This window comes from Gossypium hirsutum, chromosome D02 (assembly GCF_007990345.1).
Source record: "Gossypium hirsutum isolate 1008001.06 chromosome D02, Gossypium_hirsutum_v2.1, whole genome shotgun sequence".
Classification (NCBI taxonomy): Eukaryota; Viridiplantae; Streptophyta; class Magnoliopsida; order Malvales; family Malvaceae; genus Gossypium; species Gossypium hirsutum.
Window position 1 is genome coordinate 59,711,429 of NC_053438.1, and position 72,089 is coordinate 59,783,517.

Below are 72,089 nucleotides of genomic sequence, written 5' to 3' on the forward strand. Positions count from 1 at the left end.
AATCATCGTTCCGGAGTTATCGTGCGTTCCAGAATACATGCCATGGTTTAGGATCCATGGCAAGCCATATTTACTGACGCCAGAAGAGAGGCAACGGCAAATACGTGTCGAAAGGGTAAGGCGCGGGCCTCTAAATCCAAGACGAAAAGACGAAGGCAGCCCCTCAATGAGGCCCAGACATTCACCCGACTCATCATCAGCGGCCATGCAATCACTAGGCCCAACGAGAGACCGACGCAGTCACCTGACGCAGCAGTTCAACCGATGATACCCACGCAACCGCCTTTTCAGATGATGCCAGGTGCGTTTTCTAGCCCTTATATGTACCCTAACCCTTATATGTATCCTTTTCCGAGTCCTATGGTAGGTTGGAGCCAAATGTCCGGTTCAGCTCCATTTCCTGTTATGCCGATCGGACCGCTGATGTATAGGCCAGCGGCGTAGGAGGGATTGCAAGGAGGGCCGTCGGTGAGCTCTCCTTTTTACCAATCCCCACCAACGTATGGGTTTCAAACACCATCGCTGTTCCTGATGCAAACACCTCCACATACACTATTCTTTGAAGGTGGATCATCGTCCCAAGTCTGACAACCAGATACCGAACCGAAAGAACCAAAATCCCCACCGAAGGAACAACAACTGCCGCCGGAAGCTAAAGAAAGGGGGAATCTAGCGCGTAACCGTCGACGGCCGCCATGTGGCACTGAATCCCCCGGGCATAGACATTGATTGCCGCATTTAAATTTATTTGTACAAATATTTTGAATATTTTGATATTATTTTATGTAAAAGAATAGAAATTTTTTGAGTTATTTTGATATTATTTGATGTAATAAAATAGAAGTTTATTTGATGTAATAAAAACCCTAACCTAATTTAACCCTAAACTCTAACCTAAATTAATTAAAAACCCAAAACTCTTAATTTAATTTAATTAAAAACCATAGCCTAATTTAATTAAAAACCCTAACCTAATTTAATTAAAAACCCTAAACCCTTAATTTAAAACCCTAACCCTAACCTAATTTAATTAAAAACCCTAACCTAATTTAATTAAAAACCCTAGCCTAATTTAATTAAAAACCCTAACCCTAACCTAATTTAATTAAAAACCCTAAACCCTTATTTAAAAACCCTAACCCTAACCTAATTTAATTAAAAACCCTAAACCCTTAACTTAAAAACCCTAGCCTAATTTAATTAAAAACCTTAAACCCTTAATTAAAAAACCTTAACCTAATTTAATTAAAAACCCTAGCCTAATTTAATTAAAAACCTTAAACCCTTAATTAAAAACCCTAACCCTAACCTAATTTAATTAAAAACCCTAAACCCTTAACTTAAAAATCCTAACCTAATTTAATTAAAAACCCTAGCCTAATTTAATTAAAAACCCTAAACCCTTAATTAAAAAACACTAACCCTAACCCTAACCTAATTTAATTAAAAACCCTAAACCCTTAACTTAAAAACCCTAACCTAATTTAATTAAAAACCCTAGCCTAATTTAAATAAAAACCCTAAACCCTTAGTTAAAAACCCTAACCCTAATCTAATTTAATTAAAAACCCTAAACCTAATTTAATTAAAAACCCTAACCTAATTTAATTAAAAACCCTAGCCTAATTTAATTAAAAACCCTAAACCCTTAACTTAAAAACCCTAACCTAATTTAATTAAAAACCCTAGCCTAATTTAATTAGAAACCCTAAACCATTAATTAAAAATCCTAACCCTAACCTAATTTAATTAAAAACCTTAGCCTAATTTAATTATAAACCCTAAACCCTTAACTTAAAAACCTTAACCTAATTTAATTAAAAATTCTAGCCTAATTTAATTAAAAACCCTAAACCCTTAATTAAAAACCCTAACCCTAACCTAATTTAACTTAAAAACCCTAAACCCTTAACTTTAAAAACTCTAACCTTAACGTAATGTTAGATTTGGAAAAATGTTTTGACTGGTACTAACAAATAATAATTTTACATAATTTCATAATTTTACTAACCATTAATACAAATTTTTGACTTAATAATTTTACATTCACATAATGTTAGATTTGGAAAAATGTTTTGACTAGTACTAACAATTAATAATTGTATATAATTTGATAATTTTACTAACCATTAATACAATTTTTTGACTTAATACAATTTATCAATTAATAATTTCACAAACTTAATTTTTTTACAATTACATTCAACTATTGCGATTAAGGCATGATCGACTTGTATGGCCTGGATTCCTACACCATCTGCACAACTTCGTTTGACTGGCTGTTTCTCGGATATCCATATTGTTACGTATTCTAGTCGAGCAAGGTCGACCCTTTGCTTTGCGACGTAATTCTCTATCCGGTAACAACTTAAAAGGAGCAAGAGATACGGGCGGCCACTTACGTTCATCTAGGACCGGTGGGAAAACTTGTCTCCATACGTTGTACATGTTTTCTAATTTGTACACTTTGTCCACATAACTCATCGGATCCAGATAGAGTTTCTGACAAGCTGCAATAACATGAGCTCATGGATACCGAATTGCATCAAACATCCAACAGTCACAAGTCTTATTTCGCAAGTGTACACGATATTGCCTACCAACAACACCTTGGTGCGGTCTGTCAAAATCTGTCACGCGAAACCATAGATTGTCTCGATCGTGACACACTGTGTGCATGGTGTTTGCCCTCGCCTTGGCCTTGTTAATTTCGTGAATTACCTTACTACGCCATACATGGCCTCCCTGCATCTGGCCTGCATAACTTGCTGCTTACTTTGGAAATAACGCCGCCAAACGAAAATATGTCTCTCGCACAACCGATGTTATCTGTAGATGACGCGTTCCTTTAAAAATAGAATTTATGCATTCTGCCAGGTTCGACGTCATATGACCATATCGTAGGCCGCCGTCGTATGCTTGTGCCCACTGTTTGAAACGTATGTTACAAAGGTAGCCCGCCCCTTCGCCGTTTTGGGATCGTAAAATTACCAACATCTCATGAAAACGATCTTTATTTATTTCATACCCTGCCAATATAATATAATAGCGAATAATTTATACCACTTCTACCAATAAAACTAATTCAAATTGACAAATGAAATAACATAGATATAGACTAAATACCCATGTTGGTCACTTGTCGTCGTTCGCTCTTAGATGGATATTGCTTGTAGTATTTCGAAGCAACGTGTCTTAGGCAATATCTATGGTGTGTGCGCTGCCATAAGCTTCCCTCTCGATCAAATGTAGCTAGTATACCGGCGCCCCGATCTGAAATAACACAGATATCAAGTTGGAGGCACACATGCCACCTTAACCTAGAGAGAAAGAAATCTCAGTCATCAGACGACTCTCCTGGTGTTATTGCAAATGCAATTGGAAGAATTCTCCCACCGCCATCATGTGTCACTGCAAGCAATAGCCGATGAGTATACCTACCGAACATGAAGGTACCGTCAATTTGTACCAACGACTTGCAGTATGAAAATGCATCTCGGCATTACTTAAAGGTCCAAAATAGGCGTTTGACTACTTGGCATCCACGTAGCAATCGGCCGTTGTAGTATGTATGTTCCGTTTTAAGGTCTGTGATGGAACCGAGGACGTATCTCTCCAGCACCTGACACCACTGCCATATTTCATTATATGAGGCGTCCCACCCACAATGCATCTTCTCCAACGCCTTTTTCTTAGCTATCCAAGCCTTGCGGTAAGAGGGCGTGTACCCCATTTGGCTACGGATATTGGCAATTAACACCGGCACTGAAGTCCTAGGATCTGCTTTTATCGTGGGTAGTATCAAGCTAGCTAACATAGCTGAATCCATTTTGGGATGATCTTGTGAAACATCTACAAAGGGAGTACATTAAATAATGCAACATTGCATAATAAAAGTATTATTCAGATACAGTCAATACTGTACCTGCAGCACATGTATGTGGACCTTTGTACTTTTTTATCTCCCACAACCCTGTCTTTTTCCTTAACGACGCGTAGATTTTCCATCACATGTGCCGTCTTGCACCGCACACTTCGCCTCAAACTTATCAGATTTTGATTTAACGACGTGGTAGTTAACGCCGTTTTTGATGCTATATTGTTTCAAAGCACCAATAAAACTATCCTTGTTGGTAAACTGATTACCAACTTCAAGTTCACAGAAATCTACCCCCGAACTTGTACGATCACGCAATCAGTGTGGTAGATCTGGAAACTCTAACGCATCATCTGCAGACAGATCGACATTATGCATGTGGGCTGGAGGTGAGTATGCTCTGAATCGTAGATTTTCTTCCTCATCTGAACTCTTGTCAGCATCTTCAGCTTCTGTTGAAATAGGCTCCGGTTCAGAAAATAAGCCAACTTCTGCAACATCCGGCCCGGGCTCTCGAGGTGGATCCACATCCGAGTCATCTTCTAACCCACAATCATCTGCAGTGTACGAGGTCCCCTCACTGGTTGATGTCGTAGGAAGCACATCATCCCTTCTTCTGAGCATTTGATAACGTCCCCAATTAGATGTAGATTGCCACCCGCTAGAACTTGATGCCGCTCCCCAGTACGTATTTCCAGCATCAAACATCGAGCCACCGACGTACATGTCCCATCTACCGATAGAGTGTCTTACAGGGGATGTGCAATCGACACCGCTATCGAACATGGGCTGTTCCGTATTTTGTAACCCACTGACCGAGTGTCGGCCAGGGGTGGTGTATACATCTCGAACACCGGTCGCTGGTACATCAGTTGGTGATGTAAATTGTACATATAACTTAATATAAGGTGCTTCACTAGCAAGAGGTCTGCACCATTGCCTCCAAGCTACGAGCACATTTTATGTCGAACGAGTCATATGTCACCGGATCAACAGAAGAACAAAATCGATACGTGATAGATAAAACTTTCATTGGCGTCATTCCAAAAATTTTGCGCCTAATCCTTTTACGAAGTTCTGTCAAATCTATGTTCTGGTTAAAAACCAGTCGCACCGTATTCTCCGACAAAAAATAACACCATTCTCGATGTGGCAAACCTCACCATTGTAGTAAATAACAGCACTAATACGTTCACTCATATTTGAAACTCAAACCTTCTTAGCCTCTCTAAATTGTTTCTGCTGTGACTTATGCATTCTGAGAACATTTTTTGCCTAATTTATAGCCTCAGCCCAAACATGCTACTGTAATAAAAACGCGTCCATGAGGGCGCGATTTCACAAATTCTTCTCAAATAGCATCCTACTAGAAGCGATTTTATATTATTTGCTCAGAAACGTCAAAAAAATTATTTCTTACATGACCTACTGTAGCAAAAGCGCGCTGACGAGGCCGCGATTTCACAAATTCTTCTCAAATAGCATCATGCTAGAAACGATTTTATACTATTTACTCAGAAACGTCAAAAAAATAATTATTTCTTCCGTGACCTACTATAGCAAAAGCGCATCCAGGAGGGCGCGATTTCACAAATTCTTCTCAAATACCATCCTGCTAGAAGCGATTTTATATTATTTTATCAGAAACGTCAATTCGAAATTATTTCTTCCAGGACCTAAAAACCCTTAAAAGCCTGAACCCTAAACCCTAAAAGCCAAAAAAACCTAACGTGGGAAAAACTGCGAAATCGCGTCCACGTCAGCGCAATGTCAGTGTACGCGTCAGGACATAGCGTCCACGTCGCGTTGACGTGGACACGATTTCCCGAAAAAGGACCATTCCGGTAAATAATAAAATAATGGGCCCATTTCGGTAATTTTTTGAAAAAAAGGGCTTTTATTGGTAAATTGCCCTTTAATTAAATCTAATATCCTATAAGTTTGAATACTCTATTTTCAAAGCTTACTCACCTGCACCTAGTGGAAAGAGAAGAAAGAAAGAAGAAATTAACAAACTCAGTTGATTTTATTTAAAACAAAAGAAGTTAAATGGTTCTGGGGAACTGATACAACAACCATCAAAAGGAGAATGAGGAAGGAAATAGCAAAGACAAGGGAAGGGAGATAGGAAAGAGTGAAGGGTGGTGACGTTACTACCGGCAGAGAGGTGGTGTCAACAGACACACCTATAGAGTATAGACATGTTGACGGCAGTGAAAGGAAAACCAAAAGGAAGACAAAATGGGGAAAAAGGGGAAAGAAGGAAGGGAGAGGAAAGAGAGAAGATGGGGAGATGCCGAAGGTCAGCCCTAAGGTCTCCGCATGGCTGGTCGAAGAAGGTTGCCAGAAAGGAAACCAAAAATTGCAAAAGAAAAAAAAAGGCGCTTTACCAAATAGAGATTTTTTCTGTTTCAGATTTAAGGTTAAATTTACACTATTTTTAAAAATAAAAATTTGTTAATGTTGATTAAATTTATTAAATGTGAACTAAAATGAATATAGAGGTTTAAATTTGTTAAATTTTTTTTATATTTAGGATCAAATGGATAGAATATGTAAATATTATATGACTAAATTTATTAGTAGATCAATAAAATAAAAGTCTGTTTAACATCAATTAATGGGAGAGTGACTAAAATATTTAATTTCAAAAAATTTAGTGATTAAATAAAAATAAAATAATTAAATGACCAAAATAGAATGAAATAAATAGCTTAGTGACCACTTTGATACTTTACCTTATAAAATATGATATTTGAGTTTTAAGAAAAATGATTGTATGAAATAGTGATGTCACGTTATTTATATTTTTTTCTAATAGTTTAATGTTATATCAACATTTCCATCCTAAAAAAATCAAATCCAAATAAAACTCCTGAAATTTAGAATGAAATCACTTATATAATATTAAACTATTAAAAAGAGATAATATCTATATTTCATTCAATATTTTCTCTTTTAAGTTTTATGTACAAGCCATAAACTACTACTAAGAAGCACAAATACAATGGTTTCCTCCTTATGTCGGTGTTGGACACATGTTAAAAGATAAAATAAAAATATCGGATACGGCCCTAACACGATCAAGACACGTGTGCTTAGAAATGGATACTGACGGTGTCTGGAGACAACTAAAGAATAGGCAAAAGAAAAAAAAGAAAAAGAAAAAAGGTAAAAGAGTTCTGGAAGAGCGGGAGACGAGAAAAGAAGATAAACAAATGGAAGTAAAAAGAAAAAAGTAATATTTTTCCGCAACTAGTCACGTGACAAGCATGCTCTTGTCTCATTGCATGGAAAAATAAATATACCAACTCAATTCCAATTTCTAAATCGATGCCGTTAATGAAGTGAGATTTAGCTCAATTAAATGTAAATTTTAGTTAAAGTTAAAAGGAAAATATAACTCTAAACATTACAATTAAATCGACTTTGGTATTTCTATTTTTTTTACTTTAGTACGTGAATTTGATAAATAAGTCCATTTTAATCCCTAAATTTAGATTTTGTCAAGATATGATTTTATCAATATTTTTGAAACATGATTAGATTGGCTGGTCTAATTGAATTGGTCGATAACTAGTTGATATATTGCTCCAAAAAAGGGATTAAATTGAAAGCTTTTTAAAATCGATAAAATAAAAAAAGTGGGATAAAAACCAATAGTTGAACATGTTTAATAATTTTTTTTTATGAATTTTCAATTAATTATTTAATTATTGTTGGTCTAATAGTTGAACTGATCAAATCAATCAAATCGAGAACCAGTGGTCTGAACGATTTAACCATTGATTCGGTTATGAAAATATTGATGGGACACTCTAAGATTGTATCGCTAATCGAAAAAAAATATAAAATTTTAATTTTCAAGTGATGATATGACACAATCTCAAAATATCACGTCATTATATTTTTATATTTTTTAAGTTCGGGGAACAAAATAAATTTAGTTGTCAAGTTTAAGTATCAAATTAAATCGGAAAAAAAAGGTCCTAAATAGATCTAATTGCCAAGTTTAAAGACCAAAAATTCTATTATCCCAAATTAAAATCATAAGTATCAATAATTTAATATATTTTAGGAATCTTAATATAAAAATATATTTTTTTACGGTTGTCTTGTCGTATTCATCTTCTTTTTTTTTTTAAATTATCATGTGGTATTTGTACTATGTCATACTTAGATTTAATCATAGGTCGGTCCACCCGTCCAGGCTCGAAGGCCTGCCTGAAAAGTAGGAGGGTTTGGGCAAAAATATAGGCTCGAAAAATGTGTTTTTTTTAAAAAAATAAGGTCTGTTTTCTGAAAGACTAAGCCTCGAGTAACAATTTTTTGGCCTAGGCCAGACTCAAACTGCTTATATTTTTTTTCCTGCTACCATTTTGTTGTTGTTTTGCTACCATTTTGCTATTATATTTTTACTATTTTGTTGTTATTATTTGGATATTACATAATTTTATTATTATTATTAATTTTGTTACTATTTTAGAAATATTTGCTTACTCAGTTGCAACTATATTAGTATATTTAAGTATATAAATTTTTTTAATATATTTTTAATTTGCTGAGAAACATTTATTTTAATACTTTTAGTATATTTAATGTATTATATTTTTTAAAATTATTTTTATATAAAAATAATAATATGTAATTTTTTAATACAGACTGATCGAACTCGAGTTTAACATTTTTTTATCTAGATTGAACTTAGATAAAATTTAGACTCATTTTTTAAATCAAACCAAAGATTAAAAATTAGATGTAAAATTTAACATCCGCCCGACTCAAACTTGACCCGCCTCAACCAAAGATGAGATTTAGTACTCGTATTACATGTATGTGTCGTGGTAAAAAAGAAAAACTACTACCAAACTTTTATAAAATAACGAAAGACCAATGGCTATATTAAGAAGGACAAAAAAAAAAAAAAAGGACGATGGCTTTTCTTTACAGGATCCGGTTATCATTGCTAAATATAGGGATAGACGGATTTAAATAAGTGTAAAGCTCAGTAATTTTATAATTTCTTAAATTTCGAGCGCGCGCTCTCTCTCTCTCACAGTCATGGAACCTCACAGTTTCAAAAAAGTTGTCATTGGCCTTATATTTTCAATGACATTGCTGCCAAGTTCCAGCAGTTCTTCAGCGCCTTGCAACCTTCCGGCCATCTTCAACTTCGGTGACTCAAATTCCGACACCGGCGGTCTATCAGCTGCATTTGGACAAACCCCTGCCCCTAACGGAGAGACCTATTTCCATGCGCCGGCAGGTCGGTATTGCGATGGCCGACTCTTAATCGATTTCATAGGTATTTATTTATTTATTTATATCTTACTCTGAGTTTCCCTTCTGTTCATCATCCATCTTACTTGACATGATTTTGCTTGCTTCCAATAAGTACCATCTGCTTCGTACTAATGATTCCCAAATCATACGATTCGCTTCCTCCTTTCAGAAATCAGGATTAATAGCATGAAATCCCTTACCTGATGATTCAACGGAACACCATAAATATTTGAATTTTTAACTTTTGATAAATTTCTTTTGCGGTGAATTTAATTTTTTTAAGAAGAATTTTAGTTAATTAGTCTTTATAGATATGGCGAAGTAAAAAAAAAAGTCTTTTTTTTTGAATTTAAGGTATTGTTTTTATTAAATTCAAGAAATTTTTATTAATCGTTTTTTTTCTTGCTTAAACATTATTTTAAAATCCATTAACAATTTTCTTTAGCAACTTGAATTTGAAATTTTAAAATTTATCGGATAATTTAGTTTTTTTTCCATTGAGAGAATATTCATATAAGTCTTACTGTTTGTCGCTTTACGTTTTAAAATTTGAAAGTTTATTGATGACACTGATTTGGAGTTATAAAGACCAAAATGAGTGATGATTCAGTTACAGAGTCAAATTTGAACATAAAAGGACACAGTGGGTGAAACATGTGATTCTTTAAAGGTCAAATTTTACTAGTACTCTCTGACTCTGCATAAATTGTCGATTTAGTTTTTTTTTTTTTTTACTTTGATCAATTTTAGTTTTTATACTTTTTAGAATTTTGAAATTTTAATTCTGATTACACAATCGTAGTTAAATTCATTTGGTTAAATTTTGATATTAGTCACATCTATGTAAAATTATAGATTTAGCCAATGTTTTCTAATAGGATCATTCTTAGTTTCTATTTTTTTTAAATTTTAGTAATCATTAAATCTATTAAATGATTTTTTGTGAAAAATCTGAAAAATAACAAACTAACATGCTATTACACATATAATAATATATTTGTTGTAGAACTTAATGAATTTAATAGTTATTACTATTTCGATTGAAATTTTAAAATTCGAAAAGTGTAAAAACTAAAAATTATTAAATTAAAATACAAAAATTAAATGCACAACTCACATATAATACAATGACTAATGACAGAATTTAACATTCTTTAAAATATTTAAAAATTTTAATTCCGTTTTCCTTTGCCAATAAATTAATTTGTGGAAAAGCTTGAATTCGTGCTATAATTAAAAGATAAAAATATATTTTTTAAAAAGAACCAATCAAATATATATCTATAAAATATCTTATAAAAAAATTTATTCATTTTTAGAGACAAAATTTCGTCTTAAAAAGTTTACTATTTTTTTTCTAAAATAATCAGCTTTACAATAAAAATGCTTCCACTCAAATAAATAAATAAATAAAACAACAAAAAATATAATTTTTTAATTATCCAATAATTTATTTTTTTTCAAATAAGGGAATTAATTATCATTAAACCAAAATTAAGAAATTGTTCGATACAAGAAACTACCTTGTATATCACTAGCTAATAAAGAAATTAAATAATTAGGAGTCGTCCTCCATAACCAAAATAAATTTTGAATTGCAATGTCTTCAACTATAGATTAATTAGGTTGGAAATTGCTTCCAAGTCGAGTTAAGGCATTGACATGCTTAAGTAACCTAATGCAATACTGCGGAGTAACATCTTGCACTAATTAATTAAAGAGGGTAAATAAATATTAAAGACTTTATTAGTAAACATAAAATGTATAATGGTTGTAGCATCCATTTTTATTTCTAGATTTGTAATGTTAGGATACCTAGTCAAAGATAAATCCTCTCTCAAGGCCCATAGTTTTGCCTTAACAATGGTGGCTCTTAGGACATGTTGATGTAACATCCCACACTCGACCTAGTACAATGTCTTTCATGTCTAGAGACTAGGTCTTTAGATCAACCTCCCTTATTTTTCTATTTTTGCTTCGATGTTTGAATGTACTGAGACAATGGGTTCCTATCTCGAGACCTGGTGCAGGGCAAAATCTATTTAGTTTCGATGTTCTTTTGTCTTGAGATAATCTCAAGACTATACAAGTATGTCTTGAGACCTTAAGCTAACATGTCTTGAGACTCAATGACCAAATGGTCAAAATCCTGCACTTTAAACATACCTAAAATGTACCACAGGTCATATTTATCTTTTTGACTTATTTATACACATTCAAATAATTCTAAATTTTAACATTCAATATATCATTATCAAACAAACCAATTTGCACATTCAATCTCACATAATCAAACATAATTAACTAGTAATTAAAAGATGAAATTCAACCAAAATAACATTACAGGTCACTTACTAAAAGTGCCAAGACTAATTTAAATTATTAACCAACCAACCTAGGTTAATGCCATATAACTTCAAAACATATAAATACGTACAAAATAGGGTCACAATGGCTTTTAGGTTGAGCTTAAGGACTGGATGCTTGATTGCGAGGTCACTTAAGCTACAAACAAATCTGTACACTGAGTAAATTATCTTCAGTAGTGCTAGAAACTTGAATTCAATTAAAAACATAACCAAATTTAAATAACATAAATAATCATAATAATTCAAGTTAACCAATTAACCATTTTATGTTAAAATCAAAGATACACATCTACGGATAGTTTATATATCATTCTATCTTATTCTCAATGATGCTTTACTCACGTTTTCGATATAAATCCCGATACACCCTCAAGGTATTTGCAATTAACTTAGCATATTTAAATCATGTCTCATATTAACATCAAGGTCCCGTTTCAATACAATACATGTTCAAAATATCATTTTTATATTATAATCCCTATTAACCAAATCAAATATAATAACGAATACTTGAATCAATCCACCATTACATATGCACCAAAGTGCTAATCAGATATAAATGCACCGATCCCACGAACTACACCTGAGTACGCTTGTACCCCTAGGATATTTGAGCTAGTGATATATTTTCGACCCCATGGTATTAAAGAACTATAACAATATGTATGCATATAGTGCTGAATCTCCCACCAACCAATATGGACTTTATGACATGCCAACTATACTTGTGACTCTATATTGAGCAACGGTAATAGGAAAAATATCGTCATTATTAATCATATCATATCGTCAAGTATATATGTACCTGTCGAACACATTCGTATTAATAGTTAACCGTTCCTGAACATATATCGGATCAAACATATATATATTTAATTATTTAATAAGCTCGAGTTATGAAAGCACATATCAAAATATCTATTTGTCGACAGCTCTGAAGTTCCCTTTATCTCGGGATGGTCTTACATCTTCTTTAGCTACGAAATTAAATTTGACTACGAAAAATTCATTAATCACACAACACAAATACAATTCAATACATTATACACATGAATGCATTTTATTCGATTTAGTCTTTACACTATTAATACCCAAAACACTCATTTTCCACAACTTACCCAATTGAATTTAAATTTGACTTAATAAATATAGTATAAGGACTTCACACAACCATTATTTATTATCAAACTTCAAGTTTTTATTTCTTACAATTAGGTCCTTAATTACACACAATTTAATTATATAATCTTTACTTAGTTCTAACCTAATTCAATACTTTTCACCAAAATTTCAACAGAAATAACTATGATCTTGACTACTACTAACATCCATGGATTTAAACTATTAACATCAAAAGCTTTTAAAATTTTCCAACAATGAAACTAAACCAAAACTTAATAATTCTAAATTTTATCATTTGGGCTTACATTATCTAGTATCAATCATTAATAATTCAATTAAAAATAAAGTTAAAAATTACCTATTTTCCCAATTGAAGCCACAACAATGAAAGAATGGAGGAAAAATTTTGTTGTTCTTTCTTTGTCAATGGATGGTGGTGAAGTAAGGAGAAAGATGATGTTTTGTTTTCATTTCCTCTCTCCCACTATACAGATATACTAACAATTAGCATAACAATTACCTTAATTAATCACTTAATCTAATACTTTATTAAGTTATAATATTAATTAATAAAAGGTGATGAAAACACCATTAACTAAGCATTACCACAACTGTAACACCCTATACTTGGCCTGGACACCGAGCTCGAATATTAGGATGTCACACCACCGTTTCATCAACAATCATAGCTAAACATCTCATCGAACATGCGACTAATGCCACATTGTTAATTTTAAACATATATAGAGTTCCTAAGCCACGAATACTCAAAACAGCGTTAAATTAAGCCATACAAACATTAATCGAGCTTATTACGCAATTACCACATGCAAATGAATTATTCAACAAAATTTCAATACAATTCACGTAGGTATCGATACTGAAACTGGGGTATCGGTAATTTTCTTATATGGTATCGATATCGCTTGGAAAATCGATACTAAAACAACATTTTGTTTCTCGCTTAAAACCAAAACACAAGAAAATATTGATACCTTTCAAAAAGTATCGATTATTCTATCTCAAGTATCGATACTTATGATATGGTATCGAGACCAAATTACGTTACTGACTTCCTGCACTTTCAAAAATCATAGAGGTATCAATTTAAAACACAAATATCGATACCTTTGCTCCAGACCACAAAAATTCAACAGCTTAAGGCATATAATCCATTAAAAATAATAACTACTCAACATGCAACTTTTACCTTATCAAGTAATCACCAAAACAACCACAATAACGATTCAATCATTGAAAACATGTCCAAGTAATCAAACGATATAACAAGAACAATATCCATAAATACTAAGAACAAATAAGCTATGAAAGTAATCAAAACATTATGGCAAAGTTCATGCAACAATTCTACCACATTATTCAACGTCTATTGACCATACATACAATTCATGGCACTTCAACATAGCAAATATTCAAACCAAAACAATACCAATGAAATAATTATAACATCCATCAAAAGTGCTAGAAAACTAAACCCATAAAATATCATGAGGACCATAATAATAATCGATCAAAGTCTAACCATATTGCCTTATCCCCACAGTTTAAAGAATAATATTAATACCACATATGTAAATACTAAAGCCTAACTTGGATCACTTCCTTGGTATCCGTACACCGCTCACACCGTAAACGCTAAATATCTACAATGGTTTGAGAGAGTGGGTGAGTTTAAACAAGCTTAGTGAATGTCAGAGTAACCACAATGTATACACAACATCAAAGGTTAGACAAAAGCATGCTATTAACACATTGACAATCATATTCTAACCATGCCACAATAACATATTCACACTTCATTAAACCATAAAACTAGCATATACTCTTACGTACAGCTACACTAAACTAATATTCAAATAACTCATTTTACAATAATTCATCAAGATTAAACAATGTACACATGCTTTAATAACTCACAAGTCTAGCTTATATATTCACATGCATTCACAAGTTAAATGATAATGATCCAAACTACAATTACATACACAATTTACCATAAGAACATACTAACATTTTCATGAAACTAACATTTTCATGAAACTTAAATCAACTCATTTAACATATTATTCACATGTTTATGCATCCATCTCACATCGTATTATCACAATATATAAGATCACATTTAAACGATAATTTGTCACTTGAGGTTATGAAACATAAAAGTGGGTTCTATCACCACACATTGGATACACGGATCTCCAACAGACCAAATGACTTATATGACATACCAACTATATCCAACAGTTTCAAGAGATCATAAGGCTAAAATATCCACAAATTTTAATTACTAATTTAATGCACATCATCTCTTTTCATATTCATCAATTTATATCACAGTCTCTTACACAATGCACTTTAATTGCCACAATAATGCTCATTGAGCCATCACATATCCAACCGCATATGTGTGCATTAAAATCAATACATCATATATCACATACAAGTATTCTCGTATATTACCTATCATAATAATATCACATTTCATAATTCAACACATATGTACTTACCGAAATTCCACTCACTCCCGCTGCATATTTACATTATTAACATATCATTATCACTGTCATTTGGCATATACATCATGCCCACAACACAACACATTTCCCAATTGTAACACCCTAAACCTGGTCTAAACGTTATGGCCAAATTAAATATCTAAAAACCGTTCATTTTCTAAAAACGATGCTTGTTCATATTTAGTAAAATTCAAGTTTGGTTGGGAAATTTATCTTTCTTAGCTATTTCGATAAGTTTGTCGGTTATTTACTCATAACACACTTATGATTACAACGAAAAAACTTAGTCGAGTTTAGTTTTGAAAACACGATTTTTCATTGTAAAATCTATCGTTTAGCAAATCAATTTCAACCACCAAAATCATTTAAACAATTAAAATAAAAAAAACAAATAAAATCCAAATGTTAAAACAGTTTCAAAAATGTCCGAACAATCCATAAAAACCAAAACAATAAGATAATGAAAAATAGCGTAATTAACAAAAATGTTCAATCTAGCTCGTATTGCATTGGCCCATCCTAAGTCTGAAGGTTACTTGAAAATAAACAGACAAACCGAGAGTGAGCTTACAAGTTCAGTGTGCAACATAATAGAATATCAACATATATTAATCAGACATATATATCATAGACAGAATTCATATCAAATTATAACAAATGCAAAATTTACGATCCTGCCTCCATATGCTACACATCATCTTCGACCATCCCAACACGCCATATATGGTATTTAAATACCTATCCAGTCCTACACATTGCTTAGTGTTGGTATGGCAATTTTCAGAATATTCGCAACTTAGTTGCCTGATCATTAGGCGATTTATCGCCATTTACAGAAATATGTGTGGTTGTACCTTCATATATGGCAAAGTTATATCTACCCACACTTCCTCCATATACACAAATCCCACTACAATGCACATACAGAAATTAACAGATTACAAAATATACATGTCATACATGCTCTCATAACAGATATGAATCAGATTTACCATAAATACAATTCATGCTGTGCATACATCATATTTATCTTACAACACATATCAATATTTTTATGCTAACAGACCATCAGAAATCATATTTTTAAGCTTAATTAATGCCATATGGACCTTATGGAAGGCCTACATATGACTCAAACGATGTTCACGACTCTAGGGTAAAATTTAGAATTTTGGGCCTACACGATCGTGTAGTCCACATAGCCTACTTGGCCAGCTCGTGTAGCCCATACGGTTTCACACATGCTTGTGTGGCCCAGACGACCCAATTGGTCTAGACCATGTGTCTCACACGGTCCAACATACGGCCAGTCTCACGGTTGTGTGTCACACACGGCCTGGCACATGGTCATGTGGCGTCGACAGTTTAAATTTTTTGGCTTTCGCCGTTCGTTGTTCTCTCAGGTTTTCATTACACACCTGAGTATTTTCTGATACGAATTCAACCAAGATATTCCCAGAACCTAAAATAACCATTTATATGATTAATTTTTGAAACAATTTACTAATTCCAAAGTAATACACTCGGTAACAACGATAACAAACATGTTAATAAACCGAAAATTAAATCTTCGAGCATTCAAAAACTCACCCAAAAATCCGCAACAGTTTCCTAACACAACTAATTCACTGGAGGGAAATCCTGAGTTTCTTAATTATCACCTAACCATAAAGATCTCACAAGATTAAGCCTCGTTTTAAGAAGATAAAATTATAACATTCATAAACTTAACAAAAATCAACAAAACCACTTACTCTCTAATATCCAAAACCTAAATTTGCAAGAGAACAGAAATTGAAGCACCACCACTGCAAGAAAATAATAGAATTAAAGGAAAAAAAACCCCAAAGGCCGAGTAAGTCATAGAAAAAGTTCAAAGAAGGGAAGAAAAGAAAAACAAATCTTGAAATTCTTTATACTGGAAGAACATAAAACAATGAATGGAAAAAAATGGGAAATGTGGGAATGAGGAATTTGAGAAAAGAGAAGAAAAGAAAAGAAAAGAAATTTAAAATAAAAAAGAATAAAAAGAATATATATTTTTAACAGAAAACCAACACAATATTTTGATAACTTATCAGATTTTTCCCACAGACAGAGTTCAACTAGACCACAACCACTACATGGTCGGCTCAAACAAAAATAGCAAAAATATTTCCAATTCGCTTACACAAGGATTCAAACACAAGACTAAAGGGCAAGCTAACACCTTCCCACTCAACCAACAGACTCATTCTAATACGAGATGACCGAAAATAAAATTTAAATCAAAAGACTAGAGTTAGGGATATGGAAAAAAAATAGCAAAATTTTCAAGGAATGAAATTTAAACCCATAACCTCAAACACACATCCTAAGCCTTTAACCATTGAAGTAGATACTAATCAATGACATAATTTAACAATCATAAATTCATATTTTTGGGGCGTTACACCAATAGTCATCACACATGTCTCATATCACAATATTGCATTATAATAATCAATCTACAATTATTCACATAATCACATAATTTGCTAAAATAAAATAAAGGAAATAGAAAGCTTACACTCAGAACTTAGGATAGGGTTTAGGCTATTCCTAAGCTCTCAATTAATACTATAAGTTGTGTCTAGAAGTAGTGATTCTAAACATTCACTGTTCACGCTTTCGCTTAGCCGCCGAAAGCCTAAACTAACTTTTCCTTGCCTTTCACCTTACTCGAAGAAGGTCCTAACGATCCTAAAGCTTCACCAAATTAAATCATACGATAAAAACAATTAACATTCAACCAAAGACTCATCAAAATCAACTAAAAACACAAGCCTAAGCTATATTTCTCATGAAACTGGAATTTCGACTAACAAACTTGAAACTCAAATATCTTAATCTTTACTCATTTCCATAGCCTATAATTGATTCAAACCATTTAATTATACATCTAAGAATAATTCTCAACCTTCAAAATACTCAAAACTATACAGATTCATGGATCCAAAATTTTGACATATAATGACAATTTTCATGAAAATTCATTAAAACGTTGAAATTCTTTAACAAAACTTTAAGGAATGTTTAGAAACTTTATAATCACATCAAAACTAATGGAACAAATACTTTAAAACCTCGTTTTTATTCTAAATCTCAAAATCCACCATTAACGATCTAATTTTCGACTTTTATTCAAAACATTCAATTTAATGGCTAAAAACTCAGTTTTAAAGACTAGATAACATTAAAAACTAATAAGGAATCGAATAGTTATCTTAGTTAACGAAGAACCGAGCTTTTGATTGAAAATTCGAAAAACCCAAAAGTTCAATAATGGAGAAATCCATAGTGTTCTTAAGTGTTTTTCTTGAAGTTCTATGGAGTTTTATGGCTTGGGTGATGATACAAATAAAAGAAATTAAGAGTTGTAAAATAAAATCGAATGGGAAAAGCTTGGGAGAGCAAGGGACGATAACAAAAATGTGAAGAAACTAATGTGGGTTTTATGAAGATGGAGGGAAAAACAGGGTATTTTTAAAACTTTGGGATATTTACCTTAATGGTACTCCTAATTCAAACCCTTTTACAAAAAAAAATCATTATTTTAAAATCAAAGATCTTTTCAACCTTAATTTTAAAAATTGATTTAACTTTTCAAAAGCTATGATCAAAAATAATTTTGGGTTACCACAAGTCAGAATTTTCCAAACCTACTTCGAGCCAAAAATTCCTAATTTACCCTCAAAACTTCTAGACCCAATTTTGAGATGTGACAACAACAATTAAAATGGTTTAATTGTTATATAACCTTTGCTTAATTGCCACTTAAGGCACCTAACAATTTAGAAATCAATTTCCTTTCATTTAGGTCACTATTCAATTTAATTCCTGTATTATTTTATTAATCAATTTGATTCAACAACACTTAATTATTCGACCTCTCATATCCATACTTGACTCATAAATTATTCTATTTTAATTATTTAATATCTCTATACAATTAATTCTATTCGAAACCAAATTTTATAATACTACTAAAAACCGAGTCGTTACAGTTGATAAGCTCCAATTATCCAATCACCAGAATGGTTATTTATGAAAGCTCTAATCTCCACTCTTATGGGTTTCCTATTGAAGATCTACAAGTTTGAACCAGTCCATTGGAGGTGGTTTCCAAGACATAAGATCAAAACATGGTAAATCTTTCCTATTCACTACTAAAGAAAGAGCAAAGAACTCTACCACTGCAGTATAGACTTTATCAAGGAACTGCTCTATATGGCGATCATTTTCAAAGACTAGTATGTTGTGAGTAAACCAAATTTCCCACGGGTGAAAACAAATAACATACTTCAAGAAATTTTTGGCTTTATTGACCAAACCTTGGGAGGGAGATTACCAATGAGCCAATCTTCCCAATTGACACCAGGAATGTGGGAAACTTTGGCAAAAGTAGAAATAGAACTCCAGGTGTTCTGAGTAAACTGGTCATTCTTATGTAGATGTTGAATATCTTCCTGTGCATTCAAGCACAGTGGACATGAATCTTCCACCATGACTTTTTTATGTCGGAGGAAAGATTTAATGGGGACTACCTTGGAGTCTACATTTTCAAAAAGAGTATTTTCAATTTCGAAAGTAGCCTACATCTCCAAATATATGACCACAATGAGAGTTGTGGTTCAACCCTGACAAACACTTATCAAACACAGGACAACACTAAAGAATAAGCACTCGCAAGTGAGAATAGACCATTTTTTATGGTCAACAAATAGCATCTCTCCCGAGTTGAATCGATAAATGGGATACTAAAAAATGAGTGAATCAGATCTCATGGGATATAAACTAAAAAACATGGGATATAATTAAATCACTCTTCTCCGAAGAAATAGTCACGAATATCGTAAAAATACTCTCAAAACAACAACAGGTTAAAATAATAGAATCGAAGCAACTATGAGTGTAAAAATAAAATAAAAATAATGCTGTTTGTGGATGCCAAACTTTTACCTTAATACTTACGATTTTTTAATTTGCAAACCTAAAAAATTCCAATTTCTTTTAATTCATTATTATTTTTAAGGATAAATATCAAAATTATATATAAACTTTGGTTTAATGTGTAATGTCCTAGGTGAACTTTAATTTTATGTAATTTTATACATGAATTTTGATTTGATTTAATTTTTACAAATTATTGACAACATTATCAAATTAGCATCATTTTACTTTGATATATTGCGTACACAAACAATTATATTAATTCAATATGAAAATAAATGTATATATTTATTTCTTAAAATGTATGCAGTTGAATCAAAATTGAAGTTTTTTGTATACTTATGAATCAAAATTCAAATTTTATGTACATAATTGTATCAAATCAAAGTTCATGTATCAAAATGTATATTTGACCAAAATTCATATATAAATTTAATATTTATCCTTTTTTTTTTAAATCAATCAGGTTAAATATTAATTTTACAATCATCTTAATATAAGTTATTGCCTACAGGGATAGATATTATAGATTATAGATAAATGTAAGATTTATTTTGCATCCAATTCAGTTCATTCTTCTAAGTTTTATTTTATACTGTTTGCTTTAATCAATTCTGTTTCAAATTTCCGCATTGCTTCTCTTAACACGCATACACAACAAAAGATAATGAAGAGTTGCAGCATATCCTAATAATTATACTGCTTTTCGTTGGGGGTTTCTTGTAGCTGAAAGCTTCGGATTACCTTATCTTAGTGCTTACCTGGACTCGGTGGGTTCAAACTTCAGCCATGGAGCCAACTTTGCAACTGCAGGATCAACCATCAGGCGACAAAATACCACAATTTTTCAAAGTGGGGCCAGTCCTATTTCATTAGATGTACAGTTGGTTCAATTCTCAGAATTCCATACCAGATCTAAGATTATAAGCAAGCAAGGTACTGCAATCCTAATGCATGCATATTACCCCAAGTTTTCTTTTGCATAAAACTTAACTTTGTAATATATCAGGGGTATTTCATAAATTGTTGCCAAAGGAGGATTATTTCTCAAAGGCCTTGTACACCTTTGACATTGGTCAAAACGATCTCACTGCTGGCTATAAGCTTAACCTGACGACAGAGCAAGTTAAGGCATATGTTCCAGATGTGCTCCTTCAGTTATCTGAAGCTGTTAAGGTTGGATAAGAACCGTTTTCGTCCCGAGGGAACAATTAATAGGTCAAATCCGTATACTTAATGACGATGACATGATTATAATCTGATGTTTTGTGCAGCGAGTATATGATCAAGGAGGAAGAACATTTTGGATACACAACACCGGACCGGTAGGCTGCCTACCGTATGTTCTGGACAGATTTTTTACCAGTGCGACTCAACTAGACAAATATGGCTGCGGCAGTCCATTCAATGAGGTGGCTCAGTATTTCAACCAGAGATTGAAAGATGTTGTTATTCAATTAAGGAAACAACTTCCTTTAGCGGCGATTACGTATGTCGATGTCTACTCGGTGAAGTACACTCTCGTCAGCCAAGCCAAGAAACTCGGTAACTATTTCCAGCACAAGTATTTGTGTAGCGGTTTTATGTCTTTCGGATAAATAACTTGTTTTATATGGGGGCAGGATTCGAGCTCCCTCTCATAGCTTGCTGTGGGCATGGTGGGAAGTATAATTTCAACAATTCATTAAGGTGTGGAGGAAAGATTACAACGAAAGGCAAGGAGATTTTGATTGCAAAATCGTGCGGAAATCCTTCGGTTCGGGTTAACTGGGATGGCATTCATTTCACAGAAGCAGCTAACAAGTGGATATTTCAACAAATCACCAGTGGCTCCTTTTCTGACCCACCACTTCCATTGAAAATGGCTTGTCATTTGTCAAAGGATGGAGCAATGAATAAATTCAGGTGAAGGAAATCAATGTGTAAGTGTTCATTTTGACACACGATAGTTTGGCCTTAAACCCTTAATAGTGGCAGATTGATACATGCATATCATATCAGGATTGTACTCCGGGAAGGAGAGTAATGCGAGCCTTTGGTAATGTCCATTAGCTTAATAACATCTCAACATTTATTCGTTTAGCTTTCTCCATCCAAATTACAAGCCTTTGATGATGTCATTCAATGTTCAATATTTTTTCTTTTTCGATGTAAGCAAAAGAGATATTAGTATTACTCTTCGATTTGACAAAATTAAGTGGGGATTGGTAATTGGCCCTTAGATACCCTACATCCATTTTCGGGAAAGTAAGCTCTTAATATGAAAAAAGAAATTAAATAGGACGCAAAATGCATTAAGATTAACTCATGTAAGAGAAATGAAATGTGATTGTTGGAGAAAAGATCAGTGGAGGTGAGTGGAGAATCGTCGCTGTAAGATAGTGAAAGAGGATTGAGGAGAGAGGAGAGAAAATTGGATTAGTAGTGAGAAAGAGTAAGGTTGTGTCCTCTTCTTCCTATCGTAAGAGAGCTTACATATGAAGCACTAAAAGGGTCACCAATATATCTTCACAAAAAAACATGTGACCAATCGGATCACATCTTATCTTCGGCTTTTTTATAAAATTAATCTCAAAAAAATAATTAATTATTTAAATGACTTTTTTTTATAAAATACGAAAATAACCTAAAACCTACCAGAAAAGTTGGTGGAGCCAAAGTGTAACATGCCATGTCAGCAATCTGCATTAAAAATCAATTTTTTAATAGAGCCATGTAGAATAACGCTACTTGTATAATAATTTTTTAAAGTACGGGGTTTAAGCAATTTTACCTTTTTTGGTGGAGCTAAATAAATTGACACCACCAGGTTTCAAGACACTAGCCTGTTCTGCCTATTTACCTATTGAAATAGCCTAATTTTTTTTTCATTCATTACTTTTTCTTATTCTTTGTCCTTTTTCATTTTTTCTGTTTTTATTTTTCTGTTTTTTATTTATTTAATTTATTTATTTTTTAATTTGTCCTTTATTTATTTTATTTATTTGTTTATTATTGGTTTTATAAAATTTGAAATGTATATTTGAAATGTTTTATAATATTATTTTTTTAAATTTTAAATATATATTTTTTAAAATTATTTTTTAAATTTAAATATTATTTTTAAAATTTTAAATATTATTTTTTAATATTATAAAATATTTAAAATATATTATTTTAAAGATATGACCTTTCAAATTTATTATTTGTTTTATAATATTTTAAATATTTTTTTAAAATTTAAATATAATTTTTTTAAATTATTAATTTTTTAAATTATTTTTAAAGATATTTAAATGTTTTTTAATTATATTTAAAATTTTAAAAAATAATATGTTTTTTGGAAGGGCTCCACCACTTTATTACAAGTGTAATTTTTTTAAAGTATTTTTTTAATATAATTTAAAATTTAAAATTTTATTTTGGTGGAGCCATTAAGAATGACTCCAACTCTTGGTTCTCTAGCATATGTAGAATGATGAAATTGTTGTGTTTAGTAAAAGAGTTCAAAAATTCTGTTGAAGATGAATAATGAAGTATTTTTGGTATACGTTCTTTTTTATAGTGAAATTGTAGAAGGTGGTGTTGGTTTTGTATTTTAAGGTCGGCAAAGAGTAGGGTTGCGATTCAAAAAAAAAGTGAAGCTGACATAAATGAAAAGGAAGATCAGTGCTAAAATAGCTATCCGTTGTGGAAAGGCGATGTACAGATTATTTTACAAGTTTTCAATCTCTACAGATCTGTTCAAATTTTGTGAGATGCAACTATTAGATGATGATTACTTGGGCACTATGATGGAAATATGGTGGTTGACTGGGAGTGAGAACCCCCAACCAATTGAGTTATTTGTTGAGTTAGTAGACTTAAAGCTTGTTGAGAATGTTAGTCCAATAAAACAACATTGCGAATTTGACTTTGATTTTAATGTTGGATGGACAGACCAATTAGAATGCAGAGGGACATCGCAAATACTCGAAAATCCAAATTATGGTGGGAGTTCGTATAACAACCCTACCCTTGGTCCCCATTTACAAATACATTCGGAGGTGATAATAAGCACAGAGGCAGATGTCGGAGAAATGACCAATAATGGTGAAGATTCTGATCAGGACATTGAAAATTTTGGTGACCCTGATGTTGATGAGGTTCTGGTCAATATCGATGATGAAGGCCCGAAGGAGGTTGAAGATGTTCACGGCCCTTCATTCAGTAACTCGAGTATTTATACAAAAAAGTAAAATTTCTTAAACCCCTCATACTTTCAAAAATCACAATATTTCCCTAGTATTTATACAAATGACACCATTCTACATGGCTCCACCAAAAAATTGATTTTTTTAATGCAGATTGCTGATGGCGCCAGACACTTTAACTCCACCAACTTTTACAATAGATTTTGAGTTATTTTCGTATTTTATCAAAAAATAAGTCATTTAAGTAATTAATTATTTTTTGAGGTTATTTTTATAAAAAAAACCCTTATCTTCTCATAAGGACAACAAAACGACTCTGTTGATAGTGATATGACATAGTAAAATGGCTTGATAATCAATGATTATCTCTTCATAACTGAAAGACTCTAAATACTTTTAGTGAAGGTTCACTCAAAAGTATGATGCTCAAGAGTCACAGGTGAAAAAGTTGCGAAAGTGATATAATAATTTTCAACTTCTTTTATGGTAAACTATTAAAATAATCAATTTTGTTTACGTTATGCTACATTTTAGTCAATTATGTTTGAAATGTTACGTTTTAGTCACTTACGTTAACGTGTTGTAACATTTTAGTCACTAAGTTGTTAATTGCCATTAACAGTGTAACAGTAAGCTGACGTGGCACCTAATGAAGGAAAAAGAGTACACAATCTATAATACGCATAATATGCTGCCTCATTAAAAACCTTACCAGGAAAACCCAATTGGACAAAACCTCGATTAAGAGAAAAAGAGTGCAACGCGTATTTACTCCCCCTTATGAAAACATCACATATTTTCTCATATTCTACGTATTCAATCTTGAATACTAGTTTTTCAAATGACTATTTGAATATATTTGCTAAACATTTATATTACCATTCTTTTAAAAGTCATGAGTGAGGGAAATTTGGGGAAATATATTTTGATTTCTTCAGGAGATTCAACAATAATCATAATAAAATTTAATCACGATTCTTTTATAAAAACACAAATAGGTATTTTGGATCACTTTATAATCCTCCTTCAACTACTATTCACCAAGTCAAATTTACCAAATATGTTCAAATTATTTCAATAATAATATTGCATGCAAAATCATTGTCGACCACTTTAATTATTCGGTTCCACATTTTCTCGAATTGACATAACTTATCGAGATATCTTATTTTTATTATTTTAAAATTTAGTTTCAGGTACTTGAATCTCTTATGAAGTTTTATTTATTAGTTATGTCTCGGGTCTCTTCTAGAGCACCCGCCTCCACTATATGACCATCTAGAAGAATTTTCATCTTTGGAACCAATCAATATATTATTTATTCTAACTGATTGTCCTACTGGAACTTTGATTCAAATTAAAATATTAGATGGTATATAACATTTGGTTATTCTTATTAAGTTTGTAAATACATCTAACATTTAACTTGTAATGAGTTATCCTTATTGAACTTCTGGTTCAAATTACTTTCCCCCTAACTCATTACAAGTTATTATTTCTCTCCCCTTAATGTTGGGAAAACTGACAACTCATGTCATAACTAAATATCGAATTAATAGCTCAAAAATATTATAATAAGACTCATATAAATATATATCTCCAATCTCTTATTATGACCCATTTTTGTGCGTTGTGGTGAAGCAGTTAGAACATATACCGCACATAAAAAAATTGTAAGATGGGAAATATTTGACTCTTGACCGAAAATCAATTGTAATGGGGAGTATTTATAATTTATTGGCTTGATGCGACAACATGTAAATCAATACAATCTCATGCTGAAATAGAAAGTTTTGTTCTCATAAGTAATGATTTAGCTATTAGTTGGAGATATTTGATAAACAATTCAGCTAACTCATTTTTTGTGTGAACATGAGCTACAGGATGTTCAACTTTTATCCCAATTGACATGCAATAATCATTGAAAGCTTGGGATGTAAACTCACCAACATTAGTAAGATGAATTGTTTTAATTGTATAATCTGAAATTAATCATTTAAACAAGGAATCTGGCAAATGTCAGGTTGCAAGTTGATAACGCATGTATTATTTTGTAGATGCATCTACCAAAATCATATAATATCAAAACCATCCACATGGTGGATGAATGCTCCATATTCATTTCAGAAATGCAAGACATTAAATCTCAACTTTAGCTAGTGAGCTTCTACGAATCAATTTTCATTGAGAATAAGCAACAAATGTGAATTCTTTAAATTAAAGAATCTTCTGGTTCTTTAATGAATGTCCATCTGAATTCTCAATTAATTTTCGCATCATATATGATCTAGGATGGTCTAACTGGTCACGCCAAGTAGTAAATGCATTTGTATTAGTAAACTTGTAGTTTACTTTAACATGTGTTTCAATTGTACTAAATTGTAATAAATTGATAATTTTATTGTCATTCTTTTTAATTTGTATCCACATATAAGTACTATTGTGACATTTACTACTGGAAATGTCTAAATCAATATGAAGTCTATAATGGCACTAAGTCAATAAATATAATTTTCAAACAATTATATGTAATATTTACTTCAGGAAATTTGTCAAAATCTTCAAATATAAGGCATTTGGTCTAGTGGTATGATTCTCGCTTAGAGTGCGAGAGGTCCCAAGTTCGATTCAAAATATAAATAACTCAATCCTCTTTTGATTCATATGAAATATAATCTTTTCCTCATTCACAATCTCAATATGAGATCCATTACGAATATATTTTAAAACCAATGCATTAACCATCAAAAGATATTAATATATTAGCTCTTCTAGAGCTTTCGACTAATTTTGTACTATCAAATATTGGAATAATATTTGTTTGTTTTAGTACCAAATAAGATAAATACTTTCTATCTATAATGATAGAATTCATTACTACATTATCATATCCATCCTCAAAGAATATTAACAGAAACAAAGTATTTAGGCATATGCCACATATGTGGCCAATAATTATATCATATTGATAACATAAGTTATCTTTACCCTTTGAAGAGTTATCTTGAGAACTCTTATTGTTCTCTTATTTATTACTATGTTCCTACTTTTAGTGGTTCATGATTATATCTTTTATTTTCTTTATGTTTACATTCACTTCGTGGAATGCAACAAATCTAGTAGGACGAACTTATAAACATCCCAATAGATTCTTTATTTCATAATCACCATCACAAACATGTGTGAGATTTCAAATCAAAATCTATCTATTCATGTTGTCATGATTAGTCTCCAATGATAATAAATATGACATAATAAATAAAACATAGTAAAATATACCTGAAGATCTTTAAACTCATCGTCATCACCTTAACTATTATCATGAGCACTATTACAAGTAGTAAAAACAACATTGTTTTCGTAATAACATTTACTATCTAATATTAAAATCATTTAATAAATAATCAAAATTTTCATGTACGATGCTTGAAAATTATCTTATACACATTGTACCAAATTTCAATACCACATATATGTTATAAAATCTTATCTTGCTCTAATAAAATATTTATAAGTTCAATTTAAAAGATATAATACAATCATTCAATATTAGAAAGTTAATAAGACTAAATAGATCCTATCAAATTTCCTTTTAATCAACAATGGTAGGTTAATAACACTTTCCACCATAATTTTAATCAAATTCAAGAATAAATAACAAGAAAAAAAATTAAACATAAAAATATTATGCTTAATATAACTTAATTAAAAAAACTTCAAAAATAAATAGAAAAAAACATACCATATTAATAGCAAACATATTTAATCAATAATTATGTCTTTTACATAAAAAATTAACCTAAAAAGAAAAAAATCAAATACCATCAAAATGTCAAATAAAAGTAATAGTAGTCATACCTTAATTGGAAAAGAAAATATGGTCGAAATATAAAAGTTTCTTACCAAATCAATACTTTACCCATTCTTGTACAATAAATCAAAGATCGAGAATTAGAACCATAATCCATTCTGAGATTGAATCTTTCAACATCTCGAAGATGAAGTTGGAAGGGTGAAAGTTTAAGATGAAAAAGAATTTGATTTGTGGGACAACTTCAAAAGATTTTGAAAAAATAGAGAATCATCGTGCTAATAACGTGTTATAAAATAAAGAGAAATGAAGAGAATAAAGAACAAAGAAAATATGAAAGCAATAGAGGATGTACTTTATTGATCAAAAGGGATGATTTACAATACTTCATCAGAGTCTCTATTTATAGGCATAAGAAGTATAAAAGAAGTAGAGATCTAATTCTAATAACTATTAGAATTTAAAGTACACCAAAACTTTATCTTGATCATGATGGACATCCACTTAATAAGATATTCATAACAGTGCGGATATTATTTAAATTTTTATATAGTTTTTATTTACTTATTTTAGTCACGCAAACATTGAATTTCTAATGGTGGTTGACTGTACACACCACATCATGTTTACACTTTTATTTTGGTCACCCAACTTTTAGATTGCTTTCGTTTTGGTCATCCAAATATATATATACTTTTTAAGTATTGATTGGGGTAAAAAAGAACATAAAATATTAAAGTGAAAAAGCGTATAAACTAAAATAATGTATTAAAAATTGTCATATCATACTTGTTTAGCCCCATATCAAAAGTTTTAACTTTTTTTCAACATTAAAATTTTAAATTTCAAAACATCAAAATCAATTAAATAAATTACTGAAAATTTTGTATCCTTGATAGTGTCAGTCTATTTGTTATTGAAATATTGAAATTAATTAATTTGATTAATTTAATCTCTTTCTAAAAGTTTAGATTTTATTCTATGTTTTCAAATTAAAATCAAATCAAATAACTCATCTTTAATAATTTTCTAAGAAACTCAAATTTCTTTTACTTATATGATCTTGAATCTTACATTCCAAGCTGAAACCAAATGAAAAAAAAATCCTAGCAATTAATTAAATTAATTACTTTTATCTTCCATGATAAGCAAAACCTAAAATTATTTTCATAACTTCTTTACTCAAACGAAGAACAAACAATTAATTTAATTAATTGTAATATTTTTTTTCTTTGCTTTTAACTTAGCATGGAAGATTTAAGATTATATAATAAAAGAAATTTAAATTTCGTAAAAAGAAGTTATTAAATATGAGTTATTTGAGTTATTTTGTTAAGGATAATTTAAAATTTAGAAGAAGATTAATTAATCTAATTAATTTCAATATAATAGTAACAATCCGGTTGGCCTTATAAAGGAGTAAAAAGATTTCAACAATTTTTTTAATTGAATTCAATGTTTTGAAATTTCAAATTTCAATATTGAGAAAAAAGAAATTTAGAAATTTCAACAATGGAATAAACAAATACAATTTGACAAAATTTTAACTTATTATTTTAGTTTCTACCCTTTTTTCACTTTAATCTTTAATTTTTTACTAGGATCCAGAGTAAAAAAAAATTTCCAGTGACTAAAATGAAAGTGTAAACATGATTTAGACATGATTTAGCGTGTACAGTCAACTGTCATTAAAGATTTATCACTTGGGTGACGTGTAACACCCCAAACCTGGCCTAGACGTTATGACTGAATCTGGCGATATCACATTGAAGTGTTTTTCGAAAACATAGTTTCAATGAAAAAACTCGTTCTATATTAATTCTCATTTATTGAAAACTCAAGTTGTCTTTAGCAGTTTGTTGATCATATTAGTTTGTTACTATATTTTAAACATTGTTTGATGCGGAAGCTTTTACAGTATTTTACGAAAACGTGGTGTCTTGAAAAGCATACATCTTTTGAAAAATCCGCGTCCTACTACTATCAGTAAGATTTTAAACAATTAAAATCCCAAATTAAAAGTTAACGATTTAAAGAGGCCTTATTACAATCAAATACTGAAATTAAATTATTATCAATAAAAATCCAGTATAGAAGCAGATGCAGTTGTGTGGCCACCTCCGAGTCTCTCGCAGCACCGGTCCCTAAGACTGGGGATTACCTATAAAATAAATAGAGGGGTGAGTTTACGAAAACTTAGTCTGTAACCCCATATAAGCAAAATGGCCAAATAGGCCCTAGGCAAGTACAATCTGGGCCTAAGCCCAATTCAATAACAGTTCAGTTCAGTTGGGCTTTAACCCATTACAGTAACACTATCAGTGTGGGCCTTAGCCCATTATAGTGACAGTAACAATTCAGATATGCAATCAGAAATCCTACCCAACTAGCCTCTACTCTCCACTCCATCCAGTCCAACACTCCATGTGGGGATAAAATCACTCACCCATCCTTACACTCCAAAATTAGCATCGGTTGCAGCACTAAACAGTATTTCCAGCAGAGCTGCCAGTACAGTACACTTCCTCCAATCATAATAATCCCATTCCCATGCAACATATCATACATGTATGCAACATATACATATATCGTGGCATGCTCATATACAGCCATACATAACATAAAGCATACAGTCATTTTATAATATAAGGGCATAACAATAATTTTACTACGTGGGGGCATAACAGTCATTTCCTATCGGTTTGGGGGTCTAGGTCTACTTACCGACCCATTAGTAGGTCCACAGTCGTCTCAGGCAACCCGTGCAACCTTAACAGTCAAACAGTGAAATTAGGCCCAAAGCCCATAATGCTGGCCCATGTGGCCCAAAACAGCCTAGGACCATGAAATCATCCATGGTGGTCGTAATAGTCTAATGCCCACGTTTTATGCATTCGGTTTACCACACGAGCAAGTGCACGCTCGTGTAGCGTCAATTGCCATAATTTTCGGCTTTTGTCAGTTTATGTTTTGGGCAGGGTTTACACACCTGATTTTTATTTGCTGAGAAAACTGCCTCAAGTCTTTGAAACCTACATTTGACCGATCAATCACCAATTATTCAGTTAAACATTTACTCAATTAAAAACATAGAAGTTGACCAAGTGTTAAACTCACAACAACAATACCTTCGCTAGAGTAAGGAGGGAGGTTTCGTCCACTTAAGACGTCAATCAGAGACCTTCAGCCCTTTGGTCAACTCCTAAAAAACCAATAGAAAATCCCTTTAAACCACTTAACGAAACAAAAGTTAATCAAGAAGTACAAATAAAACTTATCGTACCACGAAAATGTACGCTTACTCACGGAACGAATTAACACAATGAAGCAAATAGGAAAAGAAAATAAGATGAGGGGGAAAAACTTTCAGTAGCAATTTTGGTAGCAAAGAGAATAAATTCAAATCGTCAAAAGATTAGGAGCAACTGAGATTTGGAAAAGAAGCAGTTATCATTCGGCTTGGGGAGAAAAAGAAAAAGAGGATCACGAAAATCTCAAAATTTTGGCTGTAGGCGGAGGTTGTGAAAAACCGAACGGCAGAAAAAGTAAAAGAAACATGAAGAAAAATAAAAGATGGAAAGAGAAAAACCATAAGCTATCAGAAATTTGGGGGGAAAGAGAGAGAGTAACCGAAATTACCACTACTAGTTTCGGTTCTATCCAAATTCTTCCATCCAAATCTCCGCAAAACTCTCCTCTTAATCCCCCAAATCCCTCAACAATCTCCTAAAAATTGGCCACAACATCCCCACACTCCTCAAATACGCAGAATTTTACCATATTTCAAACTCCTTCACGGCACATTTACAAAAAGAATATCCCCCTTGCGCGTACAAGGATTTGAACTCATGACCCCTAGCACCACAACACACCACTTAACCACCAAACCAGCAAGCCTATTCTGATACTTTTTTTTAATATTTATTTTTAAGCCTACTGACTAAAGATAGGGGTTTATTCAATTAAAACAAAAATTTTTCCTAAGCCAAGGCTTGAACCTAAGAGTAATCAAACACTCCTAGAACACATAACCACTGAAGTAGACATATATTTGTGTCACAAACATACGAAAACAAATATATAAGGGATTTTTGGGGTGTTTCATGACTAAAATAAAAGCACCCTAAAAGTTAGGTGATAAAATTGCAAAGATTTCTTTTAGATAACCAAAATAAAAACGCCCGAAAAGTTGGGTGACCAATTGAGTAATCTATCCTAAAATATATATCACTAATTAAGAGCTACTATTTAAGTTCTATAACAATTTTTTTTAGTGAACGAAAAACAAAAATTACATTAACTTAAAACATAAGAAAACTTTTTAGGTGGATCTGCTAATAGTAGCAAGCTCTCCTTTCTATCAAAAGCCACTTTGGTAATGTGATCTGCAATCTTGTTCTCTTCTCTAGGAATATATTGTATCAGCCATTGACCAATCCTCAAAAGTAGGGGTGAGTATTCGATCGAGTCGAGTCAAATCGAGTAAAAAAATTCTAAGTTAGTCGAGTTGGCAATTCTTATTTTAGCAACCGTAATTTGAAATTTTTTCAAATTGAGTCGAGTCGAATTAACGAATCTTATTATTTATACTCATTGTTCCGTTTACATGGACCGATTATTTTACTAGTAGCAAAGTACAAGCTTTTAGATTAATTTTTAGTAAAGGAAAAAAGGAGAGTGGGGCGATTCAGGAAGGAAAGTTAGTTTTGCCTTTTAACTTGATAGTTTTGATTTTTTAACTTTAGAAAGCCTTTTAACTTTATAGTTTTGACTTTTAACATTAGAAAAGGTAAACATTTATCAAAATAGCGTAGTTTTGCCGTTTAACTTTATAGTTTTGACTTTTAACTTTAGAAGAGGTAAACATTTATCAAAGCGACATAGTTTTGCCTTTTTTTTATTTAGATTTTTGGATAACTCGAATTAGGGGTGAGCGTTCGATTGAATCGAGTGAAACTGTTTAAGTTAAATTAGAAAAATTAATAATGTTAAATTAAAATCTTGTACAAAATAACTATTTCCATATTAGAACACAAAAATTTGAGACAATATATATTTGAAAACTTTTTTAAAGCAAAAAAATATATATATATTTTAGTATGATAAGCTTGAATCATTAATCGCTTTTTAGATTCCAAAATTATTATTTTATTAAATTTTTAATATATATTTTTAGATTTTTTTAAAATTTTATAATTTTTTTAAAAGTATAAATTTTAGAATTTCTATAAATATTTTGAATTTTAAAAATTATTTTCAAAATTTGAAAATTAGTTTGATTTTTTTTTGTAATTTTTGTTAAGAGAGTGACCAATTTGCTCATTTTTAAAATTAACAGGGACCAAAATGGTATTTATACTAATCTGTTATTCAAATTATTTGAGTTACTCGAATTGTAAAAATTCAACTCAACTCGAACTCAAAATCTGAAATTTCTTATTCGAGTTTACTCGAATAATTCGAATAACTCGATTCAATTAACTCGAAATTTGAATTTTTTTCAATTTTTTCGAATCGAATCGAATTTTTCTCATCCCTACTCAAAAGAATAAAGCGGATCCTTGAGTGTAACATCCAGAAACAAAATTAATTCCTGACTTGTTAAATTTTGCCATGATTAAGTTTTTACTTTAGTGGTTAAGTGCTTTGGGTGTGTGTTTAAGGTCATGGGTTCAAGTAACAATATTGGGAATTTTTGTTATTTTTTTGTCCCTATTCCTATCTTCGTCCTTATGATTTAAATTATCTTTTCGTTAAATCGGTGTTAGAATGAGTCTACTAGTTCAGTAGTAAAGTGTTAGTTTACCCTTAGGTCTTATGTTCAAATATTTGCGTAAGCAAAATGAAATACTTTTATGTCACTTTTAGTGTCACTTTGGTGGATGAGTTTGGATTAAAATTAAACTCCTACAAATCTGATTAGTTAGTAGAGGGTAGGATTTAATTTCATTTTGAAAATAAATAAGTTTTAATTAATTAATTCTATTTTTCCAAAACTTGATTCCCACGTTTCCTTTATTTTTAGCATGCCCGTTCCTTTTGTTTTTCTTGTTTCTTGATTATTTTTTTTATTTTTTTTTACTTTCTTTTACTGGCCATTCTTCCTTTAGTTTCTATTGTTCTTTGTCCTCTACTATTCTTTCTTTGTTTATTCTATTGCCACTTACACTTATTGCTCTTAATTCACGTTTTCGTTTCCCTTGTTTCCTCTTTTCTGATTCCAAACTAGTGTGGTGATTGTGTGCAATTGTATCGTCAGGTAAGATTGGAAAATCTTGTAGGATTGGGATATTTTTTGTGTAAAGATTTTTTTGTGGAAACGTGTGTTAAGTAATTGGGTTTTTAATTTATTCTGATGCGTTTCTAGGAGAAGAACAAGTGGGAAGAGGCGATTCTCCAACGATTTAAGTTTGTGTGTTGCTGTTGCGTGCTTGGGTAAGCATTTAGTTCTGTTTTGAGGTTGTGTGGTTAATCGATTGTGGGTTCGTTTAGTAGTTTTACAAAAATTGAGATCTATGTTTTCAAAATTGTGTTGTCTTACTGATTTTAGTGATCTAATTGACTTTTTAGGGTTTGAAAGTCTCGTGGGTGGATTTGCTTAAAAAACGGTCAAGGTGTGTAACAAAAACCTGAGAAAATAGCGAGTGGCGAAAGCCAAAATTTTGAATTGTCGACGCCACACAGTCGTGTGCCAGGCCATGTGTGATACACGGCTATGTGCTGGGCCGTGTGAGACACACGATCTGGGCTATTTGGGTCGTGTGGGCCACACAGGTTAGCCGTTGAGGCCATGTGAACCACACGGGTGTGTGGGCCTAAAATCTAAAAAATTTCCCTTGGGTTGTATTCGTTGAACAAGTTGAATGTAAGCCTTCTGTAGGGTCTGTAAGATATGAATTAGCTTATATAACGTGGTATTTGATGAGTTAAGTACGATTAAAGTATGCATGCAAATTAAGTTATACACTCAGTATACTCTAAATATGATATGTATAAATTTGTTATTTGTTAGCATAATCTGTATCTAACATGTGAATATGTATGACATGTGTTTCTAACATCTGATAATTTTGCATGTGCATTGGGGTGTGATTTGTATTATGGACGAAGTGTGGGCAGTTTAATTATTTGTCGTATTTGGTGGCATAGTCACACATATTTCTATAAATGGCAGCTAAGTTGTAAGTATTTTGAAAAGTGTCATACCGACAATAAGCGATGTGTAGGACTGGATGGGTATTTAATACCCTATATGGTGTGATGGGATGGTCAGAGATGGTGTGTAGCGGATGGGGGTAGGAATGTAAATCTGCATCTAGTCTGTTCTGATTCTGTATATGATACATATATATATGTCTGTTTGACTTCTGAAAGCATGATTAAAGATTATATATGATATTTCTGCTTATATAAGTTACACACTGAGCTTGTAAGCTCACTCTCGGTTTGTTTGATTCTCAGGTAACCCACAGACTTAGGACGGGTCAGTGTGATGGGAGCTCGGTTAAACTTTTCTGTTAATTTTGTAATTTTTTTAAAATTTACTGTTTTAATTTTGTTGGACTGTTTGGACGTTTTTGGGACTATTTTAACTTTTGGATTGATATTTTTCAATTTTAGCTAGATACATGTTTTGGCAGGTTTAAATTTGATCTCCAAAACGTTGAATTTATCAATAATAAATCACATTTTCAAAACTAGACTCAACTAAGTATTTTCGCTGCAATGTAAGTGTTTTACAAGTAACTAATTGAAAAACTTATCAGAATATTTAAGAAAGGTATTTTCCGCAAACAAAATCGAATCTATCTTAACAAGAGCTAAAAACATTTTACAAATCAAATAAATCATATATTTTTAAATAAATTGCAGTAACGTCTCCAGATCTGGTCATAACATTTAAGCCGGGTTTCGGGTGTTACAGTAAGATTAAAACAGATTTTGATGATGATAAGGATGATTCCTGAATAGCCTTCGTAACCTCTGTACTGTTAATCTAGATCAACACTCTATCGTAATTTCAATTCTGCAACATGATCAAACCATCAAATAATCCCGAAATTTCAACCTCAAAAATTGAGCATTCTCCTAAGGATCTGTTGAATCCCATAATCCACTTCCCTGCTTGATCCTACAAGACACCTCCTAACGCAGTGATTTTGGTATCTTTCTTGATAGCACCGTCTGTATTTAATTGAACCCATACATCTTTCTAAGGAATTGTCTCCTTTGCTTGTCTCCACTTGTGCGATTTATTCTTGTTCCAGGAAGCAAATTGCTTAGCCCTATTGTAAGAGATCTTAAAAGCTTCACCAGCACTCCATGTATTACCTTAGAAAATAAAAAGATTCCTATTTTTCCAAATATGCCGCTCACTCCACCTCTCCAACTCCAAATTCTGTTTATTGAGTAAATTATCCGCAAGCCAGTCGAGGAGACTACTTGAGAAAAACCATATTCTTTTATTTGAGAGGATGATCTGCAACTAGATTTCTTTTACTGCAGTACAATCTTTAATGGCATGTAAAATGTCTTCTAAATCAACTCCACACACTGCACAAGAACCATCAACTCCAATATTGCGTCTTACCCGTTCTATATTGGTGAGCAATATTTGTTTAAGCATAAGCCAGATGAAAAGTCTAACTCTTTGAGGTCCATGAAATTTGCACGGAATATTCCAATTAGAATCTTTAGGATCCCAAGAACTTTCCTTCAGCTTCCAAAAAGCACTATTAAGGGAGAATGTGCCCTTGAAGGTGCCCAATCAATCTATCTTATCAGGTCCCGCTGAAGGATGCGGAGCTGGAATGCTTACAATATGTCTAATAGTTTCCTCCAGTATCCATAAGTGGAATAAATCAAGATTCCAAGAACCATTCTTTGTGGTCACATCCTTGATAGTGCAATCCAAAACAAGGTTACCGTAGGATGGAATCTGACAAATTAAAGGACCCACACTTCGAATTCAGTGGTCCTTCCAGCATTTGATCTTTGACCCATTTCCAACTGACCAGAATAAATTATCTTATAATAAAGTCCAGACTTTAGAGAGGGAACTCCATAAGAAAGAGCAGTTGCTTCGAGAAATGTCTTCAGGCAAATATGATTGAACCCCATATATATATGTTTTTTGACAACTATGATTTAAACTCATATTAGTTTGAAAAAAAATAAACACCTAATCAATAAATCATAATTTAGGATTCAAATGATAGATATATTGGCATATATTAAATATGTGCTACTTTTACCTGTAACAGCCCGTTTTCAGTGAAATCGAAATAATGGTTTCGAGACTACAAATCGAGTCCGAAAGGAAAATTATTTTAATATTATTTCATGGTCTACATTATGATTGTTATATTGTATGAAAATTTTGTTAAGAAAATTTTACCTATTACATGTTTAGTTGATAAAAAGGATCAAATTGCATAACAAGCAAAAGTTGAATTCTAGTAGCTAAAGGGATCAAATAGCTATGGAATTCAAAATTGGAGGTCCTTATATGGAAAATAGACCATTTAGAGGAGTTAGTAGATAAGTATGATGATTCATCATTGGAAATTTAAGAAAAGAAAAGGATTAAATTGGAAAGATGATAAAATAAAGATGATAAATTAACTAAATAACAAAAATATCATCATTTTCATTATCTTTCCTAAAATTAAAGACATGGAAACTCTAGTTATGGGTGGTGAGTTCAAGCAAGCTATTTTGGCTTAATTAGGTATGAATCTTGTCCCGTTTTTAATAATTTTCATGTTTCCGAGATCGTAATAGCTTAATTTAGCTATCTCGGGGATTAATTTGTAAAGTTATCAAATTATTAGGTTTTTTTTGGATTAGTATAGTTGAATTATGAAATTTTATGGTAGAAAATGAATGTTTGTTGATACATAACAACTTTTGTAAAGAGAATTTTGATGAAATTATGATTTAAGGAATAAATAGAAAAGATGAAAAATTTATGGAAAGATTTTGAATTTTATAAAATACATGTGCTGCTGATGTTATATGTAAAAATTGGCTAGGCTTGAAATAAGGATTAAATTGTATGAATGTCATTTTCCGAGCCTAGGGACAATCGTAATTAAATAAAAGTATAAGTGTAAAATGGTAATTTTGTTTAAGATGTGAATTGGATTGAATTGAGTATGAATTGTATTAAATTAATGTTAAATTCATCCATATAGATCCGGATAGACCAAATACGGAGTTAGATTGAGGAAAAGAAAAAGTATCAGATTAGTAGATTACAAATCTACGAACACTTGTCGAGGTAAGTTCGTGTAACTAAATTGTGTATTTAAATGTTTTAAATTTAATATTGTTGTGTGTGAAATGTATAATTGCCATGTATAAGTATTGAACACATATCCAAATATATCTGACAAGTATTAAGTCTCGTTTGAATAAATGAAATTCGATGGATACAGGGTTCCCGTATTGGTTGTGGTCCTGCATGTGTTGCAAACACACGATAGCTTAAAAGAGCGTCCCGTTATAAGCTCTCATGAGCTTTCTATTATATGGTTCTTGCGAGCTTTCCGTTAATAGCTCTTCAGAGCATCCCGATTGGTTGTGATCCTGCATATGTTGTGGACACACCGCAACTCTTATGAGTGTCCCGATATATGACTCTTCGGAGCTTCCCGATTAAAGGCTCTTTTATGAGCTTCTCGATTATTTGTCTCTCTGGAGCTTCCCAATATTGGCTCGCTTGAACCTTCTCGATATTGGCTCATATGAGCTTCCCGTTAATGGCTCGCCGGAACTTCCCGTTACATGGCTCACATGAGCTTCCCGTTTATGTGCTCATATAAGCATTCCCAAATATGATTTGACGGATTACAGATTTGTACACTTTGTGTGTACTACTCGGGTATCCATCGATATTTTAAATTATTTAACAGGCAGAATCCTGATATGAGAAAATAAATTAATGTAAAGTCAATCATTATCCGTATATACACAAAATACATGGAAATTTGATAGTTGATGAGCTCATACCTATTTCTGGATATTCATGTGAAATAAATGACTAACATGTTTGGTGAAATTATGTGTTTAGACTACTAGTCAATTTGCTTTGGATGTACTTTGTATGTTTACTAGAAATGTAAATGCATGGTAAGTAAATTTTCTGTTATATGAACTTACTAAGCATTAAATGCTTACTCTACTTTATTTCCTCTGTTTTATAGTACTTAGAAGCTTGTAAAGGTTGGAATCTGGTTGGAGCCACATCACACTATCTATCGGACTTTTTGGTATATATATATAAAGCAAACAAATTTTGGTTATAATGGTATGAATAGGCTAAATGTAACCAATGATGGCAATGTAAATGTTTGGTTGTAACTAGCCATTGGAATAGCTTGTGATGGACATGTTTTGATGTGTTTATATATGGTCTTAATATGTTTGATGAATTTTTTAGTTGGTATAGTGATGTAAATCATATAGGCTCATTGTTAATTGATTTGAGTTAGCATAATTGGTAAAATATGCATATATGTGAATTGTGTCGATTAGGTAAGTTTGAATACTTGGACATATGAAGTGTAATAATATGTATTAAACTTGATTTTGGTTTGATTTGAATTGTTGGTATTGCCTTGTGAATGTGTTAAAGTGTTGATGTAGGTGAAAGACAAATTGGGTGAGAAAATGGGCCTTGTAAATGACTTGTTTTCATCCATACGGGCATGTGTCTTAGCCGTGTGTGACACACGGCCTAGCACACAGGCATGTGGCTCATCCGTGTGTGACACACGGCCTAGCACATGGGCATGAGACTTGGCCGTGCGTCCCCTGCATCTTAAAAATTAAGAAACAAAATGCTCAAAATTATCCACACGGCCTAGCTCACAGGAGTGTGACTTGGCCGTGTGACCCCTGTACCTAATTAATGCAAGTCAGTATGCTCACTTGGTCTAGCACATAGGCGTGGGGCTTGGCCGTGTGATCCAACTCAGTGAGTTACATGAGCACGGATACAAGCTTGGACACGGCTGTGTGCCCTACTTTGAATGCCCACACGGCTTGAGACACGTGCGTGTCTCTTGACCGTGTGATCCACATAGTCTGGCCACACGGGCGTGTGTCTCCTACACTTAGAAAAAATTTTGAAATTTCACGAAAAATTTTCTGAGTACCCGAAGTAGTCTTGACTTATTTCTAATGCATATTTTGGGCCTCGAGAGATCATATAAGGGGCAATATGATTGAATATGACCGACTTCTGATATGAATGTTAAATGATATGAAATATCTATATTTGATCTGTAAATTTCAGTAATGCTTCGTAACCTTGTTTCGGCGACGGATATGAGTTAGGGTGTTAAATTTATTGGTATCACAGCTACGGTTTAACCTATTCTCGGACAAACGTAGCAAGTACGAGTTTAGCTATACATGCCATTATATAATCTGTGATAGTATGATATCTCCTGACCATTTTAAACATGTTTTTCATATAGTAACACTATATCAAAATAGGTCTTTAACGACGCTTTTTTAGGCCTTTAGCGGCGCTTTTTAACGCCACAAAAGGTATTTGCGGCCCTTCCACAAGCGCCGCAAAAAAGGCCGCTAACGAAATCGTCGCAAACGTTTGCAGCATTTACAAATAAAAACGTTCTTTAGCGGCAAAACCATGTTCTTTAGTGACGTTTTTTTATAAGCGCTGCTGAAGAACATGATATTTAGTGGCATTTTTTATTAAGCGCCGCTGAAGAACATGATCTTTAGTGGCGTTTTTTATTAAGTGCCGCTAAAGAACATGTTTTTTAACGGCGCTTTGTATAAAAAACGCCACTAAAAATCATGTTCTTCAGCGGCGTTTTTTTATAAACATCGCTAAAGAACATGTTCTTTAGCGGCGCTTTTGTACAAAAACGCCACTATTTTTTGGTTTTTTATATTAAATTTTTCATTTTTTCAGCCCTCCTGTAGCAACAAATCAAAAGGTACTACATATAAACCAGCCAAAAGTAATAAATTTATATAATATTTCAAATTAAACAAATAAAATAATATTAATATCAATAAATAAAAGTGAATTCATATTATTTTTGCAAAAATGTTAAAAGTGAAAATGATAAAAATATTTATGCAATACACTATGACAGCGGAAGTTGCGACTGAAACATCTTCATCATACTCTGAAGCTGCTGCTGGAATTCGTCGTACTTTCTGCTCTGCTCTGCTTCTCTCGATGCCGCATCAGCTTTAAGTCGTAGCTGGAGTTCTTCATATTTCTTTTGAACCTCTGCTTCTCTCGCTGCAGCCTCTGCTTTAAGTTGTAGCTGGAGTTCTTCATATTTCCTTTGAACCTCAGCTGTGGTCGCTTGTCTCTGAGTCATCTGGTCTTTTAACCTCTGAACTTCAGCTTGAGCCTGACTCGCCGAAGCCATGTATTGCTGCGAGCTGGATCCAAAATATTGGGTTGGGCTAACAAAAGATCATTGGAATGGAACCCGACCATACCTTTCAGGACCCAAAACTTCAGTAATAATCCGGTTATCAATGTCTTCAAGATGAACAGAACTATCACTAGAAGCAATCGCTTCGTACTCGGCCTTTTTATCCTTTAGTTTTTCCTAATAAATAAATCACATAGTTAGGAACACAATATATATTAAAAAAATATGCAACATAACAATAGTCGCATTATAAGCAATGAATTAAACCATTAGAAAATAAACACTATAAATAACTAAAACAAGTCAAATCGTATTAAGTAAACGTACCATTATTTCACCAACTTCAGGAGTCATGGGAGATCCATCTTTCTTCCTATGTGTAATTTCAAAAAGTTGAAGGCGTCTAACTTTTTGACCGGACGACAGTTCCTACAATATAGTAGTAAAAATATTATTTAATGGAATGTTATACATATTTGAAAATATTAAAAAATTAAAAATACTTCCGCCTCAGCTACACATGCAAAACTTCTCGACCCGGTTGTGTGAGTGAATTTTTGTTTCTGCCTGCTGCTTTTTCCAACTTGTTCACGATCCTACGTTATGAAATTTTTAGTACGTAAATAGTAAATACTATAAACCAAAATAATTACAATTGTTTGGAAGTACGTCATACCTCGCCTTTCTTCGAATGCCAAAATTTAACTGCATCTTCCCATTGGTACCTCAACATACCGGCGGGACATTTTGCAATTTCTCATCGAGGGTTGTTTTTGTCTTATAATAAATTTTCTTTAAAGTACTTTTATTGTCTCTCCATCTTTTTCCCAATGCCTTCTTTACATAAGCATCCGAGACCTCTAAAGCAAACCTCGCCTACAGAAAACACAAATCAATAAAGTAAATATAAATGAAACTATTTCCCAAGCATTACAGATAACATTAACATTTTGTTACCTTAATATTATCGAGGGCTTGGTTTTTGTTGCTATCGGGCATTTGATGCCATGACTCGTAGTTGATAGGCAACATATTCGCATTTCGTGCTAAAATGCCCATGTATCCTGCTAGAAGTCGAGCTTCTGATCCAACAGGCTAACAAAAACTGTTTCATCCAACTTTGACACGCTCGAGTGGATCTAACTCGTACAACTCTCTAAGTAGAGTACGTCCTCGACCTCTGCGCGTCCCACCATTTTCAGCTACAAATGGTATATTATAATATAAGACACTTTGAGAAATAAATCAATTATAAGTCAACACGCATGTAAATTAAATGTAAACTTACTTTGAACTTCTGTAGGATCCTCAAGTGTAATTGGAACATTCAAAGATCCAATTGCTGTCTGTTGTCCAGTACTATTTGTTTCTATCGAGTTTGGATCATTTTGAACAATGCTACCCCTTAGAATTTTTCTTCTAGGCATTTTATTTGCAATACACATAAAATATTTGAAAACTTAATAACTAATTACAACAATAACAGCACATATAAAATAGTTGAAATATATAATAAGACCAAGATTTAAATTATGATATTACATATAATTAAACAAGTGTAAAATCTTACTACATCATTATTCGTAAATATCTTCATCCGTATCCTGACGAACCCATTGAAATTGTGCACTAGTACTAGGGATATTATCGTTTAAGTTTTGTTCTGGAAAGGGCAAAGTTTCTGATCTGTCGTCGATGTTATCTCTACTTCCACTGCCCATGTCAAACAAGTCTCTAGGGATGTTACGGAGTACAACATACCAACCCTCATCAGTTGGATCTTTTGAGTAAAAAACTTGTTTGACTTGAGATGAGAATACATACGGCTCATCTATCAGTTGTTGTCTTGTGTGAATCAATTGGTCAAAGTTTACCATTGTAAAACCAAATTGATCTTGCTTAATTCCACGAGCAGTATTAACATCGGCCCAGTCACCTCGAAATAAGACAACTTTCCTTTTGCCGTAGTAATCCAACTCAATTATGTCAGTAAGATTTCTGAAATATTCCACGTTTCCCTCGACAGGATTATTGTCCCTAGCACTAGCATAACTTGTAATTGCAGAATTAACAACTATTCCACAATTTTGCGTTCTCCTCAACCTCTCGCGATATTTTGTATGAAATCTGAATCCGTTGATGAGGAACGCACTATATCTTTTAACCACTCGATTTGGACCTTGGGAGAGCCATTTAGCTTCGTCGTTTACGTTCTTCCCACTCCAAACCTATTGAATGGAAAGTAAACTGAGTAATTAAAAATGTTATGAGAAAACATTATTATTTGTAAGCGGAAGCTCCAACTGCATACCGTTTGGCTTAACCATTCATAAAAAGATTCTGTAAACAACTTATTGATGTCTCGATGTTGTGTTCTTCGGGAGCACGAACGAGATCTCAATATTTGTTTGTACTCACTATGTTAAAAAAAATTCACTTTGTTAGAAGATAAACAATTTTTAATCGAGATTGATATTTATCAAATTTGTAGAACTTACTTCCGTAAAGGTTTCATTGATTCGTGGTGAAACAGAACATATCGATGTGCTTGTACCCACGATAAATGATCTAATTCTGCAATTTCAACTTTACCGATTGGTTCTCCAAAACTTTGGAACAAATAAGTATCGGCGAAGTTATGGTCCGTGAGTCCAGCGTTCCTATTTGGTCTGTTCAACCTTGTTTCGACATCTTCCAAATATCTTGAGCAGAGGGTCATACATTCATCTGCCAAGTAGCCTTCAGCAATCGATCCTTCTGGATATCGCTTGTTGCGGCAGTAAGACTTTAATTTGGATAGGAACCTAAACACGATATATAACATTATCAAAAGTGTATTACTAAAGCCATAGAAGTGAATGAAGGAAAATTTTAAAAATTTCAATTAACACATTTCTATGGGATACATCCATCGATAGAAAACGGGTCCGCCAAGAATTGCTTCATGCGTGAGATGGATTATCAAGTGAACCATAATGGAGAAGAGGGAAGGTGGGAAGATTTTCTCCATGTTGCATATAGTCAAAACGGCTCGATCCCGTACCTTCTGAAGTTCTTGAACATCCAAAACTTTGCCACAAATGGCTTTCATTATATTGGATAGTTCAATTATACAAGATGTCACCTTCTTCGACATACAACATCGTAGAGCAACTGGCAGTAAATCTTGCATCAAGATGTGATAGTCATGTGATTTTAGCGAATATAATCTTCGATCTTTAACACTAACACATCGAGATATATTTGATGCATACGCATCTGGAAACTTTATATCCTTCAACACCACGCAAAATAGTTCTTTCTCCATCTTGGACATTGAGGAAATAGAAGGCGGAAACTGATATTTCCCATTCGGAAGTGGATTGGGATGAAGATCAGGCCGAATTCCCATTTGGACTAAATCAAGTCGACTCTGAAGATTGTCTTTTGATTTTCCGTCGACATTCAAAATTGTAGCCACAATGTTCTCGCAGACATTTTTCTCAATGTGCATAACATCAAGATTGTGTCGTAAAAGGTGATGCTCCCAATAAGGCAACTGAAAAAAAAATAATTCTTTTTTTCTACAAGTCCGCCTCATTAGGATCGTCCTCTTCGTCAGAGTCATCATCAGCTTCATCATTTGATCTTCTGTTTCTTTGCGTGTTTGGCAGTTGGTTCATCTTTCCATAAATGAAATTCATATATTCCAACATGAACAAGATTTCAGAGCCACTGGTCTGCGAAGGAGCTTCTCTGAACTCTTCAGTGCCGTCAAATACAGAACTCTGAAATCTTAATCTATGATTTTCTGGTAACCACCGACGATGCCTCATGTAAGAGAACTTCTTCCCATTATACAACCAGTGCGAACATGTTTGTGCAGCACAACAAGGACACGCATAACGACCCTTGGTACTCCAACCGGATAGATTGACATAAGCGGGAAAGTCATTAATGGTCCACATCAAAGCTGCACGTAAATTAAAGTTCTCCTTTCTCAGCGCATCATATGTCTCGACACCAGCCCATAATTGTTTTAACTCTTCAATAAGTGGCTGTAAATAAATGTCGATATCATTCCCGGGCTCTTTCTGCCCAGGGATAATCATAGATAATATAAGGGAAGATTGCTTCATGAAAATCCACGGAGACAAATTGTAAGGAACAAGCACTACTGGCCAAGTACTGTACGCAGTACTCATGATCTTGAAAGGATTAAATCCATCAGATGCTAGCCCAAGCCTCACACTCCTAGGATCGCTTGCAAAGCTTGAAAATTTATTGTCAAATGATTTCCAAGCTAAAGAATCTGCCGGATGCCTTAATAATCCATCATCGGTTCGTCCATCATGGTGCCACGTCATAGACTCCGCTGTCTTCGATGACATGAAAAGCCTTTGAAGCCTCGGTATCAACAGAAAATACCGTAAAATCTTAACTAGCTTCTTTCTTGACTGTGCATCATTTTCATCGTCGTTCCCACCTTTTGCGTTTTTACTTATCCAACGGGAGTGGCTGCATACATGACAGCACTGTTGATTTCTCCGATCGCCCTAATACAACATGCAGTCATTTGGGCAACTATGGATTTTGTTGTACCCAAGGCCTAAATCTTTTATCATTTTCTTCATATCTTTCCATGACTGAGGGATTTTTGCAAACAGAAACATTTCTCTCAAAAACTCTAACAGCATTGTCAAAGAGTTTCCGGTCCACCCTCCCAAACATTTTAATTGAAAAAGACGAACACAGAAAGACATTTTTGAATCCCTCATACAGTTCTTCGTTCATGTCATTAAGTAGCGCGTAGAACTTCACCGCTTCTTCATTCGGCTCTTCATGAGGTACACTACTTCCCGGTTCGGTAAAAGCATTTCTCCCAATATTACAATCATCAGAAGCCACAAAGTCCGCTGGGAACGACTGGACACCATGATTGTGCATATTAAATGCACCCCGCAACATACCTTCCATGTCATCCCCTCTATCAAACTGATGGTAAGCAGTACCAGAGTAAGATACATCCATCGTTGAAGAGGAAGTACTAGGCGGGCATTCTCCATGAAATAACCATTGTTTATAATCCCGAACAAACCCATCAACAATTAGATGCTCGTATACAACCTCACGATAATGCCAGTTTATGTTGACACACTTCTTACACAGGCAAAGAATCATGTTCTCTTGGCTTGCATATTGAAATGCAAAATTTAGAAAATACTGTACTCCATTTCGATAACCGTTGCTAACCCTTGACAAATTCATCCAAGACCGGTCCATTTCTTAATTCTTGAAGTCTGACGTTGACAATAATTTGCACGGGTAAGTTAAAACGCCAGTTATAACCATAAATGAATTTCAGAAATTTGTGATATGATATATTTTTATGTATTATGTAAGTTATGTAAGTTATGTATTATGTATTATGTAAGTACTGTAAGTAATGTAAGCTATAATAGAATATGTATTATGTAAGTTGTGTACTACATCATTATGTGAGTTGTGTATAATGTAAGTTAAGAACGTTATGTATAATGTAAGTTATGCCAGTTATTTAATTTATGTAAGTTATGTAAGCTATTTAATTTTTGTAAGTTATGTAAGTTATGTAAGTTAATTTATGTTACTTATGTAAGTTATGTAAGTTATTTAATTTATGTAAGTTATGTAAGTTATTTAATTTTTGTAAGTTATGTAATTAATGTAAGTTATTTAATTTGTGATACCTAAACTATTATTCAATTATGATTTTTAGTCTAAATGTTATAACAGGGTTTAAAAAAATTGTTGGCTATTTTAGTAATCACATACTGTAATGTGACATTTTTAATTACATATAAACTATATATATGTGTTTTTATTATCTTATCAATCATTATTATTTTTCCCATATTATCTTTATTACTATCAATGCATCTTATCTACAATCTAAAATGTGGATATTAATTTTAAAAAATTAATAAAATTTAAGGTAAATAAATTATATAATTCCTACCATATAACTATGTTAGGAACATCTTTGGTTAATTATATCAGAATATTAAACAAAAATCATTCAAACTTGATTTATCATTCAAAATATACGAAAACATGCGAAATTTTGAATACAATAATATTAGATTAGAGATATGTACCTTTTAATCGAGATTGAATTTTCATATATTGAAATATTAAAAGTTCTGCAGGTCTTACTCTATGCTGTTAGAATTGAAGCATGCCTTAAAATTTTTCATGTAAGAGATTGTTGTTATAATTTTGTAGAAATTTAAGAGGGTTAAATTTGTTATCATTGTTAGAGATTAGAGATATGTACGAGATTGTTGTTACCATTGACCTAAATTTGTTAAATTTTTTATATTTAGGATGAAATAATAGAATATGTAAATTGGAGGGCTAAATTTATTATTAGATCAATAAAAAAGTCTCGTGTCAGCTTTTCATCTCTCATTTAACAACAATTAATCACATTTCGTGCTAAAATATTTAATTTCAAAAAGTTTAGTGATTAAATAAAAGAATTAATAGTTGAATGATTAAAATAGAACAAATAGATTAGTCACTATTTTTATACTTTACAAAAAAATCTAACACGCTGTACCTTTTCCTAGGGCACTTTTACTCTGTCGGCATTGTGAAAGCAAAGCTCCTTAGCGAAAACAAAAATTATGCAATAACATTTTGGACCAAAGACATAATATATATTTGGATACAATTAATTTAGACCAATTAATTTTTTACGTCTAGCACCAAAGACATATAATATATTTAGATACAATTATTTTCAAATTTGAGTACTTCTAAGTATTCAAAAGGATGAAAACCCAAATCTAAACATTTTGGACCAAAAGAAAAAATTTAAATAGAAATCATTTTCCTCTTAAATACGTCAGTTGTGAGCTCAGGGCATGGGCTGATTTGATTTAAAAACATAAATAATTTTACCAAATTTTACAACTTTTGGTAACAAAAACTTTATTCACAAAACTCAACATGAAACCATTTCTCCTCTGTGATTGTGAAGAGGAAATAAATAGGAAACTTTCTGTGCAATAAAAAAATTGAAAATTCCAATGAATGATCTCATCGAAAAGGAAATTATGCAATAACATGATTCAAAAGCAAATTTGCAGGAGTATAAAATATTTAATGTATTTGTATAAATTGAACATAAATTTAATTTAAGGAAGAGAATAAAAGTAAAAAATAACAATCATGAAACTGAGCATATATAGAGAAGAAATGTAATATAATACTTGTTAGAGAATTATAAGATAAATAAAGATATTTCAACCGTGGTAGATTACCAATTTATTGTGGAATTACACCTACACAACAAAAATAATTTATTAAACAAATATATATATATATATATATATTATTTTACTTTTTAAAAATCCCATTTAAAGGTGAAGGCTTAATAGTCTAAATTTTATAAGCACCAAATGGATTTTGTAAATTAGACCAATTATTTTTTTTACGTCTAGCACCAAAGACATATAATATATTTGAATACAATTATTTTCAAATATGAGTACTTTTAACAGTAAATAATTTTGGATTTAGTTCTAAAAATACAATTTCACATCAAATATTGAATATACATTTCTAATTATAGTTTTTCTTTACTAAAATGCTTCTAATTTTCAAACAATGAAAAATATTGTAAACATATTTCAACAAATCAGCAAACTTACTTAAATACGAAAAGTAAGAAATGCACCAAAAATTCCAAAATAATGAATTAAAAGTAGTACTATAAATACGAGCAGTAAGAAATGCACCAAAAATTCCAAGCCATTCAGATGTTGATAAAGGACCAAATCAACAAACTTACCTAAATACGAGCAGTAACAAATGGTTAATCCACAATTTTCAGTTCTCCTTTCTTTAACAGTTGGGCAAATGCAGTGTTACTCCTGGGGAACAAAACATGAACATAAGAACAGTATAAATATTTTTGGGGGCCCTTCAAAAATTAGAAGAACAAATTAGAAAACAAACACATAAGATCGGAACTTCTTCCCAAACCCTAGACACGCAAAAATTCCCAAATTCCCCAAATTCCCAACCAAATTGGTACAAGCTTCGTGATTGAACTAGGACCCTAAACCCCAATTCCCAAATTACACTGAACCTAAACCCTAAATCAAGATACACTATTTCCACAACAAAAAAAAGCTTACCTTTTAACCACAAATTCTGCAGCTTTGATAGTATCCTCTGAAGATTGACTCGTACGTTATGCTTCGTTTCTGAAGATTTCTGAGTTCTCCTCTCCCTTTTTTCCTTCGTTTTTTCTCTATCGTTTAAACCCCTTTCGTTTTCTCCTCTATTTTGTTTCTGTATTGTCTTTCTGCCATAGAAAAAAATATAAGTTAAAACACAGTACAGAAACGACGTCGTTTTGCCGAAAGTTTAAGAAACATTTGCGGCGTTTTTTGCAAAAACGCCACTAAAATTTAAAGTTAAAACAGAAACAACGCCGTTTTATTAAGATGTAATGCATATTTCTGAATAAACGCCAGTAATAATTAATTTGCTTAATCTAAATGAAGCCGTGTAGGCAATTTTATGTCAGTTTTGCGGCGTTGGTGTAAAAACGCCACAAAAAATTAACAGAAATGGCGCCGTTGAATTAATATAGAGAAAATGCTAAGTATAAAAGCGTGTACAGAGACGACGCCGTTTAGCAAAAATTTTAAGACACTTTAACGGCGTTTATTGAAAAAATGCCGCTATAGCTTGTGTATTTGCGGCGTTTCTTGACAAGCGCCACAAAGAATGAAGGTTCTAATCCGAAACGACGCCGTTTTGCTCAGATTTAATGCACATTTCTGGCGCTTTCCTTTAAAGCGCCACTAAAACTTAATTTCCTTAAGTTAGACGTCATCGTTTAGCCAATATATCAAGTCACTTTTCCGGCGTTTCATAAACAAACGCCACGAAAAATTAACATAAACGGCGCCTTTTAGTTAATATAGAGAAAATGCTAACTTAAAAATCGTGGACAGAAACCGCGTCGTTTAGCAAAAATTTTAAGTGACTTTTGTGGCGTTTCTTGTACAAACGCCGCTATTGCTTAAGCATTAGCTGCGTTTTTAGTAAAAACGCCGCTAATTGTTAAAGTTGTAATCGAAAACTGCGCCGTTTTATTAAGCATTAATGCAGAGTTCTGGCGTTTTTAAAAAAAAGGCCACAAAATAATTATTTTACTTAAACCAAACGGTAACGTTTTAAATAATTAATTCTAAAATTTTTAAGTAATATTTATAAGAATTATATAAAATTATAAAGTTTAGGTTTTCTTGTCTTTTTTTGTATTTTTATTTCATTTCTTATAATTTGGTCCTATATATATATCCAAAATAATTAATTATACCTATATATATCCATCCATATATATATCAATGCTTTTTTAACTTATTTATTAATTCTATTTAAACTAATATTAATTAAATACATCAATTGGTTTAGATTAAATTTTTAAAATATATATTTAAAAAACTAATTACTCTAAACCCAAAACCCTAATCTGACCCCAAAATCCCTAAACATTAAATCCCAAACCCTAAATCCATACAAGTGTCCACCAAGCATTGCTATTCCATTAACATATGTAAGTTTAAATACAATTAATTAATCTGCTTTTTATTCTATTTATTGATTTTTTTTCTATTTCTTTAAGAATTATTGTTTTATCGTGCTTTAATGTGGTGTTTTATTAATTATTTCAGATTTGGTTGGTTAATAATTTTTATTTATGTTCAAAAATATAAGAACATATTTAAAATATAAATTAAAAAGACTAAATAAGATCTAAACCCTAAGTCCCTAACTGTTAACTTCTAACCCCTAACCCTATAACCCTAACCCTAAATTCATACAAGTGTCCACCAAGCTTTGTTATTCCATTTACATATGTAAGATCTAAACCTAATACCCTAACCCGACCCGCCTAAATCCCTGGCTAAACCATAAATCCCTAACTCCTAACCCATAACGTCTAACCCAGCTCCTGACCTCTAAACATTAAATCTGATCAGCTCTTACATCATATATATACAGTACTCCTGATCAATTACAATAACCTTAAAATAGTAACCCGACCCTAAATATGACCTAGCTAAAATCTTAAATTAATAATCATATATATATTATATACTGAACCGAGATGGGATAAGATGGGTATATCTTTTTCGATATAGCTTATATCGATTTTGAAGAACCAAATCTTCACACAATTTTAAAGATCCAAATTAATATTATCTCTTTTACAATTATATAAGAAATTAATTAATATATAAATTAGAAAACACTAGTTAATCTACATTATATAATGCATGGTTAAGACCAAAACTCTACGTTTTGGTTAAGATATTTCCCGGCGCTTCTCAAAAAGCGCCGCTAATACTATGCTTTAGCGGCGATTTCTCGTGGACGCCACTAATTCCAGTATACATCAAGACTTAAACGTTGCGTTTTGGTTAATATATTTTATGGCTCTTCTCAAAATGCGCCGCTAATAGTATGCTTTAGCGGCGTTCTCAAATAAGCGCCACTAATTCTAATATACCTCAAGACAAAACTCTGCGTTTTGGTGAGCATATTTTGCGGCGCCTTTTGCAACACGCCAGTAATACTATGGTTTAGCGGCGCTTTTCAGTATGCGCCACTAATAACTGTATACATCAAGACAAAAACGTTGCGTTTTGGTTACGAAATTTTGCGGCGCTTCTCCGAACGCGCCGCTAATAGTATGCCTTAGCGGCGTGTTCCCTTTGCGCCACTAATTCTAGTATACCTCAAGACCAAACTCTGCGTTGTGGTTAAGATATTTTGCGGCGCTTCTCACAAAACGCAGCTAATATTATGCTTTAGCGGTGTTTTCCCTTAAACACCACTAACTGTAACATACACCGAGACCAAAACGATGCGCTTTGGTTAGGATATTTTGCGGTGTTTTGCCATAAGCGCCACAAATTCTAATATACCTCTAGACCAAACTCTGCGTTTTGGTTAACATATATTGCGTCGCTTCTAGTAAGTGCCGCTAATACTTGCTTTAGCGGCGGGTTTTCGTAAACGCCACTAATGCTAATATACAGCGAGACAAAACGATGCGTTTTCGTTAAGATTTTTGCAACGCTTGCGACAATGCGCCGCTAATACTTCCTTTAGCAGTGTTTTATCATAAACGCCACTAATTCTAGTATACATCAAGACCAAAACGATGCGTTTTAGTCTTCAGATTTTGTGGCGCGTGATGGTAAACGCCGCTAATGATGTTCTTTTACTGTGTTTTGCAAGAAGCACCGCTAATGCCTGATATTTAGCAGCGTTTTATTTTTTGCGCCGCTAATGCGCGATTATTAGCGGCGTTTGTCGTCCAAACGCCATAAAAGATGCCGCTAAAAGCCTATTTTGGTGTAGTGTAATGTCATACAACCGAGCTGAATTCGAAGAAGTTAAGAGCAATGCTCAAACTTCAGTTTAAAAAGTAGCTTCAAGTAGTAGAAGGCTCGTATTTGAGGGCCCAGGAGGAGAGGCTAAAGAAGCCTTTTTCCAAATGATGAACAAATGGTTTACAGAATTTGTAAGAACAAATTCAGCTGTACAATAACCTCCACCCCCTCCTGTTGCTCAATCGATTCCTAAAATGCCTCAAGTTATAGAACTTGTTAGAATCGGTAAGCCATCTGTTGATAAAATCTGTAAATATGGGGCAGAAGAATTCAGAGCTACCACTGAAGATGATCTTGAGAGGGCTAAATTCTGGCTAGAAAACACTAGCAGGGCTTTGGATAAATTATCTTGCACACCGGCCTAATGTCTGAAATTTGTTGTGTCTTTGCTAAAAGATTCGGCTTACCAATGGTGGAACACGCTGATTTCTATTGTACCGAAAGAAAGGGTCAAATGAGAATTTTTCCAAACTGAATTCAAAAAGAAGTATATCAATTAGAGATTCCTTGATTAGACATGGAAGGAATTTTTAGAGCTTAAACAGGGGCATATGACAGTATCTGAGTATGAACAGGAATTTGTCCGACTGAGCAAATATGCAAGAGAGTGTATCTCGACTGAAATCGCCATGTGTAAACGATTTGAAAAGGGTTTAAATGAAGATATCAAATTGTTAATTGGGATTCTAGAATTAAAATAATTTGTGGTATTGGTCGGACGAACTCATAAACCTGAAGAATTGAGTAAATAAAATAGACAGGCTGAGATGGAAGCGAGAACTTCAAGTAAAAGATTTATGGGAAAGTCACAACAGTTGGATTCAAAGAAATCGAAGAAATATCATGACTGTTTTACTACCTCTACGGGGTATTCTTGGAGAGACAAAAATATTCAACGCTCTAATCTGATATCTCAGGCTACATCTGTAGTAAGTACAGGCAATGCTGGAAATCTTAAACCCAGATGCAAACATTGTAATAAACTGCATTTTGGTGAGTGCCACATGAGAAGCGGAGCATGTTTTAGATGTGGTTCCTTTGACTACTATCTCTGAGATTGTCTGGAAAAGCCTGAGAAAGATACCGTACAGGCTTCAAGGCTGAGTAACCCCGCCCCGAGAGGTAGACCACCTCGTAATTCTAAAAATATGATTGGTAGTCGGGGTACAACAAAAGATTCAATCGTGAAATCTGAAGCACGAGCACCAGCCAGACATATACTATTCGTGCACGTGAGGATGCCTTTGCACCCGACGTTATTACTGGTACTTTTTCTCTTCTTGATACTGATATAAATTGCTTTAATTGATCCTGGTTCTACCCATTCATACATCTACACGAATTTAGTGTCTAATAAAAACTTACTTGTCGAGTCTACTGAATTCATGGTTAAAGTATCAAACCCCCTAGGCCAGTATGTAATAGTGGATAAAATTTGTAAAAATTATCTGTTAATGGTACAGGGTTACTGTTTTTCGGCTAATTTGATGTTATTACCATTTGATGAGTTTGATGTGATTCTTGGTATGGACTGGTTAACTCAACATGATGCCGTGGTAAATTGTAAACAAAAGCATATTGTGTTGAAACGTCAGAATGGTGAAATGCTCTGTATTGAATATGATAACGTGGACGGGTTGTCTAATGTGATATTAGCCATGTCAGCACAGAAATATGTCAAAAAAGGGTATGATGCTTATCTTGCTTATATGTTGGACACTAAAGTATCTGAGTCAAACATACGAGATATGTATATATACGAGAACCCACTTAAAAGATTATTAAATGATTAAGTTTGAAATCTTGCTTCGCGTGTAAGGAGGATACAAACCCAAACCCATTGGTGTTGGGGCGCACTTGCACAACATGGGCAATGCAAAATATTAGCGGTCGTTCGGGCCTAAGAAGGGCCTATAAATATTTTAAGCCCAACATGTAATTTATTTTTCTCAGCAGATATTATACAGAATCTATTTTAAAATGATAAATATCTTGATTTGATTTGATTCCAATAAATTTGATTTTATTTTATTCAAATTGATTTAAAGGCTCTTTTAATGCAAATTTATATACTTATTCATGGAAATTTTCAAAATTTCTCCATATTGAATGCTTATAAAAGCCTAAAAAATACTGTAGAATTCTTTAGAGACACACAACGAATTTTTCACTCTAAAAAATTCTTTTCTTTTTCTCTCCAAAATTTTTCAATATATTTTGGTGATAGAAGAAGAGAAGGTCTATTCATTGATCACTACAAAGGTACCGCTGCCGTGATCATTTTGTTGTTGTATCCTGGGAGACAGACAATCAACGTTTCTCCAAGTACCATAGTAGCGGCCGAATCTGTCTTAAGGAAACTATGAAAATAGGCCTCAACATCTAGTAAAACTCGATTCCCTTATTCCATTTCTGGTTTTTCAAAATCTTGTTTATTTAATTATTTTCAAATATAATGTTTTAAATAAATATAAATATTTATTTAATTTGTTTTGTTTAGATATGTTGTTTTACATAAATATAAACATTTGTTTATATTATTTGTTCAGATCTTATATTTAATATAAGTATTTATATATTTATATTTGTTTGCTAACGTATTTTGTCCAACAAAAGGTTCTTGCACCATGTAACAGTAATCAAGCGACACTCACTCACAAGCTTTGTTCGATACACAAACTTAAAAATGCTTTGCCCTGATATGCCTACTTTGGTTGGCTCATCAGCTAGCCTCTGATGATCACTAAGTGAAAAACAAGTCGAAATTACTATTGGGTCATGCATGATCAATAATGGTGATCCGATCAAAGAATAGTATAATATTTGGTTTTAAAGATTAATGATTGTAATATATTATAAGGGAGAAGGTTGAAAGAGAGGACATGAACATATCTTATGTTACACCCCTCACTTGACCCGATTGTTGGGTCTGAGCTATAGGCTGCCACATTCATTGCGGAAGCAACTATAGTTAATTACATAGTAAAACAATCATTAAAACATACAATTATACGTTAAACACATTTAATTCATGATACACAATCAATTCTGAGTTTTAATCGAGCTTACGAAAGCTCTTTCATTGACTCGAGCATGAAATAGGACCTGATTGTAAAGTTTCAAAATCTCAAAGCAATCATTGTGACGTCACTTCCTCCACGCCATAGTTTGTCACATTATGACCCCAGGCCACTCGACCTCGCGACGTGACTCACTTTCGGTCGATGTTTCGATGAGGAAGATTGCTTGTTAAGACGTGGACTTTTTTTTGTTAAAAAAATTAAGTCATTTGGTACCTATTTCAATGCTACCTCACAATAGTCACAACATTTGCACCTAATAGCCATTTCAAATGGTACCAAACATACCAAGCATCATACCAATTAGGCTTGTACACAACTCAACTTCTCAACAAGTCATTCTCAACATAAACCAACTAAACTTAAGCATTTCAATATCATTTAAACATATCTACCAAAGTCATGCTAGAACTTAACTTCAACCATACCAAACCTATCAAACATACCATCCCAATAGTCCTCATACATGGTTAATTCATGCGTTCAACCAATTTCATGTCATAAACTATTCTCACACCATCATATGCCAAATTAGTCACAAGTTACCAAAGTTACTAAAAATTTTACATATTGAAACATATGTATGATGACACTCACATACATGCCACATTGCTTGACTCAAAATGTCCAATAATATACAGAATCGGTGATAGGATAGTGTGAGCTTCGAATGATCAAACTTGACGCGTTTCGCAAGGAGACAATCTACAAGGGAAGGGAAAACAAACTGGGTAAGCATATGCGATGCTTAGTAAGTTCATAGGTATGAAACAACAACTTACCTCAATTTACCATTTCATACAACAAGCTATTTAACTTGACAAGTTTGCCCAAACATTGCAACCACATAACAACAAGATGAGCTTAACATATAAATCAACTATAATGTCATTTGAACTTATACCAATTCAATTCGTTTCAATATCAATATATCAATATCATACTTTTATTCAATTCCACATTTATTCATTCAAACATCAATCTTATGTTAATTCATTTCAATTTTTCTTTCCATTAGCTACCTAGCCCAATGAACTCTAGTAAATGGATTCAGTTACACAAGTATCTCTGACACAATAATTTCTCGTCCGAGCTGAATACATATTCATGTTAAGTTACCCATCCAAGATAAACCTTTAATGGCACATTCAATTTCGTAGCTAAGCTGAAAATATACATGTAAGGTTACCAGTCCTGACTAAACATTTAAAAGGACATCAAGTTACCAGTCCAGGCTAAACCTGTGTCACATGTATCTTCGAGTCCACAACAAATGTTGGATCTCTATAATCACTGGTAAACAATCCGTACAAGTGTGTACGAAACCAGTACTATGTTCACTCGGGCATTTTCAACACATGTATATTAATTAATTTACAATTTAGTCAAAATCTCACTTTTTGTACCCAATTGTAAAACAATCCAAATTTCAACAAAAAATACACATATTAATAATCCAAATGCATAAGAATTTAATACAATCATACCATATGAACTTACTTGGAAAAACCAACAATTAAGTTGGAACTTAAAGAACTATTCAACAATTTTATCTTTTCGCCAACTATTTTTTATTTAATCCAATTCCTAATCTATACAATTATTCAATTCAATTTATCAATACCAATCATTTTATAATATCCCCTAATATGCATAAATCAGTTCAATTTCATTTTTTGGAATGCCCTTAAAATTTTTCATTTTATTCAATTTAGTCCCTAAAACCGAAACTGTCATATATTGATTTCGAAAGCGATCACAATAACATCCTTTTATGAACCTATATTATCTATTGTTACATAAATTTCACTTCAATTTTGAAATTTTTACACTTTAGTCCTTATGTTAAAAAACTATCAATTAAATATTACAAATTAGTCCTTTTTAACATCTAAGCTTAAAATCTAACAATTTAACACCAAATTCATTAAGAAATCATTAATGAAACTTTCAAAAACTTTAATAATTTTGAAAATTGGCACATGGGCTAACTAAATCAAGCTCCCGTGACCTCAAAAACATAAAAAAAAAATACAAGAAAATGACTTGAAATTACCTTGGATTTGAGGATCGAATAGTGAAAAGTTTATTAGGTTTCTTTCTTTCTTTCTTTTGGTTAAATGGAGAAGAAGATAATGGAGAAATGACTTTTTCATTCTTTAATTTTAATATATATACTTGTATTAACTTAATTAATCAAAATTAATTAATTTGAACCTTAATTAAACTTAATCAAAGATAATGGAATTTAAATCATCCATCACTTTTACTAAAATAAATTGGTCTAATTACTCATTTGGTCCTTCGGATATTTTAAAATCTATAGTGATAAGATTTTTATAATTTAGTCCTTAAACCTCAATTAACTTGTAATTCAACAAAATTATTGGAGCTAACTTTAATATACTTCAATAATAGTCTAGTAAACATTAAATATTAATATTTACAAACTCGGACTACAAAAATAGGGTTCCAAAACTGCTATTTTGCGACACCACTAAAAATCGAACTGTTATATCTTATATAGAACCAACCACTGGAAACACAAAAAAGAAGTCCCTATAAGCTTGTCTCCCTTTGCTTTTTGTTTTCAACAAACACAAACTTGTTGTTTCCCTTTGTTAAAAAAAAGCTTGGCTTCAAATATATGAATGATATCGATAAGCTTTTTATTCAGATAAAAAGTAGATAAAACAATTTTTCCTCCGTAATGAAGATTTGAATGCCTAGGTGTGAAAGTGTAGTACTCTAAAAAAATTAATGACTTCATGGGGAGCACATAGTAAAGACAAAACTATCATGTACAAAATCTCATTTACTTCAAGAGACTTAACATACACTTATAGGATAACACCGCTTTAACATACATCATCACATGTGAGCACATATAAAAAAAGTTTATTAGGTGAAAAACTTAAAAAAGAGAACAGGTAAGAGTAGCATAAAAATAATCATAATATTTCCTTTCTACTATTACGTATGTATATTTGTGGGTTGATTCTATTTTTTTCACCTTTGTGTTTTAGGGTTTATTGTGAAGTTGATAGGAGTGATTTGGAGGGTGGAAGCTGAGCTTTTCATCCTAGAATAAAATTAGGAAATAGGTTTTGGCTTATTTCTTTAAACAATACCCTATCTTCTAACCTCCCTTATTAATTTGTCATAATTTTATATAGCAAATTAGGCTTTCCCGGTATACCTAAGGAGCTTATTCTCAAGCAAAGTAGCGTCTTTTTTTGTAGTTTTTTAAATTTTTTTAGATTTTAGGTTAATAAGTGTAAATGACTTATTTTTACTCATTTTGGGACCCAAATTGGCCAATTGTGCCATTGAGAGCCCTAACGTATGGTTGAGTGATGTAAGAATGTGTTGGAGGCTGAAAACTAGTGAGAACGACACCAAAGGAGAGGATATTGCGATATCCAAACCTTCGAATCACGATACCTCCAAAAAACTTGAGATTGGAGACCACCCTTTAGTGGTATCGTGATATCCACCCTCCAAGGAGACTCCCAAATTAAAAACTATTCGAGGTATCGCGATACCGATATTGTGAGGGGACAAAATTAAAGAATAAAAGGTAGTCTTTGTCCACCCAAAGCACCAATCATTGAAGGCCCGTTCCAAGGTATTTTGGGCACACAAATTAGGTCAATATAGCTACTATCGGCCAAAAGTTGGCTGAGAGAGAAAAGGAGGCCACATTACCTTAGTTTAGGCTTAGTTTTCCTTAGGTTTTATCTTAACTTTTCTTCCTCTTTTTCTAGGGCTTCTTATTTTCATTTCCTTAGCTGTAGATTTTACATTTCCTAAAAACTTTTGTTCTTATTTTAGCTGTTCTTAGCTATAGGTTTATTTGCACTTTTAGCTCCTGTACCTTGGTTGTAAGACATTTTCAAATTTAGTTTAATGTATTTAAGTTTATTTTACTTTGCACTTGTTAAATTTTATTGCTTTTATGTTTATTGATTTAGATTTTCTTATTGAATGCCTCTTTTTACATGCCTTTTAAGTTTTTGTAACACCCTAAACTCGGCCTAAATGTTATGGTTGAATCTCAAAAATCACATTGGCCATGATGATGGCGCGGAAAACGTTTAGCTAATTTCTTTCAAAAATCAACATGTTGATTTACTTGGGAAAATCTAAAGTAATCTCTGTGAACATCTTTGGAAAGATATTTTGAGAAATCGAATAACTTTGAAAAGTCCAAGTTTGAACATTTGAAGTAAACACCTTAATTTGAAAATGTCGCTGTGGAAAATTGGAAAAAAAAATCATATTTGTTTATTTAAAATCATAATATGATACATTTCATTTGATTATCTGAATAAAATAGAGTGAAGTTTAGTAAAAACATATTCCTGAATTTGAAATAAAATCATCAGGTCGAAATCATAATTGTGTTGAAAAATCTAGTTTTTTGTACCGATTTGATAAACCATTTTTAACAATTGTTTTGAAACCAAATCATGCAAAATCAAGCCAAAATCCAAAAATCAATGTCCCATGCCACAATCCACAGAAAATAATTAAACAGCCCAAATACCAAAAAATAAAGTATAAATGTTTATACGAAAACATCCAAGTGCTCCTCCATCTGCCGCCCCCATGTCCTAACCTTGAAGGTTATCTGAAAAGTCAGGAATTTAAATGGAGTGAGCTTTTAAAGCTCAGTGTGAATTCAACTCAAAAGAAGTAGAATTTAGGACATACATATCGTGAATATAGCAACATTTACATTCCAACATATTTCATAGTAAGCAATGTGCATGAGGATGTCAATGCAAGCTTTTTCAAAAATTAGTGCAAGTTTTTTAGAAAACATTCCTACCCATTTCCGTTACATACCAATAAAGAGCTCCCCAGAACTTGTCCATAATAACACACCATGTTGTGGCCAAGCCACTGAATTTTGCAGTAAAACTGCCAAAGTCTTGCTCCTTACAAATCATCCCAACCTATGCATGTGATATGACATATAAAACAATATATATATTTAGTGGGCATGCTTAACATACGAATTGGATTTTCATCAAAATCAGTACAGTGGGCATGCTTAACATGTGAATCATATCTTAATTTCAATATTGGTGGCATGTTTTATATATCATGCCTATCATATAATGTCATCATATCACACATCATGAGAAACGAGATTATACACATAATATCTCATCAAGCATTAAATCACATCAATTATCACACATAATCATAAAATGAACAGTTCGAAGTACTTACTTAAGTATCACCCTTTTTATGGATTTAGCATTAATTTTTGAATACATAATGTATTCTCAATATTTCACATTATAGAGATCTTTAACAAGGTTTCAATTTTAAATAAATATATATTTTTTAATATAAATCTCATATGTCATTTTTCTATTAAGTTAAACCTATACCTGATAATTAGCCTTGCTTCTAGATCAAATCCCCAACCTTCAGTGATGGCAAAATTAGACAGATCTCCCACTTGATCTGATTTGAATAAAGATTATCATCACATGCGTTTATTAGTTTTGGCCAAGAATGCAATTTCTATTTCATAAGGGACTGAGAAGATGACTTACTCTTATTTCCTTTCTATGAAGAAATCCGATTGATTTCTTATGGATGAAGAGAATCCAAATAATAAAATCAACCCTTCAAAAGTAATTCACAATAAAATTAGTCTTTATACTCGATTATACACAATGGAAAATTGATATAGGTTTTTCCCATTGGTACTTACATTACCAAGATGGAGTTAGAGAGATCAATTATTAGAAGTAATTGTTGACACCATTTTTTGATGAAAACGAGGTTGACTTGGATTTTGAAAAATGAAAACGGGAAAAAAACGGGAGTCGCCACCAATCATTTTTAATAAGGTGTGATCGGGTCACCTTGAATAGTGGTTTTTAATAAACGACTTGATTTTATTAAAACAATGGTTTTGGTCCACGAAATTCTGAAAAATGGGTTCGGGAGTCTGTTACGTACGAGGAAGGATTAGCACCCTCGATACGCCCAAAATTGGTACCTAGTTGATTACTTAATGTCTTAGTGTCAAAAAACTGAAAACTTTAGAGAGATTTAAAATACGATCCTTAAAAGAACTCGGACGATATGGATTGAAATTCCAAAGGATATTTGGCTATTTGGTTAAACGAGAAATCGAAACCCAGCACATTAGAGCACGTTCCTCGAATTTCCAAACGCAAAACATTGCTTTATTTGAGAATTTTTAAAAGGATATTTAGCCATTTGGTTGAATGAGAAAAATCGACACCCAGCACCTTAGGGCATGTTTTCTCGAATTTCCAAACGCAAGACATTGCCTTATTTTAAAATTTTTTAAAAGGATATTAAGCCATTTGGTTGAACGAGAAAAATCGACACCCAGCACCTTAGGGCATGTTTTCTCGAATTTCCCAAACACTAAATATTGCCTCAATTAGAAATATTTTCCTTTTTTTGAAATATGATATTTATATGCATAATGGAATAATAAATATGATAATGTGAATAAAAAATGAACAAAAACGAATAATAAAATAAATCAATCATGCATATACCATAGCAAATAAATAAATAAATAAACTAAAGCATAAACACGGACATATAAATAAATACATAAATGAACATAAAACAAATAACGGAAAATAAATGAAAATTATAAAATATGAAAAATATGTATGTACATATTTTAAAATTATTATATAAAATATATATGTATATATATATGTGAGTAAGTATATACCTATATACATATGTAACTATCATAATAAAAAAATGTAGATATATATATATGATTCATAAAATATAAAGAACATATACAAAATACATATTTAAAATATGAAGAATATGTAAGTACATATATATATTTATGAAAGTAAAATACAAATATAAACATGTATATAGATATGTATAAAAATTGTGAAATATAAATATATATAGGTACGTATATGTATATATAGATAGATTATAAAAAAATGCATATTACATATGTATATTATAAAATCACATGTATGTATATAAATATAAGTAATTAAAATAATAATAATAATACTATAATAAGATAAATACATTAAAAAATTTACATAAATAAGTATAAATGGAAATACGATGATAATAACAATATTATTAAATAATTATAATAATTATAATATAATAGAATAATGAACAAAATAATAAAAATGCTACAAAGGCTTAAATTAAAGTAAAAGTAAAAATACTGGGCGAATTCGAAATAAATAAAAACAGAAAGGACTAGATTGTAACACGCGCCAAAAGAAGGGGGACCAAAACAATAAATAAACCAAAGTCCCAAAACACGGTGCTTCAGTGGACTAAAATGAAACAACGATAAAACTATAGGGCTAAATTAAAAATAAAGAAAAGAAGGAAAGGGGGCAAATTGCAATGCGCTGCAAAATCGGAGGGACCGCGCCTGCAAATAGCCTTTTAAAGAAAACACGCAGATCTTGGAGTGGGTCGGGTCAGTTGGATCGGGTTTAAAGCCAAAACGGCGTCGTTTTGGTGCCTGAGAGGCATGCCCAAAACGGCGTCGTTTTAAATACCTATATAAATCAAATTTTCTTCTTAAAACTTCATTTTTTGCCTTCTCTCTTAAAAAAAATGATTTTCTCTCAAAAACCCCTCCCCTCTCAAATGTCTGGCCTGGACTCCGGCAAGGAGAGTCGCCGTCGAGCCGTCGCGCCGGCCACCGTGTAAAATCCAAAAAAGGTATTTTATTTTTTTTGCTTTTTTTATAAGATATATATATAGTTTAAAAAATATAAAAGAAACAAAATCAAATACAAAATAGTTTTGAAAGAAAAAATAAAAATAAAAATAGAAAAAGAAAATAGATATACCAAAAAGGGTTTTTGAATCTGCTTTTTGTTTTTTTATTTCTTCCAATCGTGAAAGAGGGGTCGAACCCCTTACATTCCTTTGGTTTCGGCTTTTATAGCCGATTTTAACTTTTTTTATCTATGTCTATTGTTTGTTGTTGCCTGTTGGTTTCTCTTCTTGCAGGTGCAAGTGGCCGACGTGACAGTGGCGGGTGGAGCAGGTGGCGCTAGTCAGAGGCGTCTGAAGGCTTGCTAGGGGCGGCGGCAGTACTAGGGTTTCAGAAAAGCTGAAACCCTAGTTTGACAAATTGGTTTTGGGCCTGTGCATTTTGGGCTTCAGGTTTTGGGCTGTATTTGGGTTAGTTTTAGGTGGGTTTGGGTTTAATTTGTTTAAGGTTTGTTGTTTATGTTTTGGGTATTGGGTTTTGTAATTAGGCTTGGGTTTTGGGCCATTGTAAGGGTTATTTGGGTCCCGGGCAAATTTGTGCTTGTACAGTAATCATCATCCAAAATAAAATAAAAGAATAGATTAGAACATATAAACGATCTATGTAAATAGGATAGGAGGAATAAAAATTCAATTATAACTAAAGAAATGAAGTGGAAATAAAAATCGACAAAGAATGGTGACTGACGGCGATGGTGGTATAGCGGTGTTACAACAGTAGTGCGATGGTGATGTTGTGTGGAGGAGGCGTTGAAGAAAGGAGAGTTTTGTGATGTTATGGCGGTGGTTCAGTGAGAATGTGGTGGGCCATTGTGGTGATTTGGTGGCAAATAGTAAAAGAAATGGTGGTTGAAGGTGGAGGAGAAAAGAGAAAAGTGAAGAGAGAAAGTTGAAATAAAAAAGAAAATGAGAGTTTTTTGGGTGTCTAGGTGCACGGGACGACAAGTCAATGGGAGGATAGGGAAAATGTGGAAAGGAGTGTTTCAAGGGGAAGTAAAGGAAAGTAAGGGAGCATGGGGAGCAAAATATGGGCTATTGGAGGAAAGAAGTACAACTTAAGGGAGGAAAGAATCTTCTTCCCTATGGCAACATTGGATGGATGTTAAGGGGGTGTTGACCAAGATTTTTAATGCCAAAATTCTAAAAAAAATTGTAGGTAATAGGAATTGAACCTAGGATCTTAAGGAATTTAATTAAGTCCCTTACCACTGGAATACTTAACTTACTTGTATATAAATTGAAGAAATTAAAAATAAAAATTGAAGAAATTTACCTTATCAAAATAGATGAGGATATTGTCGATGCATTGCGTCCTCGGGTTCCCAAGTAGCTTCTTTTGTCCCATGATTTTGCCATAAGACCTTTACTAGAGGAATTTACTTTTTCCTTAGCATCCTAACCTCTCGGTCCAAAATTTGAACTGGCTCTTCCTCAAATGAAAAATCTAGTCTCACCACAATCTCATCAATTAAAACCACGTGAGATGGGTCAGATCGATATCGCTTCAACAGAGAAACGTGGAACACATTGTGAATATGATCCAGTTCCAGAGGTAGCTTCAACTAATAGACCATTGGTCCAATCCTCTTAAGTATCCTATAAGGCTCAATAAACCTTGGGCTCAACTTACCCTTACGACCAAATATCAATACCTTTTTCCATGATGGTACCTTAAGGAATACTTGGTCCCCAACATTGAACTCTATGTCTTTCCTTCCAAATCAACATAAGATTTATGTCAATTAGATATCGCTCTCAATTAATCCTGAACCAGCTTAACAACATTCTCAGTCTCCTGTACCAAATCCAGACCCAATACCTTATTTTCCCCTAATTTGGTCCAACATAAAGGTTTCCTACATTTATGACCATACAATGCTTCCTAAGGAGCCATCCGAATGCTTAACTGAAAACTGTTGTTATATGTAAACTCTACTGATGGAAAATGCTCTTCCCAACTCCCTCTAAAATTGATTACATAACCCCTCAACATGTCCTCTAGAATCTGATTAACTCATTTTGACTGCCCATTAGACTATGGGTGAAAAGTTGTGCTAAAGTTCAACTGAGTACCTAGAGCCTCATGTAACTTCTTTCAAAATCGAGATGTAAACCGAAGATCTTGATAAAAAATGATGGATTCTGGTACTCCATGAAGTCTTACAATCTCGCCAACTAACACAATTATGTTATATTAATTAAACTTATTTTTCAGAAATCATGCTTTGGAATTTTTACCTTTTAATTTTTTTAGTTAAAATCCAATATTATTAAACCATTTTCCTTCAAAATAAAAATAATTTTAATCACCAAAGTGTTTGATTTTCATTTCATAAATATTTTTCTTTCATAGTCCCTGTGCGTACAATAACTCAGCATTTACTTGTCACTTTATTACTTGTTGCGATTGTGTATACTTGCACATTTTCGTCGTTTCAAGTTTTTGGTGCCGTTGCTGAGGACTGTTTTAAAAGTCATTCTTTGTGAATTTGTTAATTTTGCATTTTGGTTTTTTTTTCTGTTCAACTTTATCTTAATTAATTTTCTATGATTGTTTCAGTTATTTATGAGTATTAATCATATTATTGATTTACTCCTCGTAGATCCTGAGATTTAAAGAACTTTTCGACAACGAAGAAGACAAGCAACTCAAAGAAGGAACTAAGAGATGAACTTCAAAAATCCAAATCAAGGAAACAAAGTAAACGCTTTTCAAAATCTTATCCTTATTGCTGATTATAAGGATAGAGCTCTAAGACAGTATGACGTGCCAATGTTTCATGATCTTAATCCGAGTATTAGGAGACCTGAAATCAAGGCAAAACAATATGAATTGAAGTCAGTCATGTTCCAGATGCTTCAGACAATGGGCCAATTCAGTGGAATGCCTACCGAAGATCCTCATATTCACTTATAACTGTTTATGGAGGTGAACGATATTTTCAAGCTAGCTAGAGTACCTGAAGATTCACTATGATTAAAGCTATTCCCATATTCACTGAGGGACAGAGCTCGAGTTAGCACATGGAAAAAGTTAGCAGAAAGCCTTTTTGTAAATTACTTCCCACCTAGTAAGAATGCTAAGTTGAGGAACGAGATTACTACCTTCCAATAGTCTGATGATGAGTCCTTGTATGAGGAATAGGAGAGGTTTAAAGAACTATTAGGAAGATTCCTTCATCACAAAATCCCTCATTCTATCTAACTTGAGACATTCTATAATGGTCTCAATGCTCACACGAGGATGGTAGTGGACGCTTCTACTAATGGTGCTCTTCTTTCCAAGTCTTATAACGAGGCTTATGAAATCATTAAGAGGATTGCCAGCAACAACTATCAATGGCCAACCAATAGAGCAACGTCTGAAAGACGAGTCGCTAGAGTACATGAAGTGGAAACTCTCACTTCACTTGCATCTCAAGTATCCTCGATATCCTCAATGCTTAAAAACTTTACTACTAATGGGCAACTCAGCCACCGAATCAATTCGAAAATGTAGCTTGTGTTTATTGTGGGGAAGGACACTTGTTCGAAAAATGTCCATCAAACCCAGAATCCATGTATTACATGGGTAACCAAAACCAAAACTGAGGAAGACAAGTACTGCAGTCCAATTTTTATAATCCATCTTGGCGAAACTGCCCTAATCTTTCTTGGAGTAACCAAAGGGCTGGAACCAGTAACGCTTATTGTAACACCCTTAACCCGTATCTGTCTTTGAATTAAGGTTACAGAGTATTACCGATCAACTGGAAACCATACAACATCATATCATTCAATAACTTAAATATTTCATAAACCATTCAATCACATACATTTTGTACCTAAATCGAGCCCTCGAGGCCCTAGAAATAGCTTGGAAGCAATTCGAGACTAATTTGAAACAATTTGGAAAGTTTAGGAAAAAGTTGCGAAAATTGGAAACGGGGGTCACACGGCTGTGTGGCCAAGCTATGTGGAATCACCCCAAGTCCTGTAACTTTCGAACTGGGGACATAAAACTGTGTCCCAACCCGTGTCCTCACCCGTGTAACTCACTGAGTAGGGTCACACGGTTGTGTCACACGTCTGTGTGTCAGGCTGTGTAATTCTATGAGATGCCCCATAAGCCAACGTGTGAGGTCGTGTACTAGACCGTGTAACTTACTGACTTGGGCCCTAAGAAATCCTCAGATGACACACAACCATGTCGCTAGGCCCTATGGATCAGACGATTGAGTCACACGCCCCTGTCTCAGACCGTGTGAACTCAAAATTTACCTAAAATCAAACAATTTCATAACCTAACCATGCATAAACGTTCAATCCATTTAAATACACATTCAATGTACCTAACAATCATTCAAACATGTATAAATATGTCATTTCAAACAACCTAATTCACCAAACCAATATGCCTTTCAAAGGCACCTCAATTTGCATACATCAAGATTTAAACTAAGACAATTTGATCATATCTCATATACACAACATAGTGCATTTAACCAACACATGCCAATTTCAAAATGAAAAATTCTAAGCCATCACAACATACCAAAAAGGGGCATTTACACAACCATTTACAAGTGACCAAATGATATAACTTGATAAAACATTGTAATTCATCAAACCAAACTTAACATCCAAAAGCTTAAACATACTAACACATACATTTCACATTATGAAATACCATCACAAAGGACCTATACATGCCATTATTAATCTTGGCCAAAATACACAAAATCTACCGATATAGTTGTTGGATAGTGTGATAGATCTCCGACGAGCTTCCAACCAAATCAAGCTTCTGATGATTTATAAAACAAAGGAAAGAAACTACGTAAGCAACAAGTGCTTAGTAAGCTCGTATAAACCTTAAACAGAATTTACCATTTCTATAAAACAATTCATTAGTTAAACATAATTCAACACCAATTCCATAAGCTTAACAAAGCCTAATCAACATCACCAACTCACAAGTTAGTTTATCCATCAATAGCATAATTGCAATCAACCATAAAATACATAAATTTCCATGTATACAACATCATGTAGTTCATAAATCCTTTCAATATGTCATGATTCAATCCATTTATATGCTTACCATCTCATTCGCTTTTCTTACTTGTTGAACCAACTAAAATTCCATCGGATACTCAGGAAGCTCACACAAAGTGTGCCTTTACATATAACTGTAACCTTTCATTTGCATCATTGCTCACATGAGTTGTGGGTCAAAATCTAAGCTACACGATGCTGCTCACACAAGTTGTGGAGAATCTGCAACAAATGCAAGACCTTAGCCATAAGTAGGACATTCAAGACCGGCACCGGAAACATGAAATCCTTAATGATATGTCATTTGTATCCTATGAATTCCTAAGATTCAACCAGGACTCGATATCCGTCAATTCATCATAACATTTATACATTTGTATTTTTGATTCATTAACATTGAAAATAACATATTAAACATTCGATTTAAATAATGTTAACATGATTACCATTCATACGAACTTACCTCGATAATTAGGGCGTAATAGTTTAATCGAACTAGTCCGAAGCTTTAGTTTTTCCTAAATCTAAGTCCACACGTGGTTTATCTTGATCTAAATGGGTGATTTCAATCAATTAAACACTTCTGGTATTCAATTTAATCCATATTTCATATTTATGAAAAAATTACCAATTTTCCCCTAACATTTTAACTTTTCCCAATTTAGTCCTTAAGCTTATAACTTAAAATCTAACCATTTTAATCTAAATCCATGTTAATAAAATATGCAAAGGACATTGAAACAACTGATATTTATCATCATTTCACAATAAAACTCTAGAATTTATACCTTTAACAAATTAATCCATATTTCTAAAATTCATTTAAAATCACTTAACAATACTTGTTTATTTTTCAACAAGGATTCATAATCTATCATCTAACATCATAACATAACCAATAACATTCATGGAAAGTCCCTCAAACTTTAACAGTTTTGCAAATTAACCCCTGGCCTAGCTAGATTAAGCTAAAACTATCTCAAAGTCATAAAATCATTAAAAACGGGGTTAAAACCACATATCATGCAAGCATTGAACTAGTCGAACCTTTAAAGTACAAAAATGAAGGTTTCTTTCCTTAATTTTGGTTGAAATAAAAAAGAAGTGAGGAAGATGACACTTTTTTTAGTTTATTTTAACCTTAATTATTAATTTACTAATTTACCCTTAATAATATAACTTAAAACTAACATAATTGTGTCCAAATTTGTCCACTAACACCAATAATGATATATTTACTATCTTAGTCCATTAGTTTAGGGTTTCATAGCTATTTAATCCTTTTAACTAATAGCAGTCAACTCTTACACTTTTTGCGATTTAATCTTTTCCACTTAATTAATTACTTAAACATCAAAATTTCTTAGCAAAATTTTAATATGACCTTAATATAATCTCGTAAACATCAAATAAATAATAAAATAATAACTTACTCATCAGAATTATGGTCCCAAATTGGAGACTTGGTGAATTTGAGAGTATAGTCTTGACAAAGGAATGCAGTGCATATCTTCAAGACAAACTACCCTTGAAGTTGAAGGATCCTAGATGTTTTACCATACCTTGCAACATTGGAGCAACATATTATGGTAAGACACTATGCGATTTGGGTGCAAGCATTAACTTGATGCCCATGTTAATATTTCGAAAACTAGGGATAGATGAAGTTAGACCAACTACGATTACACTTCAATTAGCATATCGATCTTTAGCACATCCAAAAGGAAAAATTGAGGATGTATTGGTACGTGTAGATAAATTTATTTTTCCTGCTAACTTTGTTATTCTAGACTTCGAAGCAGATAAAGAGGTGCCAATCATCTTAAGAAAGCCTTTCATAGCAACTGGAACGACCCTTATAGATGTGCAGAAAGGTAAATTACTATGCGTATTCAGGACGATCAGGTAACATTTAATGTTTTTAAGTCTATGTGATTTCCTAACACAATTGATGCTTGTTGTACAGTATCCTAGTTAGGGGAATTAGTCATGGAAAAGGAACTCAACTTTGTTGAGTACCCATTGGAGAAAATTTTGACATCAGACCCTCCAAGTGATGAAGAGGGGAGGAATACTTAGCTTTGCTAGAAGCTAATCAAAGGGAATTTAATCCGTAATCCCGCTTTGAGTCTATGGAGTTAGAAAGTAGAGATTATGCCCAACCAAAAGCATCAATTAAGGAGCCACCTAAATTAGAACTAAAGGTACTTCCCTTACATTTAGAATATGTTTATTTAGGTAACTCTTCTACTTTGCTTGTGATTATTTCAGCAGAGTTGACCGAAGACCAAGAAGAGAAACTCATCTTAGTCTTGAAACAATTGAAGAAAGCTATCAGATAGACCATAGCCAATATTTGTGGTATTAGTCTGTTTGTATGCATGCACAAGATCATCCTAGAAGATGGCGAGAAAGGGACGATTGATGGATAACGAAGATTGAACCTTATCATGAAGGATGTGGTAAAGAAAGAAATTATCAAGTGGTTAGATACGGGTCTAATTTACCCCATCTTAGATAGTTCGTGGGTAAGTTCGGTCCAGTGTGTGCCAAAGAAAAGAGGTACCACGATCGTAGAGAATCAAAACAACGAGTTGGTACTGACCAGGACAGTTACGGGACGGAGAATTTGTTTCGATTATCGGAAGTTAAACAAGGCGACTAGGAAAGATCATTTTCCTTTTTCGTTCTTAGACCAAATGCTGGATAGGCTCACAGGGAGAGACTATTACTGCTTCCCCAATGGATATTCGGGGTATAATCAGATCACAGTAGCACCGGAGGATCAACACAAAACAAAATTCATATGTCTGAATGATACATTTGCATTTAGACGCGTACCATTTTGTTTGTGTAATGCACCTACTACATTTCAAAGATGCACGATGTCTATTTTTACTGACATGGTTGAAAAGTATTTGGAAGTTTTTATGCATGATTTTTTAGTGTTTGGAGACACTTATGATGATTTCTTAGCCAATCTAGCCAATGTACTAAGGTGGTGCAAAGAAACAAACCTCATTCTCAACTGGTAAAAGTATCATTTCGTGGTATAAGAAGGTATTTTTCTAGGGTATCAGATAATGAGACATGGAATCGAGGTAGACAAAACAAAGGTAAATGTTATTGAGAAACTTCCACCTCAAACATCTATAAAGGGTGTTAGGA

General features: G+C 32.7%; 1 protein-coding gene and 1 non-coding gene across 2 annotated transcripts; one reads left to right on the forward strand and one right to left on the reverse strand.

Annotated features, from left to right (window-relative positions):
- Positions 1–8,781: 8,781 nt before the first annotated feature.
- Positions 8,782–22,241, forward strand: LOC107909712 (GDSL esterase/lipase At3g26430). Its single transcript, XM_016837343.2, has 5 exons — positions 8,782–9,182; positions 20,886–21,095; positions 21,169–21,335; positions 21,434–21,704; positions 21,782–22,241. The coding sequence occupies exons 1-5, from the start codon at positions 8,939–8,941 to the stop codon at positions 22,066–22,068; spliced, it is 1,179 nt and encodes a 392-aa protein (XP_016692832.1). The 5' UTR covers positions 8,782–8,938; the 3' UTR covers positions 22,069–22,241.
- Positions 22,242–66,966: 44,725 nt separating this feature from the next.
- LOC121215071 (small nucleolar RNA R71) lies at positions 66,967–67,073 on the reverse strand. Its single transcript, XR_005910805.1, has one exon. It is a non-coding gene; the product is annotated as a small nucleolar RNA R71 (small nucleolar RNA).
- Between the last annotated feature and the right edge of the window lie 5,016 nt (positions 67,074–72,089).

What these genes read in the sequence shown, in the direction of transcription:
- LOC107909712 (XM_016837343.2), top strand. Translation starts at nt 8,939, where the DNA reads ATGGAACCTCACAGTTTCAAAAAAGTTGTCATTGGCCTTATATTTTCA. An exon ending in TAAGATTATAAGCAAGCAAG is followed by an intron (nt 21,096 to 21,168) that starts GTACTGCAATCC and finishes GTAATATATCAG; the next exon opens with GGGTATTTCATAAATTGTTG. An exon ending in AGTTATCTGAAGCTGTTAAG is followed by an intron (nt 21,336 to 21,433) that starts GTTGGATAAGAA and finishes TGTTTTGTGCAG; the next exon opens with CGAGTATATGATCAAGGAGG.